The 72089-nt window shown below is 43.1% G+C and overlaps 2 protein-coding genes across 2 annotated transcripts; one reads left to right on the forward strand and one right to left on the reverse strand.

Annotated features, from left to right (window-relative positions):
* The first annotated feature begins 11418 nt into the window (after nucleotides 1-11418).
* Nucleotides 11419-44162, forward strand: EPOR (erythropoietin receptor). The gene is made up of 8 exons (XM_061582200.1): nucleotides 11419-11860; nucleotides 19392-19533; nucleotides 20946-21130; nucleotides 26344-26495; nucleotides 26581-26731; nucleotides 40291-40378; nucleotides 40783-40870; nucleotides 42398-44162. The coding sequence occupies exons 1-8, from the start codon at nucleotides 11707-11709 to the stop codon at nucleotides 42950-42952; spliced, it is 1515 nt and encodes a 504-aa protein (XP_061438184.1). The 5' UTR covers nucleotides 11419-11706; the 3' UTR covers nucleotides 42953-44162.
* Nucleotides 44163-47364: 3202 nt separating this feature from the next.
* SWSAP1 (SWIM-type zinc finger 7 associated protein 1) lies at nucleotides 47365-52769 on the reverse strand. The gene is made up of 2 exons (XM_061582214.1): nucleotides 52437-52769; nucleotides 47365-50378 (listed from the first exon to the last, which is right to left on the reverse strand). Exons 1-2 carry the CDS (start codon nucleotides 52677-52679, stop codon nucleotides 49818-49820), a joined length of 804 nt encoding a protein of 267 aa, XP_061438198.1. The 5' UTR covers nucleotides 52680-52769; the 3' UTR covers nucleotides 47365-49817.
* Nucleotides 52770-72089: the final 19320 nt, after the last annotated feature.

Below are 72089 nucleotides of genomic sequence, written 5' to 3' on the forward strand. Positions count from 1 at the left end.
ATGTGGCTGCTGTTACCTCAGCAATCTAAGACATTTCAGGCACTGAATAATCCAAACAGACAAGGGGACAAATTCCCACTATTTATGTTTTAAAGACAAGCGATGCCTCAAATAGGTTACTGACTTCTCAACTCGTGGACTCTTGGGCCAATGCTGGCTAGGTTCTGAAGGTTAGAACAGATAGACAGTGAAATGAATTATCTGGCAGTTAGTCTTATCCTCTGTAAACCAAGGTTATCAATGGCTACTAGCCATCTCATGATGGCTCTGTACTGCCTCCAGTGTTGGATGAATGGCAGCTGCTAGCGATCACAAATGGGAAGAGTGCTGCTGCTGCACCCAAATCCTACTTGCTGGCTTTGCATAGGCATTTGATTGACCATTGTGGGAACAGGATGGTGGCCTAGATGGGCCTTAGCAGGGCTCTTATGTTCTCAATGTAAGCTTGTTTCCCACAGTTCATTTCTGTGGTCTACATGGATAGTAGAGGGGTTGAGAAGGCGGGAAAGGGCCAAATGTGTTAACCGCAGTAGATCGGTGGGCCAGAGTCTTGGATGTACAGCTGTTTCCTTAGGCTAAAGATCCTGATAAGCCCTTTCCTCTCAGCTCAGTGGCCTCTTTTCTTCCAAGCCCCTTTGAATTAACGTTCTCTGAAATTACCCTCTGTTCCAGTTAACAAACAATGATGGCTTTGGCCTGATTCTGCAGAGGCACAGCATACAAATACAGAAATTCATAACTAAATAATCTTAATGATACTGAATCCCCACAGGATCCTTGCAGGGTTTGGTAATTTGTGAGCGCAGAACTGATAGGAGGATAATTGGTGGGTGAGGATAATAAAGAATAGATGGCACTGAAATGTTTCTCACAGATCAGAGAGTCTGAATGCAGAAGTAAGCGCAGGAACACAGCAGCCTCTGCAAAGCAGGGTTTACACTGAGTAGTGGAGATAAGTCATGGGGACGGGAGATAAGAGTGTCTCTCCTATGCCTATGCGAGCCATTCCCAGCATGTCCTGGAACATGCAGATGTTCTGTCCCATCAAAGGTAAGTTTAGCTTGGTGCCTGCTCAGCTGCTGTCCTCTTGTCATGATGTCGCAATTTGTGCGAGACACATGTGTGGCACTCGCAATGGTATCGGGAGCAGAGGAGGCTGATCAATTAGGGCAAATGGGTCACTGCCCCACCAACCTTAGCCTGCTTGCCTACTTACCACCACCCCAGAAAGTGGCCCTAGCTGTCACATTCCTCCTCTGTCGTCTCAGTGTTCCCCTTGTAGAACGCAGCAGGGAGGAGGACCGTGGCGGAACTAGAATTGGTTGGCTGTGTCTGTTGTTGGCTGTGGCCTCACCTGCAGTTGGCCTCCCTGCCTTCTGCTCCATCAGTCCCACTGGGGACCGCCTACCACCGACTGAGAGCACACAGGCATGGAACTACATGCATTAAGTGTGATAGTCACCTTCTTGCTCCATTTTGCCAATGTTTCGTGTGGTTTCAGTTCATCCTCAGCACTGAGGATATGGACAAGAGAGCTCTGTTTAAATGAATGACATCCAGCAATTATCTTTCGTCCTGCCCCACCCCAGGAAAGATAAGAACCTCGACAGATTGTGGAACCCTGATAAACCTTTAAAAGTTTGATTCTCATTACATATTCTATAGAAAAAAGACTGAAAATATGTGGGCTGAAGCTACTCAAGGGTCAGAAGCCAAATGCGTCATCTGTGCTGTGGTTTCCTTGGAGAGCCCTTTTGTCCTGTTCTCACCTGCTTCTGAAGGAGGCAAGAGACTCTGCAGCAAGTGAGGGCATCACAAAGGCAGTATCCAGTGTCAGTCTGAAAGGGTCTCAAAACGAAGGAGGTCAGGCAAGAATCAGGGTCAGAGCAGTCTGGGGTCAGAAGCCAAGCAGGCTGTAAGCAATGCAGGTAAGGGGCAAGGCAAGAGACAGGTGCAGGGTCCACAGGCAATCTTTGGCCAGGTCAGGTACAGAGCTGGACTATAGATGTTGTTCTGGCAGCCCTCCCAGGCTAGCACTGGGGTTTTATGCTAGAGCTGCTGAACTACACCCCAGTCTTCAGCGGACTCCCACTGATCACCTGCAGCCAGAGCTTTACTCCCAAGGAGTTCAGGCCTGTAGTCGGGCACTCCTCCAGATGAACCGGATCTCTATATGGCATCGGAGGAGATATCTCTCCCTTGGGTTTGGGGGCTGTTCAGCCTTGATGAAGCTGAACTTTCACCGGGTGCGCTTTGTCATAGGACTCTGGCCCCAAACCCTCAGATGGAGCCTGAGCCAGGTCCAAGACCAGAGCCTTCTGGTCTTCCTCCAGTGAGGACTCCTCTGGCTGGACCTGACACATTTACAGTCCTACTCTCCAGGTGACCTCTCACTACTTTTAAAAGATTCTTAACTCTTGAGGGATAGTCCTACGCACCCAAAAATATTGAAGAAAGTTCAAAGTGTAGAATAAGAAGCCTGTCAATTTGCAAAGCAGATCTATCCTAGCTGCATACTACTGTCTAATCACAGATTTGGTGGACTGTGATTGTGGAGTTTGGAAAAAATAGGGCAGAGTTGCAGACATGAACCCACCCACCCCCATACACACAAACAAGCACTCCCACACCCCAGACTGAGAATGAGAAAACACATAAATGTTTAGAATGCTACAATTGGAATTAGAGCTTCAGGTTATTTCATCCATCACTCATCACAAATCCCCAACCTCAAGAAGTTGTAAAAATCTGTTCCCATCATACAGCTGTGTCGTCATTTAGCAATCCACAACATGGGAGCAGTGAGCAAACGTGTACCTCACAACAGATGTGGCACAAGGAATCAGCTAATTCATACAGTACACTTTTTTTGGTGCGATGGTTAGGTAGCATAAGTATCTTGAATAGTAGCCAATTCTTGCAACCCCATTTGGGGTGCCACAGCATCTGATTATCCTGATGTGCAACCTATACTCTGGACAAGAGGCTACTGTAAGGACAGAATATGGAGAAACCGATTGGTTCCCAATCGGAAAGGGTGTGAGATGGGTGTATTTTATCGCCCTATTTGTTTAATCTATATGCAGAACATATCATACGGAAAGCAGGATTGGACCAAGATGATGGAGGTGTGAACATTGGAGGGAGAAATGTTAATAATTTAAGATATGCAGAAACCAGTAATGATTTGAAATTAATGTTGCTGAAAGTTAAAGAGGAAAGCACTATAGCAGGACTACAGCTGAACATCAAGAAGACTAAAGCAATGACAACAGAAGATTTATGGAACTTTAAAGTTGACAATGAGGAAATTGAACTTGTCAAGGATTATCAATACCTTGGCACAGTCATTAACCAAAATGGAGACAATAGTCCAGAAATAAGAAGAAGGCAAGGATTGGGGAGGGCAGCTATGAGAGAACTAGAAAGGTCCTCAAATGCAAAGATGTGTCACTGAACACTAAAGTCAGGATCATTCAGACCATGGTATTCCCCATCTCTATGTATGGATGTGAAAGTTGGACAGTGAAAAAAGCGGATAAGAGAATAATCAACTCATTTGAAATGTGTTGGAGGAGAGCTTTGCTTATACCATGGACTGTGAAAAAGGCAAATAATTGGGTGTTAGAACAAATTAAACCAGAACTATCACTAGAAGCTAAAATGATGAAACTGAGGTTATCATACTTTGGACACATCATAAGAAGACATGATTCACTAGAAAAGACAATAATGCTGGGGAAAAACAAGGGAGTAGAAAAAGAGGAAGGCCAAACAAGAGATGGACTGATTCCATGAAGAAAGCCACAGACCTGAACTTACAAGATCTGAACGGGATGGTTTATAACATGCTATTAGAGGTCGATGATTCATAGGGTCACCATAAGTCATAATCGACTTGAAGACACATAACAACAAGCCAATTCTTGGGAGCGGTGAACATTGCTCAGAAACATAGCTCATTGAAAGTTTTCTGAGATATAGTGAGGCTCAGGATCTGTTCTCACAATTCTCTCAGAATATGGCAGCTGTGGCTTTGTAGCTATAGGCACTGAATTCCAACTGGGGGGGTTATGCATTGAGGTGATTGTATAAATGGCAACAGAATACAAAGAACTCTACAGACTGACCTGTTGCAGGCTGCTGCAAAAGTAGGCTTTCAAACGCTTTCATCAGGATGTGAAAAGCCATGCCATGCCACATTCTGCACAGACACATTCACACAGCCATCCCAGCTAGAGCTACTCCAAAAGCCATAGCTGCTGCTGGCACACAGTCATGAGAATAGGTCTTGGTCTGACACAGTTGCCAGGACATTCACAAGAGTAAAAGCAATGCCTGTTAACTCAAAAAGAGAAATTTCCATAAAGATGCAGATCAGGACAACCTAATACCATATATGTAATTATAGCAGCCCTTTATACATTAGAAGGATAGACTGAGCAGCCTGATTCTGCCCTTTTCAGTTTTGCTGCATTCAGTTACACATCTGTTCCATTCTGTTTTGCATGGGTGTTTTTTAAACAATGGACAAAATGTTTGCATTTAAGTTGTACACTTTGTATGCACTTTTAATGTAAAATATGCATTTTTCTGTTAAATACACACTGTACACATTTCTAACATAAAGTGTGTATCTTTACACACACTAAAATGCATAGCAAAATTCAGAGAAGTGTGTGATCCAACTGGGAGCAGCATTTCGAGCCACAAGCAAGTTCAACAGTGTCGGATTGGGCCAGCCTGCTGCAAAAAGCAGACCAAATGAATTATTTCTCCATCCCTAGGGCAAATGCAGTCTGACCAGAAAAATTCCAAAGACAGTAGCTGTCCTCACAGAACTGCAGGATTCAGACTGAGGCAAGGTGATGTCTTTTTGTCTTTTTATTAAGGTTATGGTTACATCCAAAGTGGTGCGCTTCATACACCTGACTACTCTGACTCACTACTTTTCTTAACTATCCTAACTAAGCAGTCTCTGCAGCATTTGGGAAAGTTGACTCAGCAGTTGTGCTTCAGAAGACACTGGCTTAAGTAGGGAAGGAATTCGTGCATAAACAAGCGGTTCCGCCTGAGTTCCACCTTTTGAAAGTCTCTCTTCTTGCGCCTCCTCGCATGGGGTGAGAGGGGGCGAGTCACAAACGGCACATCAGTAAGGGGGGCTTCTCTAGGAGACATTGTGGGTTCTGGAAGCTGGACGCTGATTGGCTGGGAAGCACTCGAGGTGTCCAGCGGGGATTCCTGTGCAGACATGGAGGGTGCAACCAGGGAGTCTCACCCCAACCCCTCAGACGTAAGACTTGCAGAAGGGCAGGAACTGCATCCATGGACATGCTGGGCATGGGAGTCTGGGGTCTGTCAGAACCCTCCCCCATACTCTCTCTTCCTCCAGCTTCCCAAGGGATCTCATCCTCATCTGACTCCTCTCCCCGATCTAGCTCTCCCTCAGTCTGGGGAACAACAGTAGCAGCAACTGGTTTCACTGGGAGGGCAACTGTGAATAGGAGTTAGCAGGTGAGAACAGCTTTGTCCTTGCCAAAGGGCTTTACTGGGAAATCTGTTTTTTGGAGGCAAGATGGTGTCCCTAAAAGATTTGGCCCAAGAGCTCATACTCGGATAGGGAAAGAGAGGAAAACCTCTTCCTGACCATGATGGCTTACTGTTTAAGCCCCAGAACAGAACTATACATTCAGCTGCTATTCTTTGCTATTCCCTGTTTGTAAACAGACCCCTTCCAGGCTTAGCCTGTGAGCACACTAGTCACCTACAGCAAAGCGTTTAAATTGGCCACACCTGGAAGGGGAACAGGTTGATCGGCCGATCAGTTGCAAAATCTCTTTGAAGTGAATTTTTTTTTAAAGTGCTCAAGCTGCTCTCACCAGGGTTTACAGTAAAAAGGGGCAGGGTTTGACAAGTATTGTGTGCCCCTGTTTTTGGAAGATAGGAGTGGAGATGCACTGGAACCAGCACAACAGTAAGTGTGTCTTCTCTACCCTCTATTTTGTAGATAGGATTCAATCAGATACCAGGAAACTGAGGTTGCACAATCAAAGTAGATTTGGTGCTCTTGCACAACGAACCCACTTTTAAAAAGACCCAGACTTTTTGCCCTGGAAAGTGGGATAACAATTGCTTTATGCAACATTGTATAACCTCCCCACAAACAAATCAGAATTAATGCTCAAATAAACAGCCTATAAACAATATCATCATCCCACAAACTTTGTGCAACCAATTCAGGATGAATGTGCAATACACAGATCATCTGAAGCATCCTTATTTAATCTTAATATTTTGCTGAACTGCTGGAAAGCCAAAAACAACCCTTCAATTCACTTTTAAAAATTAATTTTAAAAACCAAATTTAACAAAGAAGAAAAAACAAAAGATTAAAAAAGGAAAGAAGAAAAACACAATGAAAAAACCCTGTCAGCTCATATTAAGAAAAGAATAATCACCAGTACTTTCACCTGAAATTAAACATGTAAGTCAGTTTAAACCTTCCAGATGATATATATCCATGCAGGATTGGCATTTATAGAAAATACATGCACATGTAGCAAGGACAGTAAGGTCCTCAAACAATTGCATAATAGACAGTGGGTGTTTATCCTTCCAGGCTCGAAGTCTCTTAACAACCGTAAGGGCTCACAAAACCCATTTTTGTTGTCCTGCCATAAATCCCTATATTACTGGAAGAGAATTTAAAAGTACATCTGCAAATAGCAAAGATTGTGCCAGTACAGAATTGATATAGGCAAAAACTTCAGACCAAAAAGAATATATCACTGGAAATGCCCACTTTATATGCCTCCATGAGGCATTTTCAGCATTACAGCTCCAGCATCTATCTGTATTAGACAGTGCCGTCCTGTATTGGCATTGTGGGGTCCAATATACCTGATGCATTCATTGTTGCTGGCTCATTCTGAATTTCAAATCAAGACAAACATTCCAGGAAGATTCTAAAGCAATTTTTCATTGTTTAAGTTGTATAGCACATTCTAATTCCCTACGCCACACACCTCTCAGTTACAACGATCCAATAAGCATTTGTAAACAGCAGTTGTGGGTTTTGCTTTCTGAAAAGATCCAGTAATTACCTCCAACAGTTTAGGAGATGTAGAAGTGCTCATAGCAAACAGTCCATAAATAGACATCAACAGGTATTGTAATTGAAGATATTGCCATTCAGCACTCACTAGTAAATTATATTTAAACCTCCATATAGGTAACAACAAAAATTCTCCATCTGAGCCTATCAGCTCCTCTGATTTATAAATCAATTCACACACAAAAATCAATTCACACACACAAAATGCTTTTCTATCTTCAAATCTGGATTGCCCCATAAAGGTAATGTGGCATGAGCACATGTGCAAAATGGTAACTGAGGAGACAATATATATCATGTCCCTCTAGTTGCTAAAATTGAAGGTGGTACAGGTTGATTCCTTTTTTATATATAGTACATACACCACAACACTACCCATCCAAGGGGGGTGCTGGGTAAATCATCTCTAAAATTACCCATGCTAGCGTATTAATAGAAGAAACACCAATCATTTGTGTGCACTAAAAGATAAAAGATATTAAAGAAAATAGAAGAAACTTTTGTTTTGCTTATTAAGTACAAAAGGTACAAATTTACAACAAAAGTCTAAAATATTACAAAAGCGTTTAAAAATATAAGCAGTAGATAGAAAAGCAGACGCACCTCAATGCACATAAAAACATTCCCCCAAAAGGAAAACAGATTATTTATATTATTTATAACCAGCTCCCTAGAGCAAGAAATAGCATTAAAATATAATAAAACACTTTCATTTAAAATCACTTGCTAATTTCATTCTAATCACATGACTACATCAGCACAACTGTAGCCAACTGCTTGGGTGAATAGTCACGTTTTTACCGGATGGTACTTGTAGCACACCTTCTTTGTTGGGTATGGCAGCCACATTTCTAGTTGGGGCATCTTGGAGGGAGGGGCACATAGTGCCAGCCAATCCTCCCCACTCCCCACTAGAGATGGGTGAGAATTTCAACTCAGTTTGCATTTCCAGCAGAATTTATCAAATTCGCACTTTCCAAAACAATATGAGAACACAGCCATCCTTTGAAATTTGCATGTATTAGAATTTTGGGGTGCAGTTCTCCAATTAAACAATATTTATAAAAATGCATATATTAGGAGAAAGTGTGCATAAAAATGAATGTATTAATGAAAATAATATGCAAAAAGGCATGATACGATGAAAAATGGCTTGCAAAAATGTTCTTTGTCAAAACTGCCTACAAAACTGTGTTTGGAGAAATTTGCACTAAAATGGTGGAGAATTTTTATGAGGATTTTAAAAAACAATTGTAGATTGCTGCAGGAATGTAGAGGACTGAATTTAACATTAACTGAGAAACTGAGAGAACTGAAATTGACAAATCTTTCCATCCCTGCTCCACACTGGTGGAGAGGAAGCGAGGACCAGGCCAGGGGAGGAAAATGCAGTGACCTTTCTGGCACACCTCCTCCATCCATGGAGTCTCCAGTCCAAGGGATGGAGTCTAATTCCAGCCCATAATACAAAGTTCTAATATTTAACTCTTCAAGGGACACACAGACTGTTTTGGTCAGGATCACTTAAGTAACTATAGGGTGATTGTGATCATGAAAAATCCACCTGCAGACAGGCAAAGTCTTGCGTGAGCAGACTTTGGGGGGCTCTTCCAGAAAAGGCTTTTATTGTGCATTTGCCCTGCCTTATTTACTAAATTGTTCAGAGGATCCTATTCTTAAATTGCTTCTTAAAACAAGCTGTCATTCTTTAAATGCCATTGTCTGTAATGTCACAAATTAAAAAGAAGACAATCTGGGATGGGGGAAGCAGAACGCTGGGGGGCAGTGCTCCCCCCAGCTACAGGGATGTCAGATGGCAAAAACTTAAGGAGATAGCAAAAAAGCTCCCCAGACCACATTCACACTACACATTTATTCCGCTTTTGTTCCACTTCAAACAGTCATGGCTTCCCCCAGAGAATCCTGGGAAGTGTAGTTTGTTAACAGTTGGTAGGAGACCCCTATTCCAACCTCATAGACTTACAATTTTAGAGTTCTCTGGGACTGACTGCTAAACTACTTGGGGGATTGTAGTTCTGTGAGGAGAATAGGTGTTCTGATGACTCAGCACCTTTCACAAACCACACTCCCCAGGATTCTTTGGGGGAAGCCAGGCCTGTTTAAAGTGGAACAATAGTGGAATAAATTTATGGTGTGAATAGGTAACAAAATAGCAAATAGATTAGAAATAAGCATGGTGATGCATAATAAGCCAATTTATTTATTTGCTAACTTAGCATATGTGTGTGTGTTCCACGCTGACAGACTATCTGAGAAAACAATACCATTACTAATCAGATGAACACAGCAACTCGGTGGTGGTGGTGGATAAGGCTAATAATTATTACAAAAGAATTGGGGGGAGAAATAATCAGCTGGTATTGTGATGCCTTTGCCAGGTGTTGCTACATTTAGAATACTGTGAGTGAAGTTTTTGCCACTCCTCAAAAAGGTGTCAGTTGGAAAAAGTGCAGGAAAGGGCAAGCAGAAGCAATCAAGCAGTCAGAGCACCTTCTCTAAAAGGTAAGGCTAAATTGGTCAGTGGCTTTTGATTTGGGGATAAAAGTTGACAGAAGGGCATGCTAAAAGTTTATAAAATTATGCATGATGTGGAAAAAGTGGATAGAAGCATTGGGTGGACCAGAGAGTGCACTAGATGGAGATTTGACAAAATCTTAGCAAGGCGTTTACGGTATTAGGCCTAATACACCAAATATACTGTAGAGAAAATTTATTTTATTAATTATATTTCTATACCGCCCAATTGCCGTAGCTCTCTGGGCGGTGCACAACATAAAAACATCCAATATACAAGTAAAAACATATATCAACAACTTAAAAACAATATACCAAAAGTAGTAGAACATAATTAAACATATAAACAACTACAATACAAGCCTAACAATTTAATATTTTTTGTTTTGTTTTTTAATTGGGTTAGGTTAAGAAGCAGAAGCTCTGTAACAGCCAAATGCGGGGGGAAATCAGATAAGAAACTGTGACTTCAATAACTTTGTGCTGATGTTTTTGAGTGGCTGGAATAAACAACCCCTGTGCCGGGAGAGCACGCTCCTAGAGCCTTATCATATCCAAACACTTTCTGTTTGTTTCTGCCTGCTTTCCTCCCTCAACCCCACACCTCCCAAATCTAGAACTGGCTTGTTCAAGACCTCCTTCTGGCTTACTTTAAAGTTCATGGGGTGCATAGAGAGGGGCAAGCCTGTGGAAATTGAGACAAGTCATATTTTTATTGTTTCCTATTTTTTTACTCCCTCCAAGAGATACTGTACATTTGTACAATACATTCACACAAACATAGGGCTGGGGGTAGACATTATAATTGACCTTTTCCCAAATAACAAGATGAGTAGACATGGGAGTGGAGAAGAGAGCCCCCGCACCAGATCACTGAGCCCTTCCACCTCTGGTTGCTGGTATTTCTCCTTATATTGGCTCCACTTCCCGGGGTTTTTCTTTGCAAGCCATGGAGAATTGCTTTAAAAATTACAAGACAGAGGCAGTGAACTGGAAGTGGGTGGAAAGAAGGACAGCTGTTTGTGGAGTGTACTTTCATCTCACTTTCTCTAGTAATAAACAGGTTGGGGGATTTTCTCGCCCAAGCCTCAAACTTGCTTGAACAGAGAGTACAGTCATCCAATTACCTATGCAGTAATTGTCCAAGGGAAGTTGGGATCAGGTTCAGGTTGGAGGCAGGTAACAGTTTTTAAACACCTGAGGTGGTATGAGAGCATTTTCCAACGTAAACATACGCACATATCCTTCACCTTACAGTTTTCTCTGGTCAGATTTTATTTTATTAACATTACTGAAAAAATCAAATCATTGTAAAGGATCTGGTGCTTACATGCTGACTTTCCAGTGTACCCTTAGGTCAAGGATGAGAGGTTGCTGGATTACATCATCCCTGACCACTGGCCATGCTGGTTGCGATTGATGGGAGTTGAGACCCAACAACACCTGGAGGGTCTTAGGTTTCCCATTCATTCTCAGGGCATGCACTACACAGTTTCCAGATACAAGCCTGCATTAATGTGAATTAAGTACCTTTCCTAAAAAGGAAAGTTGGCTCACAGTGAGATTATCCCATATGAAGTACAACAGGTCTTGGTCCTAATGCATTTGCTTTGAGTTTGAAAGCTCAGAGTTGGGAGGCCCCACAGGTCACCTTGCCCTGATAACCCTATAGCAGTTCCAGCAGCCATTTCTCCATCCTTTTCTTATCAGCCCTTAAGGAAGGAGAGTCCATAACTACCACGGGAAGCCTCCTGCAGTTTGGAAGTTCTTCATAATGCTTAGCCTACAGCTGCATCCCTCTGGCAGGGTCCTTGCCTGCCCTCAATAGACCAGCAATGCAGTGACCTGTCTTCACACTTGGGAGAAATTTGCAGGGAGGGCTGAGTGAGGACGGAAGGTTCCCTGCTGTTCAGTCTCTGCTCAGTGTTGCTGCTCTTGCTGTTGGTCCTGTTGCTGGTGCTGCCACTACCACCAGCACTCAGAAGAGCCCGCCCCTTATCTGTAGCCTCCAGCTGGGGAGCAAAGCAAGAGTAAGCAGATGCAGACTTGCAGAGCAGATGGAAAGACGTTTCTGGCGGGAGACCCACATTCACCCTGCAAGCATGGAGCAAGGCTGGAGATGTACTGCTGCTGTTTGGGTTCTGGTGCTTTGGGCCTCTGGCTCCTCTCAGGAGGGGCCTGGAAATCTTGGGACTATCTTCAACAGCAAAGGTACCACGCTTGAGGACTTGGCTGGCCAGCTGGGCCCAGTCAGTGTGAGGGTTGAGGGGATCAGAGAGCAATAGTCAGTTGGGGAGATGGTGTCTGTCAAGGAGTGAAGAGAAGCTGCTATGCTGAGTGAGGAACTTAATGTACTATGTATGTCCATCCTGCAGGTGGTTAGAGGCAGAGGCTCCGGTACCTTGGATTGCACTATACTGTAGTGGTGTGATAATAGAATATGAGGCGCCCTGGGCAAAATTGATCTAATCAAATCTAGAGTATTTTATGTACTTCATTACCTTCTCACAGTTCTCTCTAATCTCTCACTGTCTGTCTCTTTCTTCCTTTACTCTATAAAAGTAGAATGAAAACTTAGAAGAGTTGTAATTGGAAACTGCTGTTTGGCAGTCATTGCTCCTTTAAAAACAATCTGATGGGAGAACTACTGGAGCAAGTTCTTGTAAGGCCAAGTGTGTTGTTCTTGTACATTTTAAGTCTATCAACTTTTTAAAAAGTAATTTTAAAAGGTTGCTACCTCTCACATGAATGTGTGCATGACCTGGAAGGGGAACAGATTGCGGAGGAGGGAGGGATTTCTTGGGCCTGTTTCTGTTTAAGGGATGAGATGGCCAATTGAAAAGTCAATGGGATTTACATAACCCAAATAAGGCATTCCAAAGTTTGAGATTCTAAAGCTGACAACCTTTTTGCAGACCTTCAGATCTTTATTTCTAGCTTAGCACCTGTACTCTGTGGTAAAGCAGCATTTAACTGAAGATCAGTAGCAAGCAGTTAGCAGCCAAAGCAAAAAACAAAACAAAAAAACAGCAATTGCCACAGGGAAACCTTCCAACAGTGATGCTGCCTGTGGAGGACCATGTGTAGAACTAACAACAATATACCCCTTTCATATAGACCCACAAACCAAGCGTGTATTTAACAAAGAAATGTAAAATTTCTAAGTACTCAATTCCCCATGTGGCAGTTTAATAACCTTGTTTCCCTCAAATATGTGGCAACAAGGGAGAGGGCCTTCTCAGTGGTGGCCCCCAAGTTATGGAATGATGTTGCTGACAAGGTGCGCCTGGCGCTAACACTGTTATCTTTTCGGCGCCAGGTCAAGACTTTCCTCTTCTCCCAGACATTTTAGCATGTGTTTTAAATTGTTTTTATATTGTTTTAAATTTTAAAATTGTGTTTTAAAATGTTTTTAAAATATGTGTTTAAATTGTATATTTGTTTTAATGTTTTTGATTGCTGTCAACCGCCCAGAGAGCTTCGGCTATGGGGCGGTATACAAGTGCAATAAATAAATAAATAAATAAATATTCTGCAGTTAAATTCTGTAGATCAGAAAAATATTTTATAATTTCCTGACATCACTCATTAGATGCTATTTTTTATTTGTAAACCCAGTAGTTAAATATGTGGGATTAATAACATGGGGGCCAATGCCCTCTTTAAGAATTACCTTCCCATCTACCCAATTTTTTTAAAAAAATAGAAATTAGAAAAATAAAATGTGAAATATATACTTGTTTCCATTGGAAAGATTGTAAGAAGTCAGCCCAATCCCAGAATCTACTTTGACACTATTTTTTTTTCTGGAGCCTCCTCCTGGTGGGATTCTGCATCTATCATGTACATGTGCCTACTTAACTACCTGTTAAATATTGGTTGCTTAAATATCGTGATAACTGGTTATGATTAGCTGCACCATAGACTATAAAACACCTGTGATTTTACACATTTCTCTGTGTGTTCAAGCACGTGTGTATGCATATATGCATGTCCAGGGAATCTGATACAGTTTGAGGCAGTTTGCTTAGGGTCAATTTAATAATCCTTGTCCATCATTTTATGACTGCAGCATCTAGTGAGGAGGATTCACCATATATGAATGAGCCCTTTACAGGTCATCTCAGCAAATAAAGCAAGCGTTCATTTCCTTTTATATCCCTTGTTCAGTTTCAGCTGAAGCAGTTGAGTATAATCAGCTCCATGTTGACAACTGATGAATCACGTCGTATACTTTTGTGTGGAGACAAGCCCTTCCATTTAAAATAGTTTAGGATCACATGCTCCAATCCAATGGAAGGAAATACACATGTATGTGTAGCTCCCAGCTTTTGGATGGAACTTTTCATCTTGTGGATCAGGAACTGGTTAAGGAGCAGAGAATAGGAATAAATGGACAGTTCTCTCAGTGGCGGAATGTAGAAAGGGGAGAACCCAAGGATCAATACTGGGACCTATGCTTTTTAACTTCTGCATAAATGATCTAGAGTAAGTGGTGAGCAGTGAGGTGGCCAGGTTTGCTGATGATACTAAATTGTTCAGGGTCGTTAAAACAACAATGGATTGCCAAGAGCTCCAAAAGGACCTCTCCAAACTGAGTGAATGGGCAGTAAAGTGGCAAATGCAGTTCAGTGTAAACAAGTGTAAAGTGATGCATGTTGGGGCAAAAAGAATCTTAATTTCACATATACACGAATTGAGGTCTGAACTGGTGGAGACTGACCAGGAAGAACACCTTGGGGGCATAGGTTAAGATGCTGACCCAGTGTGCGGCAGCTGGGAAGAAGGCAAATTCCATGCTAGGGATCATTAGGAAAGGAACTGAAAATAAAACTAGTCATGTCATAATGCCATTAAACAAATCTATGGTGCGGCTGCATTTTGAAAATTGTGTACAGTTCGGTTGCCTCACCTCAAAAAGGATATTGTAGAGCTAGAACAGGTTCAGAAAAGGGCAACCAAAATGATTGGGGATGGAGCAACTCCCCTATGAGGAAAGGTTGCAGCCTTTGGGGCTCTTTAGTTTAGAGAAAAGGTGGGTAAGAGATGACATGATAGAAGTGTATAAATTATACCTAGCATAGAGAAAGTGCATAGAGAAAAGTTTTTCTCCCTTTCTCGTGACACTAGAAGTCGTGGACATCCAATGAAACTGAATGTTGGAAGATTCAGGACAGACAAGAGAAAGCACTTCTTCACACAGCACATAGTTGTCCCACAAGAGGCAATGATGGCCACAAAAGACACATTCATGGCAGATAAAGCTCTCAGTGGCTATTAGCCATGATGGCTATGCTCTGCCCCCACAGTTGAAGGCACTTTGCTTCTGAATACCCGTTGCTGGTAACCACAGCGAGGGGTAGGGATGGAAAGGTCTGTCAATTTCAGTTCTCTCAGTTTCTCATTTTTCCAATCTTAAATTCAGTCTTCCCCATTTCTGCAGCAATTTGCATTTAAAAAAAAATCCTCATGGAAATTCTCCAACATTTTAGTGTGAATTTCTCCTAATAAACTCATTTTTGTAAGCAGTTTTAGCAAAGGTGCACATTTTTTTGCTTTTTTTTCAATCAATCAATTTTGCATGTTATTTTCACTCATATATTCATTTTTGTAAATATTGTTTAGTTGGTGAACTGCATCCCAAAATTCTAATATATGCGAATTTTGAAGGATTGCTGTGTTTTGGTTCTCATACTGATTCAGAAAGTCAAATTTGATAAATTCTGCTTAAAATGCAAACTGTATCAAAATTGTCACCAATCCCTAGCAGGGGAGCAGAGAGTGGTCACTGTGAGAACAGGATGCTGGACTAGACAGGCCATTTCCTCGATCCAGCAGGCTCTTCTTATGTTCTCATTTGCAGAAACACATGGGATGCACAGCATCTGCTTGCCCGTGCTTTTGGATCAAAGCTATATTGCTTGCTGTAACGCAAAGGAACATCCCTGTCCCCATGCAGATTCCAGAGCCCCCATGGGCAAGAGCTTGCTCCTTTGCTGAGTGACTCTTGGAGTTAGGAAGTTTTTCCTGATAACTTGTCCTGTCCCTCTCTTCAGTGGATGCCTTTCTAAGTATCTGAAACCCATTAATATATTTTCTCCTGATTTGGGCTAAACATGTTTGGCTTTTGCAACTTCTTCTTTCTCGATTTTTCCCCCTTCCAGATCATTCTTGTAGTCCTCCACAGAATTCTTTTCCATTTTCACTGGCTTTCTTGATTTATGATTCCCAAAATGGGAAAACAGGATTCTAAGGTTACATACAACCCAGCTGATGGAAGCGTTTTTGCACAACCTCCATTCATTTAAATGTAGGGCTGGTGCAAAGTACATTCTTGGTGGATTGTTATGGAAGTGCTGTGTAGACAGAGACAAAAGCTTTTACTATTCCTGAATCTGTGGGGCACAGTTGCTTCCCCTGACCTGCTTTGACATCCAGTACCAAATGGAAGTAAGGGGTTCAGGGATCAGATGTACCAGAATGAGGTAAAGAGTTCAAAGTCCTTGAAAGAAGGGACAAATTAGATCTAAAAAAGCTGCCTTTTATTTCATTTCCACCAGTTGCACTGAATACAGTTCGGTATCTTAGCACCTGGGGACTGTAGCTAAAATCAAATCTGGGCTATTCTGAGTGTTCCACAGAATTGTAAAGATGAAAGTGTGCCCTTTGTAAAAAGACAAAATAAATCCATATTGTGGATTCAGACACTTTTTATAGTTACATATGTGCATTTTCATTTGCATATTTTACAGTGCTGCAGATAACTTGGTTTTTAAAGAGTCTCTGACATTTTCTGGCAAGCATCCATCTTTGGACAAAAAGAGTGGAGCTGTAGGAATTCACAGGCAAGCAACTGAGTAGAGAGACACAGAAAAGAGGGAATGAGAACCGTAAACAGTAACGAAAGTCAAAGAACTGTGCAGGGGATTGAATTCTCCACAGTGACCAACAGAAGCTATGCATAGCCAAGTTTTACCTTTTCAAAACACATTTCTCAGATTTCCAAACTGTTCCCTAAATCTATGAGGTCTAGATATGTTTAGCCAACAACTTAACCACTGTTATTCTCTGATATTAATAGTTTCCCATGGATTGTCACTTTTGTAGTATCAAAATCCAGGAATAAAAGGAGAAAGTAAGAGATTGTCCCTCCTGCACTTCTGACTCACCCTCCATAAACAACCCTCCACCCTGAGCCCAATCTACCTAAAAACTCCTCACCTGACACCAGTGGCTAAGGATTCCTGCCTGTCCTATTTTGGTAGCCATATAAAAGGGAAAAGGGGAAAAAAGAACAAGTTGTTGCTTCCCCCATATCCCCCCCACTGGTACCCCTCCTTTTTCTGTACTTCTTTCCCCAATCCAGACTCTACTGGGTCAGGCTCTGGTGGGAACGGAAAGCATGGACCAAGGGTGTGTACCCAGCTCTTATCTTGGGAAACACATGTCAGATGGAGATGGCTGTAAGGCTTGTGTGTGTGTGTAATGTAAGAAAGAGAAACGGGCTATCAAATACATAGCTGCTGATCATGTGATTTTGAATGTATTATTCCGAGCGTGTATTTCACCATTTGAAGAACTGTACATTTTGACAGCAGTTATCTGAGGAATTGTAGAAGAGGCAGGCTCAAGGCAGGGCCTTTAGTAGCAAAGTTTAGTTTCAGGCCTCCACAGCTTAGGCCCAGAACTCAATGCAAAAACATTTAAAGTAAGAATAAATACAAGAATGTTTGAGCATGCACAGAATGCTGTTCCTCTGCTGCTGCTGATTTATTTATTTATTATTTCATGCATTTGTAACCCAACTTTTTCTGCCAAAATGGCACAGAATGTGGCAAACAATAAAACTACATAAAAACAGCTGTACAAGATTAGTAAATCAATAAAAATTGCAATGCTGTGCACATGCAAAAAATGCAGAATATTATTGTGCACAGAATTCAGTTTCCTAAAGTCCAAATGTCACATTATAAGCAACACATGACTACCACTAAACTGAACCTCCTTTTGTTCTCCCAGTCCCAGGTAATGTTTAGTTAAAGAAAGTGATATGATAACATTGCACTCAAAGTTCTCCTGCACATGCTCTCCTTCCTTGGCTGCTGCTTGTGAGAGGTTGGGAAACAACATAATGACAACATGCCTTGCATCTCCTTGAACTAGATGCTGTGGAATTGCAGGAAGGAAATGGGGAGGTAGCAGTCACACGTACTTCATGTGTCATTTGAGTCTGAGAATCTCATATTTCAATTTTTAAAAGCGAACAAGTTTCTAATCCCTCCAGATGTTGCTGGAATCCAATTCCTATCACTTCTAGCCAGCATAGCCAAAGGTCAAGGATGATGGGAGTTGTTATCCAACAACATCTGGAGGGCCACAGGTCCTCCATCCCTGCTTTAGACCCTTCCCAGCTTCCATCCCCTGAAAATTCTTCCTTGCATTGCAATTAGGATTGGGGGGGCGAGTCCCCTTTGCTCAAATGTCTAATTGCTGCACTGGGGAGGGGAGGGGAGGGACTGAGAAGGAGAGACCATGGACTGCATCCAAAGGCACAACCATGGGTCAGAGGTTCTTAAAAATTTCAGCTCATTTAACGTTGGAACAGGCTTCAGATAATTGTGACATTGAGATGCAAAACATTGCAGGAAAGAGGATGGGTGTCTTTTTAAGACAAGGTCTTCAATTCTGAGTTTCTTTCCTGGACATTTTTTTCTTAATAATGTTATTTGTTATTTAGTTTAATTTTTGTAATTTTTACTGCTTTCTTTGATGTATTTTTATACTTGTGTTTATCTTTCTTTGTAAGCTGCCTTGAGGGCCTTTGGCCAAAAGGCGGGGTATAAATAAATTTATAATAATAATAATAATAATAATAATAATAATAATAATGTTGAGCGAGACTCTAGTGTTAGTTCATATTGGTTGATATGGGAAGCAGTGGGCTAAGAGAGGAGGACTGGCAGGAGTAGAAACTAAGCTCATTGCTTCAGTCAACAATATTTACATAATATTAAATATGATGACTGGATCCGCAGTGTGCTGCTTAAGACAGAGCCTGCAAATGGCAGCTACTACAGTGCTGCAGAGAAACTGTCCCAAGCCTCACGAGATGTTGCCAAGCACATGGCAAAGTCTCGTGAGACTTAAAGGCCTGTACAAGGCCTCTCTTCACATGGCTCGACTTCAGTCTGTGAGCAGCTGCTGCGGCCCACCAGTTGTGTTCCACCACAGCCTGGCATGGTGCTGGTCTGGCTGTAGAAACACCAGGCTAAAGGGCAGCTGCTGGCAATGAAGGCTCAAGTGACACAGCAGTGGCTGGTGGGAGGGGTGCGCACTCAGTCTGGTGGTTTAGCAGGGGACCAGATGGCAGGGGCTTAGGCAGGCAGTGGCACACGAGGTGTGCTCATTCCGACACCCCTCTCAGTTCATTGACTGACACAAGAGGCTCAGGTAGGCCTGGCCCTATGCCTGAAATTCTCTACCCTATTCACAGGTGGTGAAATTGGGGAGACCATTTCACTGAGTATCCTGCAAGGGAGGGCTGAAATTCTCCAGTTCAGAAGGATATATATATTTATATGATCAGAACATTCATCTCTGAGAAATTTCAGCAGAACCCTAGTTTTCCATTTAGAATGCACATATTTACTGGACAAAGATGAGGTGTGTGGTACAGGTGGAGAAGGCCTGCTTTTCCATTTCTGTGTGTAACATTATGCCTGCCACTCTGCTTTGCACCTAGCTGCATACCTGTTGAATGAGGAACCTGTGGACCCCAAGTGTTTCACACAGCATCTGGAAGACCTGGCCTGCTTCTGGGAGACATTGGAACCCACGGTGGAGCAAAACAATCAGAGCAAGTACAGCTTTCAATACAAATATGGGTAAGTGCTTATAAACTGTACCAGAACCAACCAGTCTCAAGGCTCAGCCTGATCTTAGAATTATTATCCTTCAGGGTGCTCAGTCCTGCTGGCTTATGCTGCCCTTGGTTTTCACAAGACCTCCAGGTCCAGCCAAGCCCCATCCCCATAATCTGACATTCGTTGACATTCCCCTTCCTATCCTCCTGTATCTGTCCACAGCAGTAGGCCTATCCCTTGATTCCACCCAAGTTTACAGAATAGAGGGTTCCATTGCCCAATCTCATTCCCATTTCAGCACACTGTAGATGCAATTCCCACCACCACTATTCACAGACACAGTCCATTAAGGCTGTCATTCCAATCTGGCATGATAATTATAAAGGAAAGAAATAGATATTTCCAACAAGTGATAGTTAACAGAACTATGTCCTTGACTTTACTAAATCAATGATACATTACAGGAAAATTTCCCCCTTCCACCCCTTTTTTTTGCTACCAGCTCTGTTCTGTTTTGAAAGAAGCCACAAAGATTCCTGAGAGATGCATCAATGAGATGTTAACAAACTCTGTCAATGGTTACAAATACAGATGTGAAGGAGCCAGGTCAGAATGAGGGCCATATGACATAGTAGTAGATTCAAATACGTTTTTGTGACCCAAACCCCATGAGCCTTTGTGCCTTGAAAGCCCAACGATCTTGTAGGGGGGGGGGGGCTCACATGTGTCCTTCCTGAGACTATTCCCCCCAAATTCTCAGAGGTTAGAAAAAAAGAGTACTGTGTCAAAGGAGCAATGCCAGGGGCCTAGCAGGTGGACAGAAAAGAGGAGGCAGGGATCCGAGAAGCAGAAGAAGAGGGAATGAGCAGAGGAGCACATAACTAGGAGCAACAGTGGTGAGGAAGACTGAAGTCACATAGATTTGAAATAACCAGCCATGTCTTCTCTCTGATCCATGAAGCAACACTCTGTGTGCCTCAAAGGTATTCCACCTTTGTTGCCAGTAAAAAGCATAATGAAGAGGATGCTCATACAAAGTATACATAAACAAAACAAACTTTGATACAAATGGTTTATGGAGGGGGAAACTGCACCAGGCCAATGCTCGTAATGCAGAACTGAAACTACCGTGCCTGAGAAGCGCTTACTGGCCCAGGCAGTTGCTGGTATGGCAAGCCAGGAGTGCCAGTACACTACATAAACATATGCAAATTTTAGTTGTATACTGACTTGCATTGATGAGGAGCTCTTATAAAAAAAAAAAGTCCAGGAATCACAACTGCCATCAGGGCAACGTATACATTGTCCTTGTCCTCTAGAATCCCCTAAAGTCCATCTTCTTGCTTTGGCCCTCCAGTTTCCACTAGGAACAATGCTTACAATAGGAGCTGCCTCTCAGACTTTAATAACATTTACTGCTTGCTTTTATTCAGGGACGATGATTCTCTGAGATCGTGTAATTTGACTGTGGAGTTCACACCCGCAAATACGACACGCTACACTTGCTTCTTTCAAACGCAGGACATTTTGGCTTTTATTCCACTTGAGATCAAGGTCTTTGATGGGCGCTCCCACAACAGACCCCTGTACAACAGAACTATCTTTGTGGAAAAACTACGTAAGTCCTCAGCACGAGGTTGATGGGCCTTGCAGGAAATGACCTGCAACACCTTGGAGTCTTCATAAAGTGGGAAAGAAACCATGTTCTGTGCCAGGGTTGAGCAGAATATAGATCAGGATCTACTGGTAGATCTCAGGTTTATTTGTTGTAGATCAGCAAGGATTTCTGACTGACAGTGGTTTAACAATGGCAACAACAAAATGACTTTACCAAGTAAATTAGGCTGTTGAAATGAAGACAGTTGACTGGGAGTGGACATTTGTGCAACAGGACTGTGAGCTCAGTTCAGTTCTGATATGGAAAGGAAAAGAAATGCCTATGGCTCAGAATGTGCTCAAGGTAGGAATGGGAAAGAAATTTGCATTTAAAGCAGAATATATCAAATTTGCACTTCCAAAACAATATGAGAACTGAAACACAGTCATCCTTTGAAATTTGCACTTGTTCAAATTTTGCGATGTAGTTCTCTAACCAATGTTCTCTAACCAATGCATATATTAAGGGAAAGTATGCATAAAGTGAATATATTAGTGAAAATAACATACAAAAATACATTATATTAGGAGAAAATGCTTGCAAAAATCTGTACATTAGTCAAAACTGCATACAAATATGCGTTTATTAGGAGAAATTTGCATGAAAATGCTGAAGAATTTTCATGAGCATTTTTTTAAAAATCACCAATTGCTGCAGAAATGTGGAGAACTGAATTTAAGAATGGAAAAATTAGAAACTAAGAAAACAAAAAATGACAGATTCTTCCATCCCTAGCTGAGAGACATCCTTTCATTTAACTCTAAATGCATGTCTTTTGCAATTGCACCTGCCTGTCATTGGTAAACCTTGGGATCCTAGTGAAAAAACAAGTAAGCCTGAAATCTGCCCATCCCTATTCTATGCCTTATCCTCAGGTCCCCAAAAGCTGTTGAGTTAGATTAAAATAATTTCTTCTGCAACAGATACTCAGGTATAAATGTGATTGTCCTCGTTAAGATAAATGGGTTGCTTCCAGATGACCTGTTTATTGAGCATACATCTTGATTTTTTTGCAGGGAGATTTGACAACATCTGCTATTTATTGAGCATTTATTCTGATTTATTTGTGGGGAGGTTGCATCAAACAATAATTATCCTACACTGTCCAGTTCATTTTCCAATTACTTTCCTTATCGGTAAAAGCTCAAATTTTGGGGAAATTGGGTTTGTTGTGCAAGAGCATCAAGTCAACTTTAATTGTGCAACATGAATTTGCCGGTTGTGATTATTATTATTATTATTATTTATTGCATTTATATACTGCCCCATAGCCGAAGCTGTCTCGGCAGTTTACAACAATTAAAAACATTAAAAACAAATATACAAATTTATAAAACACATTTTTAAAAAGCAATTTAAAACACATGCTAAAATGCCTGGGAGAAGAGGAAAGTCTTGACCTGGCGCCAAAAAGATAACCGTGTTGGTGCCAGGCGCACCTCATCAGGGAGATCATTCCATAATTTGGGGGCCACCACTGAGAAGGCCCTCTCCCTTGTTGCCACTCTCCCAACTTCCCTTGCAGTAGGCACCCGGAGGAGGGCCTTTGATGTTGAGTGTAGTATATGGGTGGGTTCATGTCGGGAGAGGTGTTCCATCAGGTATTGTGATCCCAAGCTGTGTAAGGCTTTATAGGTTAAAACCAGCACCTTGAATCGAGCTCGGAAACATACAGGCAGCCAATGCAAGTGGGCCAGAATGGGTTTTATATGTTTGAACCATCTAGTTCCTGTTACCAATCTGTGTTTAGTACAAGCTGCAGTTTCTGAACCGTCTTCAAAGGCAGCCCCACGTAGAGTACATTGCAGTAATCTAACTTGGAGATTACCAGAGCATGGACCACTGTCTGACCAGATAAGGGCGTAGCTGGGCCACCAATCGAAGTTGGTAGAAGGCACTCCATGCCACCAAGACTACCTGAGCCTCAAGTGACAGAGGTGATTCTAGGAGAACCCCCAAGCTACGAACCTGCTCCTTCAGGGGGAGTGCAACCCCATCCTGGACAGGTTGGACATCCACCATCTGGTCAGAAGAGCCACCCACTCATCTCAGTCTTGTCTGGATTGAGCCTCAGTTTATTAGCCCTCATCCAGACCATTGTCGCAGCCAGGCACCGGTTCAGCACATTGACAGCCTCACCTGAAGAAGATGAAAAGGAGAAATAGAGCTGCATGTCATCAGCATATTGATGGCAACGCACTCCAAAACTCCGGATGACCACACCCAGCGGTTTCATGTAGATGTTGAACAACATGGGGGACAGAACTGACCCTTGTGGAACCCCATACTGGAGAGTCCAGGGTGCCGAGCAGTGTTCCCGAAGCACCACCTTTAGCCAAGTAGGAGCGGAACCACCACCATGCAGTCCCTCCCACTTCCGACTCAGCCAGTCTTTCCAGAAACGCTACCATGGTCGATGGTATCAAAAGCCGCTGAGATATCAAGGAGAATCAACAGAGTCACACTCCCCCTGTCTCTCTCCCAACAGAGATCATCATACAGGGTGACCAAGGCTGTTTCCGTGCCAAAACCAGGCCTGAAACCTGACTGAAATGGATCCAGATAATCGGTCTCATCCAAGAGTGTCTGGAGCTGGCCTGCAACCACTCGTTCCAGGACCTTGCCCAGGAATGGAACATTTGCCACTGGCCTATAGTTATTAAAAATTTCTGGGTCCAGGGAGGGTCTCTTCAGGAGTGGTCTCACTACTGCCTCTTTCAGGCGGCCAGGGACCACCCCCTCTCGCAGAGAGGCATTAATCACTTCCCTGGCCCAGCCAGCTGTTCCATCCCTGCTAGCTATTATTAGCCAAGAAGGGCAAGGATCCAGCACAGAAGTGGTTGCACGAACCTGTCCAAGCACCTTGTCAACGTCCTCAAGCTGTACCAGCTGAAACTCATCCAAAAAATCAGGATAAGGCTGTGTTTCGGATACCTTGCTTCATTCACCTGCTATAACACTGGAGTCTTAGTCCTGGCGAATGCTAAATATTTTATCCTGGAAGTGCCTAGGAAATTCATTACAGCGGGCCTCAGATGGTTCTACCATGTCCTTGGGGCCAGTGCGTAATAGCCCCCGGACTATTCTGAAGAGCTCTGCTGGGTGGCAGATTGATGATTTGATAGTGGCAGCAAAATATTGGTTTTTTCCTGCCCTCACTGCCCCTAAATATAGCTTACCATAGGCACTTACCAGTGTGTAATTGCATCCACCAGGAGTTCGTCTCCATCTGCACTCAAGCCGTCTCCTACATTGTTTCATTGCTCTCAGCTCTGGGGTATACCATAGAGCTGTATGAGCTCTACACAGGAGGGGGTGCTCAGGAGGAATCATGTCAACCACCTGGGGCATTTCTGTATTCCACAGATCAAGGAGGATTTCGACAGGAGCGCCAGCCCTAGCAGCCGGAAAACTCCCCAGAGCCCTTTGGAAACCATCCGGATCCATTAGTCTCTGGGGGCAGACCAACTTAATAGGTCCCCCACCCTTGCAGAGGGGAAAAGCTGCTGTGAGTCTAAACTTCAGCAAGCAGTGATCTGTCCATGACAGAGGGACTGATGTAAGGCCCCCCACATTCAGATCACCAACTCCATGTCTAGATGCAAAAACCAGATCTAGAGTATGCCCTGCTACATGTGTTGGGACAGTGGCGTGTTGGGACAGTCCCATGGTTGTCATGGAGATCATTAAATCCTGAGCTGCCCTGGATAAGGTGGCCTCAGCATGGATGTTGACATCCCCCAGAACCAACAGTCTGGGGGATCTCAACAGTACACCCGAGACCACCTCCGTCAGCTCAGCTAGGGAGTCCCACTTGAAGGTAATGGCAGTCTGGAAGTGCCCATGGAAGCATTGACTGGGAAAGCATTGACTGGGAAGGGAACGGGCAGCACAGGGAATGATGTGCATGCATGCACACTCCCTTCACAACATATATGGCACATATGCCTGCCTTTGTATGTCTATGAACTTCTGAAAATTCAAAAAGGTAAAGATATAGGCTCATCTCCCCTGACCCCAGATCTATAGCCTGACAGCTTTCCAACCTCTCTTGTTGATCCATGATGAAAGAGGGATCAAAAAATGTAGGTGTCCTTTGCCTGCATTGATTTGGCCATTCTCTTTCTTTAGGCTGCTTCATATCCTGCCCAAGGCAGCCAGTCTTTGAGGCCAATGGTGCCTTTAGGGTGATCCCCAGCAGAAAGAAAAAAGACCTTGCTTCCCACACTAGCATAATCCATACTACCTGAGTGTGTGTGTGTGTGTGGCAGTGCATTTGCCAAGCTGGTGCCCTCTGATGTTTTGAACTACAAGCCCCCAGTGAGCATGGTCAATGGCTATTGATGATGGGAGTTTTAGTTTAACAACATCTGGATGGCAGTAGGTTGGCAAGGGCTGCTTACTTTTAACAGGAAGAAACTGGGCAGGTGAAGCTTCCCCAACTTTAAGCCTCCATGCCAGAAAAAGCTTCCCATGTTCAATTTCTAGATGTCTATCAAGTGTCAAAAGCTACAGAGGTGTTGTCCAGAGGGGGTGGGGTGGGTAGATATCCTACCTGTTGGGTTGCTTGGAGCCCTGTCATCAGCTGAAAAACTAGCTTACCAGAATATAACCCTATGCTTACCCTAGCCCAGTGATTCTCAAACAGTGCGCCGCGGCACACTGGTGCGCCTCAAGAGGTGACTAGGTGTGCCATGAATATTATGAAAGTATATTTTAAAAATGAGAAGAAACCCATTTGTATAGTTCTTTTTATTCATAGTTTAAAATATATTATTATATTTTTAATTTTGTACACGAAGTGCACCAGAAAATTTGTGTATGTTTTACAGTGCGCCTTGAACTAAACAAATTTGAGAACCACTGCCCTAGCCTATGCTTACGTTAGTCCCATTGAGGTCAGTGGAGTTTGCTCCCAAGTAAATGTAGGCTGTAGTGCCCAACCACTATGTCTGCTGGGGTCTCTGTGATCATCAGCTGCTTGTTGGACAGAGGCTAATGGTGTGGTCAGTTGGAAGAGGCAAGATAACGTGAGGCTGCCCTAGATAGGAAATAGGAGCTATACGTGCACTGTCGGTTCCGTCTTCCTAAATGTAAAAAAGACAGAAGACCTCTGTCACTCAACTACTGGGCTCTTCTTACATCCTGCTCTTTTCCTCTTCTCCATTTGCCAGTTTTCCTGGATCCCCCCTCTAACCTGACAGTGCAGCTGTTGGAGTCACCAGGGCAGCTGAATGTGAGCTGGCATCCCCCTCCCGTTAAGCACATGGACAACATCATCCGCTATGAGGTGGCCATCTTCCATAAGGGTAGCATAATCCAGCGGGTAAGTCATTGTCTGTTTGCTATCTGATTCTAGAAAGTGCCTCCCTCCCTCCCTCTTACCTCTGCTTTTATCCTTCTGCTTCCAGATGGAGATTGCTAGCGGGCAGACATATTACTTCAGGAAAATGAAGGGAGGGACTCACTACACATTGGCTGTGCGGGCCAAGCCTAATGGAATCAGCTATGATGGCTACTGGAGTGGCTGGTCGCAGGAAGTGCCAGTGGTGATACCCAGTGGTAAGTGTTCTTTGGGCAAGCTGGTTGAAAAAGCCCATCTAATTGACTAGGCTTAATTAGGAGATGAACCCCTTGCTAATACTAGGCTGTTGATCAGGGATCAAGGAATCTGTATTGGCCATCCATTTGCCCAGAAGCATGGAGTGATGCCCATAAAACCATGAGAACCCAAGCTTGTGTTTTTAAGAACAAAAAAAATTAAAGCAAGTTTCTAGCCCTTGTGGGTGCAGGACATTTCTTAAATTGTGTTGGCACCTTCTGGAAAAACAAAACGCAAAGGCAACAACAATGAAATCCTCAAGAACATTGAAACTAACCAAACCCCCAACATTAGGGAACTGTAAAGAGAGCACAACCCACTGTACATTTATCTAGCACAAGCTTATTTGAAGTGAATAGGAGCTGTGCAAGGAAAAAGACCTATGCAAGAACATGATTATATTCTCTCCCCACCTTTGAATTTGCAACAGTGGCTTTCTCCAGAGAGCTGTTTTGCACAGACAGGTACATACATTGGTGATGCTGATGGGAGTCGTGTGTGTGTATGTGTGTGTGTACGTACGTATACACACAGAGTGCATAGGGTCATTAGTGTATTTAAAAATAAATAAAGATGCATTATTTTTTTTCTGTAGTAGCCAGTGGACTGTCTTAATGTGGAAAGATGTATATATGTATGTACATATTCATTCAGTTTATATCCTGCATTTCCTCATGAAGGAGCCCAGGGCGGCCTGAAGCTACAACACTGCACCTCAGATGGTGGGGAGTTACTCTGATCAGAGACTGCAAACGAATACTAGTCAGGCAGATTCATAGTCCTGTAGTGCTGTCAGTGCAAGGAGCAGGAGGGCCTTCAAGATGCTGCAGGGCTGGATTACCAAATTTTGAAGTAAAATTGAAGCAAATACACATTACCATCTAAAAATGGGGGGTGGGGGATGGCTACAAGCCATTAAGTCCAGAGTCTAACATGACCTAACTGCAGCCCTGGGAGCAATAGTAATAATAAAAATATTTGGGCTTGTTTAAGCCAGGGATTCCCAAACTGTGGGTTGTGATTTTCATTCAGGTAGTCTGTGGCATGTCTGTAAAAATACAATTATAATTATACAGCACCTTGGATAGCACATTACAATTGCTACATCAGACAGAAAAATCATTAAGTGGACCACCAAGACCATGAGTAATTATCAAGTGGGCTGTGGGGGGGAAAGTTTGGGAACCTCTGGCGTAGGCTACTAATAGGAAGCAACTATTTCCAACTGTGGCCAGGAGCCAGCAGGAAACGGTGAACTAACGTGCCCATATCAGGGAGAAGTTTCTTTAGCACATTGACTGGTAGCACTGGACAAGCTGCTATTATATATATATTTAATTTAATAATTCAACACAAACCAGGCCTTTGAAAAATAAAAGAGGACACTGGATTGCAATGGCCTGGCATCAGTATAATTTCAATGTCATCTGGATTCTCCATTTTAACTGAATGAACGAATGTTATTGTCGTGTGCCACACCAATTTTTGAACCAGGATTGCCAGGTCTCCGGTTTTTCCCTGGAGACTCTGGATTTTTTGGGTCCTCTCCAGGTCTCTGGGTGACTCACCTTAACTCACAGAGTTGAATTTCTCTCTTATCCCAACATTATTATCACTACATAAAATTATATCGATAAGGGATTTACCCTCGGGTAAGGCAGATGCTGCTTTACTAAAATTCATGCCACTGTTTGGAAAATGTTCATGGATTTGTTCCAGAAGGAAAACAGAACCATTTTCAGTTTGCCTGCCACAGGCAGCTGTACCACAGTCTAAATCTAAAAGGTTTCTCCAGCTTAAGATCTCTTGAGGACTAGTGCTGGGTGCAGAGGTAAAGCTTAAAGGGAAGAAGGCACTGCTCTGATGACCAGGCAATGGTAGAAGGCCAGCATTTATGCCAGGGCTGTCCAAGCCAGGTGACTTATACTGTGGGCCAATCACAGGGACCGATATTGAAACCTCTTTTTCCATTGCGTTAAAGGAGGGCTCCAAAGCCTGTGCTCACACACTCCTAGGTATCTCACTAGGTTCTGTCCCAATGTCAGCTCAGGAGGCTCCTAGCAGAAATCCCCCACAGCTAGGGTTGCCAGGTCTCTTTTTGCCAGGAGAATCCAGATTTTTTGGGTTCTTTCTGGGTCTCTGAGTGAGTCACCTTAATAACTGGAATCTCAGCTTTCACTTAAAACAAAATTCAGTTTCTAGGTGGTCTGGTTCATAAGAGATACACCAAAACATCAGCCGCTGCCCCTGCAACTCCTGTTAAATGAACTCGTAGCTGGCTGCTGTAACCCCGCCCTTTCAGGTTTGTAGCCAATAAGTGAAGTCAGGGTTGTCATTGACAAGGGATTTGTTGACCTTCAGGAAGTAGCTAGACCCCACTGCAAGGCCAGAAAACTGTTGTTTTTTCTTGCTTATCTGAAAATCTCATAAATTAAGTATATAGTTTTCAGCAATAGCAAAAGTCTTTTTCTTTCATGTGTGCAGAAGTCAAATAAGTTTAAATTTTCCTGGGCTTTTAAAGAGGGCAGTGTTTTGAAAACCTTCCCAATATGAAGCTTTAATCCAATACTCTTTTTTCTGGGAGTAAAGTTACAGTGCTAATTCCTCATAGTCGGAGTAAACCCTACTGAATTCAATAGGACTTACTTTTGAGTAGACATGGTTAGGATTGTGCTATAAATTAATGGGGCTTTGAGTGAACATAGCAAAGAATTGTGTTTGTGTTGTAAACCTTTCTCTCCCCCTCCAATCCTATTTTTAAAGCAATTAGGCAGGGCTTACTTAGGTATCACTGCTTTTATTATGTAGGAAACTAATACTGACTTTTTAAAAATTGTTCTGTAATGACCAACTGGTTTTGACAATAAATTATTATATGGGGTGTATGTATTTTTACATCTCCAGTATATGTGTGTATATGGAGTCTTTTCAACAACCCTGTGAGGTAGGGTTGCTGAATGGAAAACAAGGCAGCTCACAACAAGAAATAAATTCAGTTAAAATCCAATAACCATAAAACAAGCATAAACAGTTGCAGAACAGCTTAAAGTGGCATGATTCTGAATTTTGGATTGAGTGAGAGAAGTTCCTTATCACTTGAGGTTGCAGTTCTCTGCACGCTTCCCTGTTTGAGTAAGCCCCATTGAATACACTAGGACTTGCTTCTGAGTAAACAAACATAGGATTGTGCTATAAATATCTTTACAGGTTGTGTAAATAATAAATATCTTTGACAATCATGCTTACATAAATATTTCTTCATACTATGTCCTGATAAGTATCTGATTTCACACTAAGGTTGTACATAATTATTTCCTCTACATTTTAAGTGTGCCCTTCTTACTTGGGGTGGTCATAGTTCCCTTCTGTTGTTTTCATCCTGAGGGACAGATTAGGCTGAGAGATGGTGAGTAGCCCATGGTCACTCAGTAAACTTTATAGCTCATTTCCATTTTAAAAAATTAATTAAAACTATTTACATGCAGACAAAGTTTATTAAGTAGATCCACACAATATGTTTAAAGCACATGCAACTCACATTTAAAGCAAATGACTTTCCCTAAAGAATCTTGGAAGGTGTAGTTTCCCTCTCACAGTTATAGTTCCCACCACCCTTAACAAACTACGGTTCCCATGATTCTGTGGTGGGATTCATGTGCTTCAAACTGTGAATTGTTTGCAAGGCACTTTGAGGGTAAAGTTGCTCGCCTCCATAGCAGTATTGATGCCCCATCCACATCTACTGTAGTCCCCAATGAGGTGTCCAGTGCAACGTCTGCTACAACTTCTTGGGAACGGTTTCAGTTGATGCAACCTGATGACATAGACAAGGTGCTTGCGATGATGCGGCCAGCAGCATGTCTTCTCGACCCTTGCCCTTCTTGGCTTATTAAAGCTTGCAGAGGGGGTTTGACCAAGTGGATCCAGGGTGTGGTCAATGCATTTTTGCAGGAGGGAGTGGTTCTAGCTGCCTTGAAAGAGGCAGTGATCCAATCACTCCTGAAAAAGCCCACCCTGGACCCACTGGTTTGTGACAACTACCAACCAATTGCAAATACCGCCTTTCTAGAGAAGGTGATTGAGGGTTGTGGTGCAACAATTGCAAGTACTCTTGGATGAAACAGATTATCTTGACCCATTCCAGTCTGGGTTCAGGCCTCGTTATGGCACTGAATCGGCCTTGGTCGCCCTGATGGATGACCTTTATCGGGAGAAGGACGGAGGGAGTGCGATCCTGTTGTTCTTACTTGATTTCTCAGCAGCTTTTGATACTTCTGGGCCGACTTGGTGAGATGGGTATTGGAGGAACTGTTTTACAGTGGTTCTGATCCTATGTCCGAGGTCGTTCTCAGAGAATAGCATTGGGCGACTGTCTTTCAGTCCCCAGGCAGTGGGGTGCCGCAGGGTACCATCTTGTCCCATGCTGTTTAACATCTATATGAAGCCCTTGGGAGTGGTCATCAGGAGATTTGGGGTGAGGTGTCAGCAATATGCTGACGATACCCAGCTCTATTTCTCCATATCATCTGAATCAGGAGAGGTCATGGAAGCCCTTGGCCGCTGCCTGGACTCGGTGGTGGGCTGGATGTGGGCCTGTTAACTGAGTCTGAATCCTAGCAAGACAGAGGCACTGCGGGTTGGTGGTTCCTGAGTTCAGATAATTGGTCAATTGCCTGCTTTGGATGAGGTCATACTCCCTCTGAAAGAGCAGGTTTATAGTTTGGGTGTGCTCCTGGATCCATCTTTGTTGCTAGAGGCCCAGATGACCTCCGTGGCTAGGAGCGCCTTTTACCAGCTTTGGCTGGTAAGACAGCTATGGCCGTTTCTGGAACGCGATAGCCTGACCACTGTTGTCCATGCACTGGTAACCTCCAGGCCAGATTACTGTAATGTGCACTATGTGGGACTGCACTTGAGGTTGGTCCGGACGTTGCAGCTGGTGCAAAATACGGTGGCGAGACTGCTCACTGGGGCAGGGTATCTCCAACATGTCACCCCGATGCTGAAAGAATTGCACTGGCGCGCCAAGTTCAAGGTTCTAGTTTTGGTGTACAAAGCCCTATACAGCTTGGGACCAGGATACCTGAAAGACTTTCTTATCCCTTATATACCAAATTGATCACTGCACTCTGCAGGTCAGGGCCTCCTGCAGATACCATCTTATCAGGAGATCTGTTTCGCACAACATAGGAAATGGACCTTTCATGTGGTGGCACCAACCCTGTGGAATTCCCTCCTCTTAACTATTAGGCAGCCACCATCTCTGTTATCTTTTCGGCACCTTTTGAAGACTTTCCTCTTTAAACAAGCCTTTTAAGTTGAGACCTATCCCAGTCTGTGTCTGTGTTGGAATTGCTTTTAAAAAGCAATATGTTTTTTAACCCTTTTTTAAAAGATGTCTTTAAAGCTTTTAAAAAAATGTTTTTAAAGTTGTTTTGTTGTAATGTATTTTAAGGTCTGTTTTTGTGATGTTTTAAAGTGATTTTAGTGCTTTTGTTTGCCACCCGGGGCTCCTGCTGGGAAGAATGGCGGGATACAAATCAAATAACAACCAAACAAACACATAAATGTGTGTTGAATGTGCTTTAAATGAATGGTGTGGATCTGCCCTAGGTATGATGTGGATTCATTAGTGAATTGGAAAGAACAATTTTAAAAGATTCTTTTTTAAACGGGGAGGGTTGTAGCTCATTGGTAGGGCATATGCTTTGCATACAAGGTCCAAAGTTCAATTTCTGGAACAGACTATTGCCTGGAATCCTGGAGAGCCAATGCTAGTCCATGTCATGAGTACTGAGTTAGATGGCACCAAACGGCCTGAGTCAGTATAAGGCAGATTCCTTTGTTCCTAAAAATGGAAAGAGACCCTAGGGCTGCAGTGACTCTAAAATTTATTTATGTATTTTATTTATAACATTTATATATCACTTTACTGTAAAAAATCTCAAAGTGGTTTACAGAAGTAATTAACACAATAAAATTATTGGCAAAAACAGTTAAAGACAGGTATTTTAAAACATTCAAAATATTAAAACTAACAATGAGTTAAAAACAGATTAAAAAAGCACAATAGCTTCTACATGCCTGGGTAGGCTAAACAAACATGTTTTTAGCAGGTTTTGAAAGGAGTACAATGAAGGCATCTGCCTAATGTCAGTAGGCAAGGAGTTCCAAAGCGTAGGTCCTGCCACTTTACAGGACTGATTTCTTACAAGAGCAGAACAAGTACTATGTGGCACCCATAACATGGAAAGCACACCTTGAATTTGACCTGGTAGGAAATCAGCAGTCAGTGCAGATTTCAGAGTAGAAGTATTATGTGGTGATAGGGTCTTACTCATGTCAGCAATCATGCCACAGCATTCTGCACTAACTGCAGGGTCATGTTGTACCACATGGGGATTTCTGTGACCTTGGCTTGACTGGCTGCCAGGATTTTTTTAGTTTTCATTTTTGGTTAGGAATCCTGACTGGCTGTGGGATGCTGAGTTTTCTGCCTTACTCATAGGAATCTTGTTGTGGTTGGTATGGCATTGCATTTAGGAAACGTATGTTTTTCTTTTTCTATTTGCATTTCATTTACCTTTAACCTCACTCACTTTCATCCATAGAAGCAACAACAGTGTTTCCATGCTCTCTGCTCAATCCCCTTAAACCCACTAATGCACCATGTAGTTTGCATGACAGTTTGTTTCTTGCCCAATAGTGGTAAAAGAGAATTCACATACTGGGCAGCATGACTGCAATTGTTGTTCCTAAGCTGCTGCCTATGAAGGTAGACCAAACCATGTGTGTTTTCTCTCTGTCGATTATTAATCACTGCAATTGGGTTGGGTGTCAAAGTGAGTTTATAGCCACCCACAGGATAGACAGAAAAGAGTAGAGAATCGTCTTACTCCTACTCATTTCTCAGACCTTTTTCTGAAGTGAAGGGTCAGATCTGTTCAGAAATTTGGAGCAGCCGTGTTAAAAGGTAGGGGCAGGGCATTCCATGCAGGGGGTTGCCAACCCTGTTTGGATATGGATATCTTTGCAGAGGATCCCTAGTCAAGCTTTACCAACATCACAATCCAAATCATATCTACTGAGAAGTAAGTCCTATTGGGTTCTATGGGGCTCAGTCCTTTAATAAGTGTGTTTAGAATTGCAGCCTTTGGGGGCATCCATCTTTACTCCTGAATGCTCCCATCTAATATCTCCACTAGGCTCATTTCTTCCTACAGTGGCCTTCTAGTGACTGACCTAGCTTGAGGGCACTTAAACCCTTTTTGCCAGAAGCATGTTGGTTAGATTATATGTTCCCTACCTAGCCTCCATCTTTTAGCTGATTTTCTCTGATTGGAAATTAAGATAAAAGTTTTTGTTTGAATTGTATGCACCAAGCAACTGTGGCTGATGCTTATGTATCATTCTTAATGACATCACTCAGGCCCACCCCCGTGATATCACTCAGGCCTGCCTCATGACATCACTAGGGCCTGCCTCTGAAATCTCATGGTTTGGGATGTTTCTGACCTTGCAATCCTATTCCGAACGGTATGAGACTTCCAGGGGTCCTGTGCTAACCCAGGGTTTGGTTTCCTTGGAAAGAAGGTCAACAGAGATGATGGTGTCTTATAGGATATTGTTGTTGTTATGTGCTTTCAAGTCGATTAGAACTTATGGCGACCCTATGAATCAGTGACCTCCAATAGCATCTGTCATGAACCACCCTGTTCAGATCTTGTAAGTTCAGGTCTGTGGCTTCCAGAATCGAACCATCTCTTGTTTGGCCTTCTTCTTTTTCCACTCCCTTCTGTTTTTCCCAGCATTATTGTCTTTTCTAGTGAATCATGTTTTTATTTACATACATTCAACAGTCCATCAGAACTTGCTCTTCATTGCCGATAGCTTTGCGGGTACTGAGAGCAAGCAAGCCTCTCTGCCTGTCTCCAGTTCCCAACTTCTCCTCAGACTAGAATAAAAAACACACAAGCCTCTCCTTGGCTCCAGGGAGTGGGGGCCTCCAGCCAGGGAATGGGGGGAGGAGGGCCTCTCACCTGAAAGGAGTTCCAGTAGCTTCCTTTGGATATGCAGATTGACCATTCAATAAATCCATTAACTCACAGGCTATCTTAACAAAGGAAACTAGCCTGACCAGTAAAGCAAGTTTCTTGCTTGCAAATCCCAACTTCAGATACAAGATTACAGGTTTGAAGGGACACAAAGAAATCATCTATCTCATCCCTCAATCCCATAACAATATCAATGTGAGAAGGATCGTGGAATTGTTGTTGACCACAAGCTAAATATGAGCCAACAGTGCGCTGTGGCTGCAAAAAAGGCAAATGGTATTTTAGGCTGCATTAACAGAAGTATAGCTTCCAAATTGCGTGAAGTATTAGTTTCCCTCTATTCAGCATTGGTTAGGCCTCATCTTGAGTACTGTATGCAGTTCTGGTCTCCGCACTTCAAGAAGGATGCAGACAAACTGGAACAAGTTCAGAGGAGGGCAACAAGGTGATCAGGGGACTGGAAACAAAGCCTGTGAGGAGAGACTGAAAGAACTGGACATGCTTAGCCTGGAGAAAAGACTGAAGGGAGATATGATAGCACTCTTCAAGTACATGAAAGGTTGTCACATAGAGGAGGGCCGGGATCTCTTCTCTATCATCCCGGAGTGCAGGACACGGAATAATGGGCTCAAGTTGCAGGAAGCCAGATTTCGACTGGACATCAGGAAAAACTTCCTAACTGTTAGAGCCATACGACAATGGAATCAATTACCTACAGAGGTAGTGGGCTCTCTGACACTGGAGACATTCAAAAGGCAGCTGTACAGCCATCTGTTGGGAATGCTTTGATTTGCATTGAGCAGGGGGTTGGACTTGATGGCCTTATAGGCCCCTTCCAACTCTACTATGATTCTATGAATTCTGATGAAATTGGCTGATGTGGAAAGAACATCAGCAATCATTTTTATTATTTTGTTAACATTAAACCAAAAAATCTTAGTGTGTAGACAAATCAACTATAGATGGAAGAAATCCCTATTTCTCTTACATTTCTAGAACAGAAGACTATAGCAATCTGTAATTCTATGTAATCTTTGAGACGTAGGGTAACAATTTTCACCTGTCAATTGGTGCTGTCTTTCTAGATATTTCCCAAACAACAAAGTGTATAGCGCCACCCTAAAACATGCCCATAGATTATCTGGGACTTTTTGTAGCATTTTTAAATCTAAAAACCAAAATGCTTTTTTAATGTGCCATAGCACTTTACCATTCTAACAAATATTCGGCTGTTACATAGCATATCTATATATTTTACAAATATTGTGTTTGCTCTATAGATTAGACTTCAGTCCTATGGTCCCAATGGCATTCCAGTGGCCACAGGATATATCAGTTGCTGGATCCCCACCACCATGGAAGCCTCTGGTGCCCTGGCCCAATCAACATCAGAACACTGACATCAATAGGGACAAAGGGGGACATGTCAGGACAGGAATGGTTTGGGGATATGCCGGGGGAGGACCTGGAAAGGACTACACGCTGAAGGACCCAAAGCTATGTTGGTCTCACATCACCACCCCAAACCTGAGAGAAATTTATCTCCTGGTAATTTATGTTGTAACTTTTTAAAAAATGAAACAGACAAGAGGAGCACAAAAGTGCCCCTTCAGCCTCATTTCCACCCTGCTGATGAAAGCCCTACAGGGCTTTGAATGGGCAGTAAGACTGCCTTTGGATGCCCGCCACCACTGTGCTGACAATCAGTTAGGATTAAATTTAAGATCATAAACTATTGATGCTACTTGTCATTTTGCTGGACTCGGCTTGTTCTTATATTTATCCCATATTCTTAGTACCTTTTCTATTAGGTTTTCTTTGTTGTTTTCTAATATGTCTATAATAAAGTTTGTACATTAAATAGAAATAGATTGTTCAGTTTAAACTCCAGTCTTTTCTGGATTGTGTAGCCATTCAGTTAGCCATTTAAAGGCATTTGCAAAGTAGTAGAGCTTAATATTTGAAAATGCTAAACCACCCTTTTTTCTCATCCTGCTATACGACCTCTAATTAATTCTTGGCTGTTTCCTATTCCATATAAATTGCATATATATTTGCCAAATTTGTATTAAGATTCTTCTATTCATATTGGCAAAGCTTGAAAAACAATATTTACTTGGTGCAAGAACATAATTTTAACAATGTGGTCAAAATAGTATGTTTAATTTATTCCAGTGTTCTGCTTTGGAACTTTTGTTCATATATAAACTTCCTATAATTGTATTTATAAAAATTGCTTTCACTTTTTCTTAAGATTATGCCTAAAAATATCATATTAACTTTTTATTTGCCCCTTGGTAACCTAGATCTTCTTCTATTTTTTTACTGCAAGTGTAAATATATATTGATTATCTCTGTTTTGTCTGTTAATTTTAAGGCCTGCAAGAAGACAGTATTGAAAAAGGAATCTTCTCCACCAAATACAGATAGAATTTACAGGCTGTTGTTATTTAGACATTACTGTTAAAACAGTCATCTACATACTAGCCGCCTTTCTGTGTGCAGTTCTTTTGCTTTCTCCAGTATTTTTTTTCTTTTAGTTGTTAAAGGTTCTAAACCGAGAACAAATCATGAGGATGATAGGATGTCCATGTCTAGTTCCTGTACTCAAATAGAATGAATTTGAAATCTGGCTATTAACCGCTGTCCTTGCAGTTAGGCTGTTATTAATAGTTTTAATTATTGATTTTTATCTAAAGTGAAAAGCTTTAATCTTTCCTTTTTGAAACATCATTTTGTTATGAAAAGCTTTTTCTGCATCAAAACCCATTAATAAAGACTCTGTTTTTACTTTCCTTACATAAATAATTGTGTTTATAAGTTTCCATATATTCCCCTTCAAATATCTGGTGAATATCATTGCTGTTTGTCTCATTTTCTAATTCTCCAGTGATATTTGTTCTCCTTTTTGCAATCTTTCATATATCTCATTTTTCATTCAAAATAAATTTTTCTTCCAGTCTTTTCCATTTATTTCTGCATTTTCTCTTCCTTTTTTTATTAAAAAAGAGCCTCTGTTTTCCATTTTGGATATACAGAATGGGCTCAATCTTTTTTCCTATCTGCCATTCTCAAAATACTTTTTTCATATTTAACAACAAAACATCCAAAAGTGTGGCAGTTTAACCCAGATGCCAATATTAATTTTTAGCTGCACAACTGATTCTACACTTTATTTTGGGCATCAAACATTGCACCATAATCTAGCATCAAGAATGATATACTTAGTCACCACCAGGTACAGTATTGCATTTAGTATGATAGCAGCTATTAAACTTTGACTCAGCAGTTGTTATTGCACAATAGTCCAGTGACAAAAAGTACATTTTATATACAACAGCAGATATTGCCCAGGAAACCCAGTACTATTTCACTCTAAGTTCAGCAACAGATATTACCCTACAGTTCAGCAGCTTGGTAGTTCAGTACTTGCCGGTTAGAGAAATGTAACTACCAAACACAGTTACCTAAGTTACCACATTTTTATAAGCTCATTTATTGTTCATTCCAAAAGATAATGGGGTATATTAGTTTACAGCTCACAGAATCATAGAATAGTAGAGTTGGAAGGGGCCTATAAGGCCATCAAGTCCAACCCCCTGCTCAATGCAGGAATCCAAATCAAAGCATTTCAGACAGATGGCTGTCCAGCTGCCTCTTGAATGTCTCCAGTGTCAGAAAGCCCACTACCTCTCTAGGTAATTGGTTCCATTGATGTATGGCCCTAACAGTTAGGATGTTTTTCCTGATGTCCAGTCGAAATCTGGCTTCCTGCAACTTGAGCCCATTATTCCGTGTCCTGCACTCTGGGATGATCGAGAAGAGATCCTGGATCTTCTCTGTGTGGCAACCTTTCAATTACTTGAAGAGTGCTATCATATCTCCCCTCGGTCTTCTCTTCTCCAGGCTAAACATGCCCAGTTCTTTCAGTCTCTCCTCATAGCGCTTTGTTTCCAGTCCCTTGATCATCTTTGTTGCCCTCCTCTGAACCCGTTCCAGTTTGTCTGCATCCTTCTTGAAGTGTGGAGACCAGAACTGGACGCCGTATTCAAGATGAAGCCTAACCACTGCTGAATAGAGGGGAACTAATACTTCACGCAATTTGGAAACTATACTTTTGTTAATGCAGCCTAAAATACCATTTGCCTTTTTTGCAGCCACATCACAGCTCCACGAGATTTAGTTCATGAAAAGGTCTTATATTATTTTATTGGAAAAGTTGGACTTCAGTGATTTGACAATATTAAGTTCCATTGTTGTTAATGCTCATATTTCTAGTACAGAGCTGGGAAACCTGTAGCCCTCCAGATGATCATCCTGACCCTGACCATTGGCCAAGCTTGCAGGGGCTGATGGAGCTGGAATCCAACAACATCTGGAGGACCACAGGTTGCAAAGCCATTCTGGCTTGCTCTTCCCTCACCAGTCTTTGCTTTGACTATAAACAAGCTAATTACTATGTTTTGCCAGTTATTTGGTTTAATCAGTAGCTGCCTGTGTGGTGGGCTAGGGTGGAGCCACCCTCTCAAAACTGGTACCACTCCAACTTACCTAAACAAGAGGGACAGGGTGGGGTGAGGTCAGGGCTGCACCAGGCACACCAGCTGAACCAATCCCGCTGGTGTGCCCATGCAGCCTCAATCTCATTGCCACCCTGCCCCAGCCCATTCAGGTAAGGTGCAGCAACACCAATGTCAGGAGGGTGACTCAGCAGCTCCACACCACCACATGGGCCCCTACTGGTCTAATGCTGAAAGAGCTAAATCTACATATTCAGTTGAAGGTCTTTCACAAGTTCCTTCTACAGTTTCTCCTTTGCTATCTCCAGACACAAACACAAGTGCACACTTGACACAATTGCCACATTGATATGGGGATGAGGTGGAAGTCTTCTCCCCTCAGTTGCTGTGGTTTCCGCCCTTCCAACTCCCTGTTGGAGCAACAGCTCACGTAACTCACAGGTGGTTGCTGAAGGCAAGTGCAAGCAATGGAGCATTTGACAGCTCTTGTTCTGCTGTCTCTCCAGATAATTATTTTCTAGCCTTCATTATCTGGTCCAGGAATGAAAGCAGGGTGGGATATATACAGTATATATATAAAAAATAATAAGAATGAAGGAATGGTGGGAGACTCAGTGGTCAGGAAGAATACATCTTAGAGTACTCAACTGACTGGCAAAAAACAGTTTTGACTACTCACATTTTGACATGGTGACCAGATCTTATTAGTCCTCTGAAGAATTTAACATGAAATCCAGACAAGGGTTGGGGCAGGCATACCATTGGTTCACTGTACCAAATCCACTGCCTAAAGTGATTTTTGATGGTTTCTTCATGTAGCGACTATGTAACAAAATGTTGAGTGCATGTCCCCATGGTTCTTCCATTGAAGGTGACTAGGGTCCCAATTCACAGGGTTTTTATGGGATGACTCTTCCTGGACTAACCTGTTCTTCTGCCTTGCAGAGCTGGATCCCCTCATCCTGACACTGTCTGTCATTCTGGTGCTGATTGTTCTGCTCTTGGCTTTCATCACCCTGATGTTTAACCGCAGGTAATGCTCAGTTCACTCTGGGAAATCATTGACCTTCCATCCCTTTTGTCTCTGATAGGTGTCCCCCTTCAGCATCTGGACTCAGATTTGGAGGGACTGTAAGAGCATTTCCAATCACAGCAGTTAGAGCCTCTAGGAACCCCCTAGAAGAGGAGTGAGGAACCTGCAGCCCTCCCAGTGTAGTTAGACTACAATGAACACCATCCCTGTTTGTTAGCCATACTGGCTGGGGCTGATGGGAGTTGAAACAACATCTGGAGGGTCACAGGTCTCCCATCCCTGCCCTAGATAGTCTTCATATTAGATCAAATTCCTGGATGTAGGTAGGGAAGGGCTTTTAATATTTGTGCTTGTTATGCACATGCATTCTCACTAAATTGTTCTATCCTATTACCTTCTACTAGATTTTTGAAGAAGAAGGTCTGGCCTGCAATTCCCACCCCAGAGCGTGAATTCAAGGACCTTTTCACCATCTACAAGGGCAACTTCCAGGTCTTGCACTGGTTGTTTTATTTAATTTATTTAATTTATTTAATTTAATTTATATACCGCCCTAAGCCAAAAAGGCTCTCTGGGCGGTATACATAAGGTTCTTCCTCACCTGCATGTTACTCCTCCCCTGGGTTTCCCCTCCTCTGCTACAGTGTAACAGAGCCTGGAGTGGTGGTGGTCCCGAGCAACAAAGGGGATGGATCACACCTCTCAAACCTCAAGCTTACAAATTAGAGACAATTGGTGGCCAAATACCTGGAATTTTGGGGTATCAAGTATTTTAAGAAGTGAAATGAGAAAAGCTTTATGGAAATCTTTGTGCAAGGGAGTTAACTTTGGAATTCATAGGCATTAGATTTTATCCATTGGGCTTTTCGAAGATAAGAACATACACTCCAGCATTTAATGGGTGAGAACAGAGACACTCATATGCACTTAAACTTCTGTTTCACTCTGCCTGATTCCAATGGCGGGCTGTGCACAGTGTAGTATCTTTCAGTGCTCATGTGTATACATTTTACATGCATGCTCATTAGAGTCAAGATGTATTCCCCACATACACACACACAACCCATCATTTGACTTGTAGGGACTTATTGAGACTGGGCTAAGACTGGAAAGATGGCAATGTAAGTGGTAATAAAACTTCTAGAAGGCTCACCAAAAGGAAAACACACAAAATCGGGACAGTGATCCACTGGACAATCAGGACTGTGCATGAACAAAATAAGTAACACTGCAGCATATAGAAGGCTTTGTATAATATGGATTTAGAATGTTCTATAACAAAGGGAAGAAAATCTAGGATTTATGAAATGTTTACACTTTCAACTTGGCAGGCACAACAGCTAACAGCTATTAAACACTATAATAGAATATGATTGATCTTATAATTATTGATCTAATATGTAATCAAGCTGCTTTTTTTGAACAAAGATTTATTTTGGATTATCTGTACATATAGAAACACTGATTTATTGATATCAGTTTATGTCTATCCATTTTATATATTTATTCATTTATATTTATTAACTTTCCAAATGAAAAAGTAAATAAACTCAATTCCAGACAAGTTCAGGACAGCTAAAAGGCAAGGACACAGTAAGGATAATAAGGGCATTTAAAGAGACATAGTGTTAGCAATACCCACAGTAATGAACTTTGGCTCATTTTTATGTTAAACAAGTGTTTGACAGGAATAGTCGGGGTTGAGCAATAAAAATTAAAGGGACTTCCTGGCACCCATTAAGAAATGCTAGCCTGGGCCTTCAAGAAGCTCTGTGGAAATGCCAATCTTCAAACTTCTGTGATCAGTAATACTGTAATGGGGCCTGCCAAACTAGCAGTGTTTGGAAATGTAACAGTTCACATGAGGCAAAGCGAAGAGCCAACATTGTTCAATGGGAGAGTAAAGAAAGAAAAAAATGTACAGACAGTGGCTAAAAATTAGGTTAAAGGGTGGGGCCTTCCCATAGCATGGCACCTTGCCTCCCATTTCTTGATGCTGACATTCCCCTTTCTTTGCAGCTATGGCTGGGGCATCAGAGCACCTACCTGTGGTGGAGTCAGAACTCTCCCTATCTGGACGAGCAGCCATTCTTGGTGGAAATCCTGTCTGAATGTGATGTTCGCAAGATGGATGGCCCTCCTCCCCTTCCCCCCAAGGCCCGTGGTGTGGTGGAGCCCCCTCATAATCCAGAACTGTCCCAAGATGATTACCTGGTACTGGATGAAGACTTGGTACCCGGCTGCTTAGGGAGGGATGGCTCCCTGCTCTTGCTGGACAGTGACAGCAGTGAGGATACAGACCTGGCCCTTGCTGCAGGAGTGGGGACACCAGAGCCTAGCCAGGCTTCTTCTAGCTTTGAGTACACTATGTTTGACCCCAGCTCAAAGAGTCTCTCTCCATGGGGTCACCAGGCAGAGCCCCAGCTCAAGAGCAGCTATCAGATGGTGTCTGACTCTGGGATCTCTGCTGACTACAGCCTTGTGGACTCCAATGCTGGCCAGATGAGCTTGTACACCAACCTCTGTGATGAGGGAGCACAGCCCTTTCTGCCCACTTACATTGTGTGCTCATAGCACTTGTGAGCACAGAGCCAATCCTCAGCCCAGAAGAACTTAGGCAGCAGCAAGATGCTAGCCCAAGAGCCTGGCACCTCTCTTGTTTCCTGGTTCTAGGAAAACTCCAGAGAAAGCCAATGGAAACAGCTACACACTACGTCAAAAGTTCCAGTTGGCCCCCAAGTAACCTCTAGGGGAGGAAGAGTGGTTTGCAAAGTAGATGGAGAGGTGAATGGACAAAGGGCAGGCGGCCCACAGAATAGACTTTTGGCACGTTTGCTCCTGTGAATATTACCCTTTGAACAGTACTTTTTAACATTGAAAGTGCTGCAAAAGTTACCTTATTTGTATTCACACAGCAAGGTCCATTCTATAACACTGTAAATCAGTGACTAAGCCAACACAGGTTTCCAGCTAGCAGCAACAGGCTTGGGGCTTGAGGTGCACAGCCTGCCTGAGCTCTCCTGGTGAAGCCACACCAGGACACAGCACTCCATTTCTCCCTTTGCCCTGACCTTTTACTACCAGGCTTTTCGGACAGCCATATTTGCCCATTCTATTTTACTACAAAATGTATGTGCATAATTTATTTTTTAAAAAATTCAAGAGTTTTAAGAGTTGGGACCGAAGGTTTTTGGGAATGCCAGCTGTGAAAAGGGAGTGGAGTTCAAGGGTTAGAAGAGTGGGTGAGACCAAGGAGTCTCATTTCTGCTACAATCGTGGTTTTTTGCCTCCTCACCTGAAACAGGATTAAAAAAAAAATGTGGCTGGAACGTTAACGCCGTCTTTTTATTTTGGCTTGAATAAGAACAGTAACCCTTGAAGAGAAGCCCCAGCAATCAGATGTTCAAAGAATTGCTTACATATTCTCCCAACCATTTGCTGCCATAGTGATGGTACATGAAGGTATGGGGATTGTACATGGCTAGTTTAGAATATTAGTTGTTTTTCTACTCAAAGGTGTCTAGAGATGCTCATGTACTCTTCTGGTCACACTGGGCAACATCGTGGACTTTCCTTGTGTCTCTGAACTATCTTTCAAAGGCATGGATCAGTAGGAGATGTTGGGGTGGAATCATAGAAGTTGCCATAGAGCGTCAGGACTATTTAACAACTCACAAACATGCCCATAGTTTTTGCAATTATCCTTTTGTAATTATGTATCAGAATTCAAACTGTATATATAGATATATTTTATATACTTTGATGGATTTGTTAAAAAAATAAATAAACCTGATGGTTTTATGCTCATTCTTTGACTGTCTTGTCTTCATGGATAGCAGGTAGATGATCTCTCAACGTTCATCCGGATACTTTCACATTGTCATCCCTTTCTCACTACTCATTGCCAAACCTAAATGTCTTTTCCCATTCCACTAGCACTGAATCAGACCTCCAGAGCAACTGTTCAGGCCTCCAAATTAGGTGAACACAAACGGAGTCCCACAACGAAATGTTACAGTGCATCCCCTACCCTCCAACAGGAGTGCTTAGCTGGGCTCCTGCCTGCCTAGAACAACAGCCATGTAGTGCTATTCAGGGCCCATTGTGATAGGGCTTCGGGAGAGGGAAAAGGGACATTTTTTTCTTCCTCATCTTCTTGAAAACAGGAAGTACTATAACCAATGACAGTGCAATCCCACGGATGTTAGTCATAGTCAGAGTAGACCCAGGCTACTTAGTACATCCACTGATTTCAGTGAGGTCTGCTAAGAATATGACTTAGACTTCAATCCAATACATTTCTACTCAGAAATAAGCGCCATTGGGTTCAATGGGACTTATTCCCAGCTAAGTTTGTATTGGATCGCAGCCTTAGCTGGATATCACCTATTGGGTTTACTCTCTAGTAAGTGTATGACTGCAACCAAAAAGACAGCTTTGGCGCTGCCAGCCCCAAAGCAAGGCACTTTATTTCCACATAACAGGAAAATGTTTCCAAAGAATCAGAAGGGGGGGGGAAGCTTGTCACTTGTCCCATGCACCCGCTGCTGAAACCTCCCTGTAACATGGCTAGGTGTTTACTGTCACAACACTCCTTGAAGAAATCATGCTGGAGACCAGAGGGCAAATGGGCGTAGACCAGGTTGCCTCAGCAAGGAAGCCAGCTGCTTCAGCATTCAAAAAACGTTATGCCCAGCCTCACGCCCTCACTGCTGATAGTGCTTATCAGAGTGACAGCAAATACCTCTGCAACTTATCAAGGATGCAGCTTGCAAAGAGTGGCAGGAGACCAACCAGGCGCCTGCTCTTGGATGAACTCCAGAACAGAACCTTTGCAGGCCCCTGTTCCAGGGAGAGGGGAACACAGGTACTCTCCCTGTTGTGTGGACCACTTTGGGCCCACGGTGGCTGCGCCTGGGATTGGTTCATATTGGCATGTCCAAATACACGGCTTAAATCCAACTGTGATCTCAGGCCCCACCTTAGCACAAAGCTTCCACGGCCATCCCACTATTTCACCAGAACTGCCTTTAGAACAAGCGGCCGTTTGATAAAGACAATGGTTTGGATCCAAAGGTCACAGAATCGTAGAGTCGGAAGGGGCCTATAAGGCCATCGAGTCAACCCAGGAATCCAACTTAATGCATACCGAACAAGTGCCTGTCCAGCTGCCTCTTGAATGTCTCCAGTGTCAGAGAACCCACCGTCTCTCTAGGTAATTGGTTCCACTGTCATACTGCTCTAACGTTTAGGATTTTTTTCCTGATGTTCCGCCGAAATCTGGCTTCCTGTAACTTGAGCCCATTATTCCGTGTCCTGCACTCTGGGACACTGTGCAAACAGCAGATGCTCCTGACCAAATGTGGGGGGAATAGATGTGCCCCTCCCATCCTTAGCATATTGCACTCACTTCAGAGGGCCTCACCCCTCTGAAACAGCTTTCTGGGAGAGTACAGGGGTGCATCTGGTGGAGAGGGGTGCAAAATCTACAATTCATACAAGTGCATGAATCCAAGACAAGGGATTGAGTATGATGGAAAGAACAGCTCAGACCACCATTTAAAACTCAGCAGAAATTACAGGGCCTTGAATATCCTTCCAGTTCATTATGAACCATGAGAGTTAGTATTTGGGACAAAAAGCTACATATTTTTTCACAGATATATTATGGTTTTATGCTGTATGAAATTCCTATATGATAATATGATACATTCTCATGATTTTGTTTACAGCCCCTGACGAAGGCAAAACCACAGAGTGGGCAAAACAAGTTGGGCTTTTGTCATAATAAATATAATTTTTCAAGCATTTTGGGTTTCCCCCCCTTTTTTCCTTTCTTTTTGCTTTTGGATGCTTGCCACCTTTTGCTGTTGGTTGAATACTCATGCAAGCAACATGTTTCAGTTTTTTATCTTTCTTAAAAACATTTCCCAACATAAAACCAATGTCACCTTACAATAACTGATTTTGAGTTTCAGTATTTCAAAATAAAATATCATACAGAACGAAATTACAATGTACCATTTGTAACTGAGTAATATGAGAGCATCGGTCAGGGGTCTGAGTACTTTTGCAAGGCACTTTGAATTAATGACCTGTCCTGGTAGATGGACTGGAACTTGAATCTAGATCTTGGAGCAGGTCAAAACTCAACACTCTGAGCTGGACCACATGGTGAGGTTGTCAATGCTGCATAGATCACTGTTGTACTGGCAAGGTCACTTCTCACCTAACATCAGAGAAGTGAACAGGCAAGGTCCCAAGTTTTCTGTAGAGTAACGTGACATTTGAAAGATCAGGCACTTCATTTTATTTTTTTACAATAATTTTTATTCAAATTTTCATAAAACATACAAAACAAAATCATAAAACATTCAAAGACAAAAAACAAAACAAAACAAAAATGATTAAACAAAAAAATAAAATGTTGACTTCCCATTTGTCGCAGATCAAATCAGTTGTAGGTCTACAATATATAACAATCCTGTCTCTTAAATTATATTATAAAATCACTTTCCTCCAGTAGTTATCTTAATTAATCATCAAATCTCATAAACATTACTTTATTCTTTCCACAAAAAGTCAAAGAGAGGTTTCAATTCTTTAAGAAATATATCTATCAATTTTTCTCCAAATAAACATGTCGATTAATCCATCTCGTTAATAATAATAATAATCTTATTGTCATAACCATAGTCCAAATAAACATATCGATTAATCCATCTCATCAAAATCTGTTAGGTCCAATAATTTCAATAGCCATTATTCCATTATCCCTATTAATTCCATCTTCCATCTTCAATAGTCCTGTTAAGTCCAGTAATTTCAGTGTCCAATCTTCCATTATCAGTATTCCATAATAATCTTGCTGTCATAGCCATAGTCATATAATAAGAGTCTGATGGGAATTTCCTCTATCCCAAATATTTTCTTGCCATCAATTCTGAATAAGTTGCTGAAATATTGTTGTAAAGTCATATCTCTGTTCTTCTTTTTTACAAAATGCACTGGCTCATCTCTTGAGAGTTTTTCCATTGTCACATGGCTGCAGTTAATTCCATAGATTTTCTCTATATCAAGCTCCATCACGTCATTCCAGTCCAGAAGATTATCCAAGCCATTGATAACTTTATCTCTAATATCTTCATTAATTTCTTCAGAGATAACGTTAAATTCCAAACAGTAGATTTTATTTCTAATATCCATAAACTCCAGATCTTTTTCCAATTCCACATTTGTTCCAATCTCCAGGGCTTGTATCTTCCCTTTATTTTTTCTTTTCTCATCTCTGATCTCATTCTCCTCTCTCACAGGATCCCCTATTTCTTTAAGCTCCTGCGTCATTTTGCTCAGTTCAATTTTCAGCTCCTTACTGCTCTGTCGCAGGGTTTGTTTCGTTATCTCAATCTCATCCATTATTTTCTGAAACATAATTACTTCCAGATTCTCAGCCACTTTCTTGATTGCCATTTTTAAAACCACGAAAACAAAACAAAACAAAAATAAAGAAGAACCACTTCTTATTTCAGCAACAATTGGGTTAATATTCCAGGCTTGATGACATCACAGTATAAACAGAGCAGCCTGCCTTATCTCTCTATGTTCAAGAATACAAAACAAATTTAGTTCCCAGCATCAAAACAGTTAGTGGCGTCGTGAAGAAGCAGATTCGTCAAAATAAAATAGACCAAAAAGAGAATAGTCCCAGACAATATAATGTTCCTCGGAATAGAAATCCCTCTTCTGTTTATATCTTTAGAATGCACTTCCAGGACAGCTTTTTGCAATAGAAACAGAGATAAGCTGTTAATTTCGTGAATAACAGAGAAGAGTTATAGCTCACCCAGAAGTTCTTTAAAGCTGATTCATTTGACAAATCTCTTTTTGCTGCAACAATTTAAACCAAGTAAAAAAAATAATAGAAAGAAGGGTGCTTGCCTGTTAGTCCGTTTTCTCTTTGAAGAAAAGATAAACGTATCGCATTAATCAGATAGAGCTTGTTCGGAAGTCCGTCCGGCATTGCTAGCTGGACCTTTTCTCATAAATTAATGAAATCCAGTCCTCCCAACAAAAACAGGCTTTTGAGGTTGATCTCTACGTTTCTCCCTGCCTGGGAGAAATTTCATCAGTCAAAAAAAAAATGTTCTGACTGATTTATATCTGAATAAGCTTCTTTTGAGGCAGGAGCCCGTCTCAAAAGCAGGCACAAGCGAAGTCACCCTTCCCGGAAGTGAGATCAGGCACTTTAGAGTGATAAGTCTTAAGCAAATATTCCTTAAAACACACTGGTATCTAACTGTTTGAATCAGCAGCTGCATCTTGCTGTGAACAGTTGCAGCCACAGCATGAGACATCATAATTATTAATTTTTTACACAGAATTACACACACACACACACACACACACACTGAAATTGTCTGTAGTGAAGACAAGCACAAGGACCAGTGCAGGGCAACAATGGGAGCAGTGTGCCAAAATTAAATCCCTACTGTTTACTTTCACTACATGGGTGAACTGAATGTGTACAAACAATGGGCCACAACTCAGTGGAAAGCACACCTGCTTTGCGTGCACAAAGTACAAGAGTTCAATCTCTGCAGTAAGCCTCTTGTTCCACTTCAACAGGGTTTGTGTGGGAGAACTTCCCAGTGGACTGTGCTCTATGTTAATATGTGTGTGGGTGCACGCATGTGCGTATTTGTGGTGGTGAGAATGGAACCAGTGCTTTCCCCTGCATCCAGGTACTGCTGTTTGAGTTTTGGAGTCAAGGCACCAGATATTTTGGCCTAATCTTGGAAGGAAAACAATAAATGTCAAAAATTTGTGGAAAAGAACAACACTATTGCTCCTTTTCACTGTTTGTGCTCTCAGCAACAGTAATCAATATAAAGGTGATTACAAGGAGGCAGTGGCATATGGAGCGCTCTCACTCTTTAGTCAAGAGAGCACAGTGGGATGAGTTAGAAGGCATTTATGCCCACCCACCCCACAGGCAACTGTCTGCATCTTTCTTGAGAGGCCCAGCTCATGCTCTGAAAACTATTTCCCTCAAACCATACAATTGCCTTTAAAAGTTGAAATGAAAAGCACAAGTGTGAGATTTAATCTTTCCATGTTCTATTTTCTGAGCTTTTAGCAATGTTTCCTTCCAGAGCTCTCGTTGTAATTAGCAAAGCTGGAAAGGTGCATTCCACAGTTTCAGACAGGGTTACAGCCAGTCTCCAGTGCAAGCAACCAAAAATATTCTACATTCCGGCATCAGAGTTTCCTATTTATGAAGAGAAGCAACATCCTAGCCCAATCAAAGTTTGGAAAAAAAAAAACAGAATAGGAAGATGTTATCACTTAAGAAGGGGACGTTTGCTATAGGTCATGGAACTGTCCAGAAGTAGTTGATAATCTGAACACCAAAATAACCCAGCTAAGCACTATCAGAGGTCTAAGATTGGGAGCTGGGTACAATGGGGTGGGCTTCAGCCTCCGGAGGTCTATTGTTCCCTGAAACTGTACATGCATCATCTTCACATTTGCATGGAAGCAGAGAAATCTTCATGCCACCTTGTGGATCAAATCTCAACAGCCATTCTTGATCCTTAGTCCACGGCTGGGAGAGACATGCTCTAATCAGCTTGGTGATGTCTTGGCTATCTGAACCAGCATTCTCCCCTGCAACTGGATGCAGCCAACACTGGGCTGGGAAGTAGCGTTCAATCACTGAGAGATACTCTGCCTGTTCCCCAGCTTCTCCAGAGAACCTCATGGAAATAATAAGATGGCAGCCTACAGCAGATTCCATGGTGAGCTTCTGGCTGAAATGATTTGCAGTGTCCAGCAGCAACGCAACAAGCTGAGCTGCCATAGATGGGCTAGAACAGCTGCCCAAGTATTCCTCCAAGCCATCCAAAACCACTAGGGAGAGGGTGCCAGACAAGGTTTCATGTAGGGACGCCGCCAGCTGAAGCAGCTCCTGGAATGATGGAGGGTACAGGAAGTGGATTCTCTAGGGAGGAAAAAGAAAGAGCATTAATGACCTCAGGTGGCAGGAATGAATAAGGCCTTGATTTCTTCAGTCCAAAATGACACTGGGGTCAGGACAGCCCATGGTAAACCCAGGCTTTCCATAAATCATGGGAGATACTGGAGGATTGGTAAGTCCTTGGCTCCGAGTGATAAAAGGTGGTTTGGTGAGTTCATATCTTACATTTATCCTAGCCAGCACTTGACTATGTAGATTATTATTATTATTTATTGCATTTATATACCACCCCACAGCCGAAGCTCTCTGGGCTCTCTAGATGTGTGGAACAGTCATCAAGGATAGTTATTATCTAAGGAAATGCAACAAACTGTTGGCAGTCACAAACTTATTTCAAAATCAGTTTCCAGAGCAGCAGTATCATGAGGTTAAGAGTGTGTATTTATATCTATAGGTGTGATATATGTTCAACAGAGTCTAGTAAATATCCTATAAGCTGAGCAGAGGGGACACCTGTGGCTATGCAAATGTTGGACTCAAATAACATCTGCCCCAGCCAGAATGGCTAATAGTCAGGGATTGTTATTATTATTTATTCAGTTTATTTGTCACCTGATAAAAAACATTTTGAGGCAACTTTACACACAAGTAAAAACCATCACCACATTTAACAAGAAAACACCAATACCCCTCCCCCCCAAACAACACAGCAACAAGCACGGTAATAGCTTTCCCCCCTTTATAATGTTATTTATTATTTAGTTTAATTTTTGTAAATTGTATTGCTTTCATTGATGTATTTTTATACTTTTGTTTATTTTTCTTTGTAAGCCGCCTTGAGGACCTTTGGCCGAAAGGCAGGGTATAAATAAACTTAATAATAATAATAGTAGTAGTAGCATTCCCTCCAAGGCCTGGGAGCAGAGATATGCATTAAGACATTAAGAATTTGCCAGTGCATAGGGGAATTGAAAAAGGTGGCTCTGAAAACCATTTTTGAGTAACAAATTGAACATTTTGGGGTCCAAAAGCCAGTATGTTTAAGCTTTTCAACACACTCAAAACCACCAAAATCGGGGGCAGAGAATAGTGTAGCTCACCTCCATCAATTACAGAGTAGAAATACCAGAGTGGAAATTTCATTCATGATGGTGTTACCAGTAGCCCCAGAGCTTAAATGAGCTCAGTCCTGAAATATATGAGAAAACACCAGAGGAATCTACAAACATTTGTGTGGAATTTCCTCCTCAACACCAAGAAATCACACCAAGTGTCACTATAGCTGGGATTTGGGGGCTTCCAGGCAATTTTGACCACAGGCCCTTGCCTGTCTTAAGAAATGAACAACCGCACAGTCCGCCCTACACATTATCCAGTCTTCTCCAATACAGAATACCTGCTTATGACTAGCTCCACCTATCCTCTTTGCATGAACTAATGCCAGGAGCAGCCCAGTCACAGAGGCCAACACTGCAGGGTGGCTGCTGCAAATGTCTTGGAGAGACAACCGATGCCCATGCTTGTGGAGGAAATGCACTCAGAAAGGTAGCTTGGTATATTGCAGACAGGATGGTGTCCCCCTGCATCCCACAGCATATCGTCAAGAACCTTCTGCTTTCTGCTTTCCATCGGAGGTGCCCTGAAGCTCATACACAGCCTAGTGAGAAATGGAAGATTCTAGGGATGGCATCTGAGGGATCCGAGTCTGGCAATGCCTGGTGCTTTAGTCCTGGAGCCTGATGAACATGGGGGAGGAACCTACTACAAAAGCCCTCATCAATAAAAGGGAAAGTGGTCTGGGTTCTTCTGGGTTCCCTGGAAACCCAGCAAGCCTGAGGCCAGCGGCATTGGCACAGTTATTTAACGGAGGAAGAAGTTGTTAAGTGATAAACATTAAAAAAATTAAAATGAGAAAATAATCTTCTAGCCAATTCATATCATCTGCTATTGTTAATTATGCTGCTCTGCATTATCACAAGGCACGCCGGCAAGATTTTAATGTGCACACGGTAGCAAAAATCAACCCCCTCCCACCCAGAAGCATCTGGGTATTGCAGTGACCGTGCCCCCCTCCGCTCGCACCTGGATCGCTCCGGCTTCAGCTCTGGATGAGTCCCCGGCCGGCAGGCGCTCCAGAGGCCGTGGCGCCAGGAACAGCACCCGACCCGGAGAGGAGGAAGCGGCCACTAGCGCAGCGCGGAACAATAGTGCCGAACGGCCTGAACCAGCAGGCCCAATAAGCAGCCGCGGCCGTGGGCGAAGACCTGCCGGGACGGCGCCCAGAAGCAGCAGCAGCAACTGCCGCTCAGGCGTTACCGCGGACATAGCAGCAACAGGCAAGCGCGCTGCACGGCTGCCAATCAGAAGCCGCGGTCTCGGCGCCGAGGCCAATCGGTGACGCAGCAGATACGTCGCTTATTCATCTGGTTCATAAATACGGCAGCGAGGAATGTTTGAGTGAGCGAGGAGGAGCTGCGGTAGCCGCTTATTGGCCAATTGTAGCAATGTATTTACTGGCTGTTCATAAATGCGGAAGGAAGTCGGACTGAGGAAATCCAGGCCTTGAGATCGGATGGTGCTAGTGTTTATATACCTAATTCTCTGTCTAGAGAGGAGGCAGGAGGCCTGATCTTAACGACTGAAGCTCGCTGCCTTTTGTCACACAGGAAGGGGGCTTCAGAGGATCACGAGTGGTGGTGACTACGCAGATTAACGAATGCAGAGTGGGGTTGTTGCTGTTTTTAGTACGATAGCATTACTGCCTGCCCTTATTATTTATATTTATTATTAGAGTCATAGTTAGTCACATAAAGATTTCGGAGCAGGTTACAGTATATTATAATCAGGTCACGAAAAATCAGTTTGGAGTAGAATATGTTGCGCCACTCTTGGAACACGCACAGAATCAAGTTTTGGTGAGTCTCCAAGCCAAGAGAATTCCAAGTTTGAGAGGCAGCAACCGAGAGTACCCTGGCAGACCTGATTATGTGGCTGATGTGCTTTAAAGGGTGTTCCTGATTGGTCAGGTCCTAAAGGTTGGGCGCATCTCTCAGGTAGACCTGCTGAGGGTTTTGTTTTCATTGTCACCACGAATACCTTGGACTGAGTTCATAAGGCAATAGGAAGCCAATACAGGCACTCAATTGGCATCTTCTTCAGTTTTTGGATGAGTTTATAAGAGATTAACTGCTCTGATAGCCTGCAGGAAAAACAACAATATATTGTGGTGTGAGATTTCATGGGCAAATGCAGGGACTCCGTGTTTTTAAGGTGAGGGAGACTAAAGGCGATCAGGATGTGAGGAATGTTACCTACCTTCCGTTTGCATTTTTACATCTGCTTAAGTTATCGCATTCAATATTGTTGAAATAAGTTTGTCACAATCATATCTAGAAAAGAGAGAAATCAAAGAATGAATAATTGATCAAAATTATAATTGTAGAACACTTACATGACTTAAATGAACTTGTTCATTACAACAGCAGTCTTTTTTGCTCTGATCATCTCTGGAGGAAGGAGCCCACTGGCTACTGTTAGGAAAGGCTCTACAACCCCTTATTGGGTTCATTGGAAAGAGAGTTTGAGAAGTCCATGTTGAATGCTACTAAACTGCATGTTTTTCTGTACTTGAGAATGTGCTAGTTTCTTTTAGATGTATTCAAATGATCTTAAAAACATTGTTCTCAACTGTCTTCCCATAGGTACATAAATAAGAAGAGTCCTATGGGCTCAGACCAAAGGTCTGTCTAGCCTGCATCCTGGTTTCCAAAGCGGCCAACCAGATGCCCATGGGAAACCCCCAAGCAGAACCTGAGGGCAGTAGCCTTTCCCAGTTGCTCCCCTGTAAATGGGATTCAGTGGCATTGTTCTTCTGATTCTGGAGAGAGGTCATAGCTGTCATGGTTAGTAGCCATTGATGTCCTTCCCGTCCTGAATTTGTCTAATCTTCCTTTTAGTCTTAAGTTGGTGGCCAGCGTCTTGTTGGTAACACATTTAATTGTTTAATTATGCATTTTGTTAAAAGTACTTTCTTTTGTCTGCCCTGAATCTTCTGTCATTCACATTCAGTGAATGGCCCCTGGTTCTAGTGTTATGACAGAGGGAGTAAAACTTTTCTCTATCCACTTTCTACATGCCATGAATAATCTTGTATACCTCAATCATGTTGCAGTACTGTGCAGGCCGCACATAGTTCACCAGGCCGCACCCGAGACTTTGGGTTTCAAAGGTAATTTTGAGACATGAGGGGCAGGCACCAAGGAAGTTAATTAAAACATTTAGCAGCTACTAAAAGCTGGTGCTTTCTGCAGACCACTGCCACCATCTGTGCCATGTTTGGCAGTACTGAGGCATAGAGACTTACACAGACCCTCACCATCTGCCATGTGCTGAAGGAGTATATGAGACTGCAGGGCTATCAGTGAGGGAGGATTAAGATGCTTCCAGGACAAGGCAGGATAGGAGCTGTATTTTCTTGGTGCTTGGATTGCAGGCAGGTGGAGAAGAATCAGGGTCTTCTGACCTTTGCATAAGATGATGTCCTGCTGTATCCTAGGAATAGAGGCTCAATTTGATCTGCCAGGAGCTCACATCATGTGATGGTAGCTCTCCTGTGAGGAAAGCTTTGGGGTTTTTTGGTATAGAAAGAAAGGGAGGGAGATGGCTGAGGTATATAAGCCAATGCATGGTGTGGAGAAAGTGGATAGAAAAATGTCTTTCTCCCTCTCTCACATTACTAATGTAAAGTTATCCATACCTACTAATCATGATGGCTGTATGCTACCTCTGGGATCAGAGGCAGCATGTCTCTGAATACCAGCTGCTTAGACACGTCAGAGGGAGATTGCTGTTGCACTTAGGGCCTGCCTGCAGGCTTCTCATAGGCATCTGCTTGGCCACTGTGGGAACAGGATGCTGGACTAGATGGGCCACTGAGCTGATCCTGCAGGACTGCTGTTACGTTCTTAGGATGCTCAGAGGATTAGTGATATTCTCTATCACTGCTTTGGATTTGCTGCTGTGCTCTGTTCTATGGACATAGGCTGGGTAACAAATAGTACACAGATATAAGTGACACACTTGTGTATGTCACTTACATTTATGTAGAATGTGTTACCCAGGAAGAGGGCACAAAAAGAATGCAGAGAAGACTAATGGAATTCCCTCTCTATCACCCTGGTGAGTGTCCCTCAACTGAAACATCTTTTTCAGTTCCTAATACCTAACACTAGAGGGCTGAAGTTGTCACCTCCACTACCCTTTTTAAAACTGAGACCTCAACATCCCCTTCACTTCTTCTGGCATCCACTGAAACCTCTTCCTCCTCTGTGGCCTACACAGCAGCATTCACTCCCATCTTCACCAACAGTCTCCGTATTCCCCCACCAGCCCAGAAAAATATGTTTACACCATGCACCTCTTGCACTGGATTCCTTCCTTTGTACCTGGAACTAGAAGTTTAGAGTTAGAAGGAACTGAAGATCACATTCTAATCCAGGAGTGGGGAACCTGTAACCCTTTAGCTATTGCTGGACTACGGGCACTTCCACACAGCAGTTTATTATTGTGGATGTGGGGTTGTATCTAACCAAGTCATCCTGTTAGTGCAAAGACTTCCACCTGGGCAATGGGACTCCCTCTCCTCTCTCTGCATGCCCTCCAAAATCTGCTCTGGAGGGTTAGAACCCTCAGAACAGATTTGGGGGTACGCAGGGGGCATGCAGGTTGAGGAGAGAGAGTCCCATTGCCCATACGGAAGTCCTGGCACTAACGGGACAACTTTGTTAGAAACAACCCTTGGTGTTGCTCATGCATTCAAGTTTTGTTCAGCATCCAGTCCACATGACATCATCCTCATCAAAGTGTTGTCCCATGTTATTTCCCCATTTAATCCAGATTTGGGCAACCAAAATAATTAAGGGAAAGGAGTGACTCCCCTATGAGGAAAGGTTGCAGCATTTGGGGCTCTTTAGTGAAGATAAATGGCAAGTAAGAGGTGACATGATAAAAATGTATAAAATCATGCAGGGCATGGAGAAAGTGGATAGAGAAAAGTTTTTCTCCCTCTCTCATAACACTAGAACTTGTGGACATTCAGGGAAGCTGAAAGTTGGAAGATTCAGGACAGACAAAAGAACGTACTTCATGCAGCAGCACATAGTTAAACTATGGAATTTGCTCCCACAAGAGGCAGGGATATCCACCAACTTGGATGGCTTTAAAGAAAGATTGGATAAATTGGATAAAATACTTCAGTAGTGCTATAAGTCTCAACAATACAACGGGGAAAACACGTCTGTAATTTCTGGCAGTTTAGTGCTGTGTGAGAGGAAAATTACTACTAGCCATGACGGCTGCACTCTGCCTCCAGGGTCGGAGGCAGTGTGCTTCTGAAACCCAGTTGCTGGAAGCTGCAAGTGGGGAGAATGCTCTTGCACTCAGGTTCTGCTTGTGGGCTTTCCACAGGCATCTGGCTGGCCACTGTGAGAACAGGATGCTGGACTAGATCAGCCACAGAAAATCTAATGTTAAAAACACCAACACAGAAATAGTAAATCTGAATTAAATTAGTGGGGATGGGGGGAATATGGGGTGGCATTTTGATGAGTATAACGTGGTATCTATGCTGCAAAAGAGTTATATGCATGAGCATAATCGAGTCCACAATAAATTCCCATGTGGAAGTGCTGTACAACTTCCATGGTTCCTGACTGTTGGTTGTGCTGGCTGGAAATGATGGAACTTGGAGCCCAACAACGTCAGGAGGACTACAGGTTTCCTCTCCCTGTTCTAATCTAACCCTTTGCTCAGTGCAGAGCCATTTACCCTTCAGCTCTTATGCTAGTCAAATAATCTATGGGTGGAGGGCTACTTCCCTGCTGTAAAAATCCTTACAGAGCAAGTAGCTCCAGACAGCTTAAGTAAGGGAGTCAAACCATACGCTACAGAGGAAGCAAAAATATCCCAAGATCAATAATCCATTTGAGCCAAGGAAGGGTGATTTCTTATAGCCCATTTTTCGGTGGTTCCCATTCACATAGTGCATGCACAACCAAAGCATGCATAAATGCACATGGACACATACTTCAGTGGTGCTATAAGTCTCAACAATGGGGAAAACACATCTGTAATTTCTGGCTGTTTAGTGCTGTGTGAGAGGAAAATCTACCAATAAAACTTTAACAGTGAAAAAGCATGTATGGTTATTGCTTAAAATGAACAGAAACTGCTGCTGTTCTCTCAAAAAGCTCCGGAGTCACCAAGTGTGATTTGAAATATTTGTTATTTGAAATAACACCAGGTGTGATTTGAAAGTCGATGGCCAACTTTGCCTTGGCAGCGAAGCATATTAGAGCCCAACTTATCAAAGTTAATAGTACAAATTTCCTAACTTCTATAGCCAAGCTATGATGATAAAAATGTTGTTATACTGAAATGTTTTATTGTGTTTTTAAATTCGAAATGTAATGGTCAATGGCTAGAAACATTAAAGATTTACTGAGCTACTATCAAGCATGTTTATTTGGAAGTAATTTCTGTTGAGCTTGCTGGGATTTGAAAGTCCACACATTATATGCAAGACTTCTGCAGTTTGATTTTATGTAAGGTTACCCATGGACTTTGGAATTCAGAATCAAAGGTTTTTCAGTTGCCCATACAGTTGGAGCCATTACAATATGAGACTTGCGTTTGGTCAGCAAATAGCCCTTGGAACAAAAGGTCTGGCCAAGGGATCGACATCTTACAGCAATGGGGCTGGCAGGTGTGTTGTCACATCCAGAAACTGTGGTTGCCCAGATAACTTTCTCAGGTCTTAAAGGGATGGCAGAACAAAAATAAAGAAGGGGACAGATAGGCTTCCCTGGGAGCGTTCATGTGCTATACACGTAAAGGGGTCCTCACATGATTACCAGTGAGCAGGGCAATGACCAGGATGTTGAGGCTGTCTCAGCGGTGTCGTCTGTGCTGATTGTGCAACAGATTCAAACGGCAACCACTTGGAGCATGGTTTTTGCTGCTTCCAAACTGTGGAACCTCCTTCCAGAAAAGGCGAGGAAAGCTATCTCTTTGTTGTCTTTTTGAAAACATTGTATGAACTACTGTTTTTTTTTTAAAAAAGCTTTGAATGAAGAGGTATTTCTATGGCTGCTCAAAAGATTTGTATTCTGTACTCTAACTTTTGGTTCTGTTTTTTAATATATATTTAATAGTTTTGATGTAAACTGCTTGAAAGTTTGGGAAAACAGTATACAAATCCATTTGAATAAAGTGGAGGGATCGGAGGCAAGTGAGAAGCAATGAGGCATGAAATGGCAAAGGTTTTGTATAAGGCATCTGTAGGGTCACCAGATGTACTTCCAGACATAACAAAATCAGCACATGGAGCAATTTGAAATACAGCACAAAAGCATTTTAAATTGCTCTTCTCTTGAGAACCATGAACCGTCTTACCCAACTGCTGGCACCTTGTTGCAAGAGCCATATGCCTGGCAGACTGTATTCTGTAACTTTCCATTTTACTTTTGTAGCATGAAGTTAGTTCTGAGAATATTGGTTGTTTAGTACAGTACTCGGTTCCAATGCAATGCTGTCATCATCGCTGACTACCTTTTTGAATTCTGGATCAAGATTTGCCGCAGTATGAATTGGCTCCAAGCCTCCAACAATATTTTATGTTGTTGTTTTTGGTGTTAATCATTGGTACAGAGAGCTGGATTTTTAAATCAATATTTTAAAACACAACTTTGAAAGTATTTCAGTCATTCTGGAAGAGATAATATTTCATAAGAGTGGGTGATTGTTTTTCACTTTTTCTGAAAATGAGTAACTTCATAATACTAGAACTCGTGGAAGCTGAATGTTGGAAGATTCAGGACAGACAAAAGGAAGTACTTCTTTACTCAGCGCATAGTTAAACTATGGAATTTGCTTCCACAAGATGCAGTAACGGCCACCAGCTTGGATGGCTTTAAAAGAAGATTAGACAAATTCATGGAGGACAGGGCTATCAATGGCTACTAGCTGTGATGGCTGTGCTCTGCCACCCTAGTCAGAGGCAGCATGCTTCTGAAAACCAGTTGCCGGAAGCCTCAGGAGGGGAGAGTGTTCTTGCACTCGGGTCCTGCTTGCGGGCTTCCCCCAGGCACCTGGTTGGCCACTGTGAGAACAGGATGCTGGACTAGATGTGCCACTGGCCTGATCCAGCAGGCTGTTCTTATGTTCTTATTTTAGGTTTTAGGGGGGGATAGAAAAATTAAGTCTATTTTCTCCGCTCTGAATTTTTCCAGTTCTCTTCCCCCACCTCCACCAGGCCTTCACATCTTTTGTCACTCCTTGTGACAAAACCACACATCATATTGTCTTGATGGACATGTCATTAACAACAAAATTCTTGCTCTGTCACCTACCCACACAGCAGCTGCCTTTGCTCTGCCCCCTCCAATCACAGGCAGCTGTCAGTGGGAGAGACAGGAACCTGCTTTCTGTTCTCAGGGAAGGGGTGATGTAGCAAAGTGCTGTGACTTCCTTGATGGGGGTGGGGCAGGTCAAGTGCAGTTTTTAAGCCTAGCCTGTCAGAGCTGCCAATCACCTTTAGTGCTGCCCAGCAACCATGTTGCCTAGTGACTGCTGATTTGGTTGCCAGGTTACACGGAGAACTCCTTTCAGGGATCCAATGTTTAGACTTTTATAGTTAGGAAACCAGACTCCCCCACACATCCTCAGCCCTCCTCCCCACCAACTTCCCATCATCAACCCACTTAAAGGGATATATTAGACCTTACTTATATTTTCTGGATTCCTCAGCAAATGTAGATGCCATTTGGAATGTAGGTGCGACTGGAAAGGAATATTTTGTGTCTCTCCTGTGCCTCTTAGGATTCTGGATGGGGAATATATCTACATAATTCCACTTCCCTGGGAAACCTATTCCTTCCTCAAACCCACACATACCAATCGCTGTGTGTGTACACACATCTCACTCCAGAATGACCTCATTATGTGCATAGACACACAGACGGTCCTATTTGCACCCCGATGTACACAGAGTTAATGCCTCTTTTCAGTATAAGCTCCCACTAGAGTTTTTTCCTTAATAGAGGATAGCCCTTATTTTGCCACCAGATTTGTATGGCATCTTCTCTAGACAAAGACATGGCTTTGCCCCCAAAATGCTCTGACAGCAAAGGCGGTGGTGGAAATGTTATCTTCCTCATAGAGTCTATAATCTGCCTCCAATTTTAAACTTCTGTATTTTAAACAGTATTGTTGCGCACCTCCCCAATCTCCGAGCGGTGAGATTTCCAGGGTCCCTGCGCTCCTCCAGGGTTTGGTTTCCTTTGGGAAGGTCAGCGGAGACTGCGGTGTCTTTATGAAATATGGTTTATTTATTTACACACATTCCAACCTGAGCTTAAGATGGAGGGGTTCAAGGCATCAGCAGTCCAATATCCAGCTTTGGAGGCACCCCAAAGGCCATGGTGCAGAGAGCCAGTCTCTCCGCCTGCCTTCCAGTACCCAGCAATTCTCTAGACACCACTCAAACTACAAGCCTCTGCTGGGCTCCAGGACGGGGGGGGGATCCTCTCCTGAAGAGTTTCAATGAGAAAAGGGTCTCCCTGGCCCATTTGCCATTGCTAGGCAACTGATCGGGCCATTATCTTACCTGGCCAATCTATTTGGTTAACAAAAGACTCATTTGACCAGCATTCCAAGGCACAGGATTCCAAATCAGAGGCTAGAAAGGGGACCCACAGGAATCATCCATCCCAACCCCCATGCTCATAACACTATATTTCTAGCCCTTGCCATTTCAGAGAGAACAAAGTACAGTACCAGCTTCCTGGTACTCGGTAAGAAGCAGAGTGTTCTTCCCACGCTTCCTCTATTGTGGCATGTGCAGAAAACAAAAGACATGCAAGTGTGCAGATCATTGTGCTTGCAATTCTTATTCTGAAGATCTATCTGTGTGAGAAATCTTTCATGCTTGAAGCAGCTATTTATTTATTTATTGAATTTATTATTCGCCCACCTGGCTGGCTGTCCAGCCACTCTGGGCGACGTACAAAATAGGCATACAATACCTAGACATTAAAAATCTAAAAACAATGAAGATAAAATCTAGCTACCACATCATAAGCAGTCTGTTTTCTAATTTCCCTTTTCTGTTGCTAACTTGGGTTATATCCAGTGTCCCTGTGCCTCTGTGTGCATATACATGTACATACAATACAACAGAATCTATCTAACATGAATTCGCTCCTTGCATTTATCGAAATTGGCTTTTCACCTATGAAAGCTCCAGCTGTAACAATTATCCCAGTTAGGATTGCAGCCAGGGAGGGGAGCATCAGCCTGGCCTGCTCCTGTGTTTTTGACAACATCTTGATTTGCAGGAATTAGCAAGTGAGGCTTTTCAAGGCCTCGAGATAAGCAGGAGTACTGATTAATGTCTGCAGCCCCAGCTGCTATTAAAAGCAGATAAATAAGAGTCAGTACAAAACGTGGCAACTTCAGTGTCACAGTCACACACACCCTCCTTTCCCCCCTTTCTTGCTGTAATTTTCTGATAACTATGTAGCAACTCAATCCTACTAGTGATTGCAGGCTGGTCTTAATCTGAGCCATATTCCAGCCCATCACTTTATTTGCAGTTGGCAGTGACACAAGAAGAGCTCATTGAGCATGTGCAGACTAGAGTGTCTATCCACCAAGTAACAACAGTCCAGTCCAGCAGTTTCCAAGTGGGTTTAAACCTCCCTCTGCACCTTATTTTTAGAAGTTGACTGCTAATAATCCTGGGGAGCCTTGGAGGTGGATGGCTAGACTGCTTGCACTGGGCGTTCAGGTCACGGGGCTTCAGTCACAAAATACTTCTTAATGGAATAGTTATTGGCTGAAAAGAGTTCTGAGCTGTTGAGCTACCAAAAATAAACTAAAAGGTAATTTGGAGTATCAGTCTTGTATATCCTCCTCAGAGTGTTAGAGATCTAGGAAATGGATGTTGTGAGAGCAGGGAGTGGTTGAAGTTAACTGTTGATTCAGTTACAATTCATTTGGCCCCAGGAGACTGCTGCTCATTCTCATATCTTATTTTAATTTTTAAAAAAGGACTGTCAACAAAAACAGTATGGGAGCAAATCATGGGTTTCCTGTGTTGATAAAAGTGTGTGCCGCATCACCACCATTCCCATTGTAACAGACCAGATCACTCTGCCTTCCCAGTATGGAATCCAGTCTCCGAACTGTTTTCCTATCATATGCTGGGTGGAACCAGGTGGAATCCTGGGATCACTCTGCCTGTCCCAGTGGTGTGATCTAGCCCAACAGAATGAGCAGGAGAGCTCCCAAAAAGAGCAGGGCTGCTTCACCATGTTTTGAAGGTAGGGAAGTGCCTGCATATTGGCATTTAAAGAGCCAGCCCTTCCAGAGTCTAAAATTACCCAAGGGGAGAGTGGAGACCCATCAAAGTAATAATAACATAAAAGCATAAATGAAGCCCTGCTGGAGTAGATCAAAACTTCATCTTGTCCATCATTCTGTTTCCCATCCAGGCCAAACAGATACCTCTGAAAAAATCTATAAGCAGGGCATGAAGGTAATAACTCTCCTCTGCTGTCCTCCTCAGCAAGTGGGATTTAGAGGCACACTGCCTCTCAACATAGACGCTCCATATATGTAGCCACCAAAAGACCAACCCTCTGTAGATCGGGGGAGGGAATCATCCCCCAGTGGTACAGCCAGTGGTGGCTGGCAGCTCCATGTTGGTGGGGCAGTGGAATCCGCTCCAGGTTTTAGTCCAGACTTTCAAGGAGATGTCCAAGATGATGAAGCATCTTGGACAGCTCCTTGAAAGTTCAGGTGAATCCCAGCACAGATTCCCCTGCCCTATTGGCATGGAGCCACCACTGGGTACAGCCCATGCTTGCAGCCCATGCTTGCAGACCATGGAGCTCACTGGGTGGCCTTGGGCCCTCACTATCTCAGCCTAACCTACCTCACAGGATTGTTAGGATAAAATGGAGCCAGTGGGGATTGGGGAAGTACTATGTACACTGCCCTCGAGCTCCTAGGAGGAAAGGTAGGATATAAATATAATAAATAAAAATAATGCCAAAAGGTCCTAGGTAAAATCCCACGCATCTTTCAGGATCACGGCAGATCTCATGTAGTGAGTGATGTTAAAGACCACCCCTGCCTGAGTGACCCTGGGAAGCTGCTGCTAGCCAAAACAGATAACATCTGATATAAGGCTTAAAACCATCTAAATTAGTGGTTGCCTGCCACTACATCTTGTGGCAGTAAATTCAGTAAGTTAAAGAGGTTTGTCTGTCCTGAACCCACTGCTGATCCACTTCACTGGATGACCCGGAGTTCTAGTGTTTTTAGAGAGGGAGAAACAAGTCTCTCTATTCACTTTCTCCGCACCAAACATACTTTGACCCACCTCTCAGTCCAGCAGAGGCTTTTCTAATCTGTGGGATCTGCTGCCAAATTGCTGAGAGGAGCAGATTTGCTTTTCGCAGTGTTAGCAAGGGGAGAGTGGAGAGAGAGACAGTGTCTGCTAGCTGCTTTCGCACAGTGGTCCCCCAGCCCTTTTCCCCGACAGACTACTTGAAAATTGCTCAGTCTTGGGAGACCACTTAAATGGTCTGCCTGTCATAGCAATTGTAACATGCTGTGTTAGATGGTGTATGATTTTTTAAATTGTATTTTTACAGACATGTTGAATGAAGCTTCTGGACCACTGGTGGCTCATGCCACAGTTTGGGAACCCGTTTTAGTGCCGAGAGTGAAAGTTGCTCCTGAACAACTTGTAACCCTAGCAAGCAGAACTCACCCCACAGTCATGTGTGGTGGCCCACCTGAATCAAGAAACCTCCTTTGCAATGCAGGCCCACTGCAGCATGTCAGAAAGTGGTTGTGTGTGCCTTGTTGTGCCTTGTTTCTGTATATCTCCAGTTTTTCAAGCTCTGGTGTGAGAGAAAGGGAATGTTGTTTTGGTGGCTTCTAGGATTCTTCTAAGGAATGCTTCATCCCACCCTGGAGGTATGTTGCCCCTCCCCATATGCCCTTTCTGCACCCCCTTGACTCTGCTGTTACGTGTTGTCGAGACGTGTAGGTTCTTCCTAGACACAGGTGGATCTGGACGGGAGGTCATTATTTCCATGCAGAATATGTGCAAATTACTTTATGCACTATCGTTGTATGAGCAAGTGCCAGCCATTGGGATTATAAGGAAACAAGGGGTGACTCACAGCAAAATGCTGCCATGTATTCCCAGCTCCATATAGGAGTGCTCCTGTTCAAGGCTCCAACTAGCTTAGAATCATAGAATCATAAAATCATAGAATAGTAGAGTTGGAAGGGGCCTAAAAGGCCATCAAGTCTAATCCCCTGCTCAATGCAGGAATCCAAATCAAAGCATTCCCGACAGATGGCTGTCCAGCTGCCTTTTGAATGCCTCCAGTGTGGGTGAGCCCACTACCTCTCTAGGTCATTGGTTCCATTGTCTTATGGCTCTAACAGTTAGGAAGTTTTTCCTGATGTCCAGATATTGCACTGCTTGGGACTAGAGCAGCACCTGTCCTCAAATCTTCCCATATAGTGTGGGGGAAGAGAGGTTTTTTTTAACCTCATGGCCAGGGATCTTGGAGAATTCCATCAGAAACGGAAGCAGAAATTGCCACTGTTCACATTTTCCTCCAAGGGAACAGAAATCAATCCAGTGAATATGATCAGTATGCACTGACAATGTTCTTGTTTTTTTAAAAGAAGAGATAGCTAATACTCTGAAGGATAGAAACAAAATTGAAAGTGATCTTGATAGGCTGGAGCATTGGGCTGAAAACAACAGAATGAAATTTAACAGCGAGAAATGTAAAGCCCAACACCTAGGAAAAATAAACCAAGTGCACTGTTATAAGATGCAGAAAAGATCTTGGAATTGTTGATCACAGCTGAATATGAGCCAACAGTGTGATGTGGCTGCAGAAAAGGCAAATGTTATTTTAGGCTGCATTAACAGAAGCAGAGTTTCCAAATCGTGTGATGTACTACTTCCCCTCTATTCAGCACTGGTGAGGCCTCATTTTGAGTACTGTGTCCATTTCTGGACACTGTACTTTAAGAAGGACGCAGATAAACTGGAACAGGTTCGGAGGAGGGCAACAAGGACAATCGGGACTGGAAACAAAGCCTATAAGGAGAGATTGAAAAAAACTGGGCATATTTAACCTTGAGAAGAGTCCACTGAGGGAGGTATGATAGCACTCTTCAAGTACTTGAGATATTGTCACACAGAGGAGGGCCAGGATCTCTTCTCAGTCATCCCAGAGTGCAGGATATGGGATATGGGATAGTGGTGGGCTCTCCAACACTGGAGGCATTCAAGTGTTAGCTGGACAGCCACCTGCCGAGTATGCTTTAAGTTGGATTCTTGCATTGGCAAGAAGTTGGACATAGTGGCCTTATTGACCTCTTCCAAATCTCCTATTCTTTTTTTTCTTTTTTTTGCATTGCTTTGGCATTCCCCCCCCCGTGCTTTGGCATTCATATGTTCCTCAAAGGATGAAAGTTACCACTGGCCTTTTAACCCAGTGGGATCCATGGGGGCATTGCCTCTCAAGAATCACCCTTGAGTCCAAATTGGGAATGGGTGTCTCTTGATTATGACATGCAGGAAAGAGGCCCCTGTCTCCAGCAAATGCTACTGAGAGTTCTCCTAGGGAGGGCTCAGTCCTCTAGCTCCCCAGAAGATCATTGCAGTGTCTGCTCAGAGACGGAGAAGAATCCTTTCACTGGTTCAGAGGATCTGCCTCTGTAAGAAAATAGACACACCTCAAAGTCTGGTGTCCTGCCAGAACTGTCATCAGACCAGGCTGGAAAATGGTGGAGCCTGGTAGAATTTAAATTCTCTGTTGGCAGCCAACAGTTGCAGCCAACAGTTGATGATACAGTTGCTCCAGTCCAGATGCTACAACCCCTGAGAGGATCCAGTTCTCCAGAGACCTTTTTGCCCTTTGCTTTTCTTACTGCCTGCCCAGCATTCAGGCCATGATATTAAGCTTGAATTTCCATGAGCAAAAACAACCATCTAGTTAGAGGCTGCCACACATCTAACTCATGCTGCCTGCCTTCCACACTCTCTCATTCCCCTTTCTTACTCTGGATGTGGTGGCAGGCACAGCAGTGTAGTGGCAAATTCAGAACTGCAGGGTCCCCTCATGATAGTCATGCTACACGCCCTCACAGCCATGCCCCCTTCCCCACTTTCCCTTATTTCCCTTGCTCTCCCTGTCATCTTGCTAGCCCACACTCCACTACAACAGACATCCCTAGGAGCCAATCAGCATGAAAGGGAAGGCTGTGTGTTAGCTACTGAGAAGTGTCTTCTCAGTTGCTGACTCCTTTCACTCTGATTGGCTCCAATCAACAGGAAAGGACAAGGACTCTTCTCAGTGGCTAACATGCTTCCCTTTCATGCCGATTGGCTCAGACATAGGGATCTGCCTGGGACCCTGCTCCAAAAAAGTAACAGGTCTGTGACCCTGGACGACTACACCCCTGGGCAGGCAGCTGGGTCACTGTGGTGGGGCAGAGGAGGAAGTGGGTGGAGAAGGGGGAAGCAACTGATGGGTGAGGCTTGCAGGAGTGGCAGAACACTGGATTGCACAATTGCAGTGGGGGCAAGGAGAGGCCAGTTGCCTGATCAGAAGGCTCTGAGAGCCAGGGCCAGCCCCAAGACGGGAGTTACCCATACCTGAAATAGCTGCATCATTAACACAAGAGGCCCAGGTGACAATGGCTAGGATTGCCTTTTACCAGCTTCAGCTGTTAAGACAACTGTGGCTATTTTTGGATCAGGATAGCCTGCCCACTGTCATCCATGCACCTGGGTGTAGTCATCTGGGGTCGAACTCCACAGTTGAATCGGTCCTCTCTAGCCTATTACGCTGTCTCTTGGGTTTACCTAGATGCATTCCATCAACGGCAGTTAGACTCGAATGCGGAATTCCATCATTGGACTGTCAGGCCTGGCTAATGACCGTTAATTACTGGGTAAAAATCTTGACTAATATTTTGCCAGGCCTTCTCCTTTTATTTTGGGGAGACTCTAACCCTTCCTCTTGGAATAATAAAATAGAACTGAAACTATTGAAGATAGGTCTATCCAAGGAATATCTGCTCCTTCACTCGCCCAGAGAAGCGGTAACCTTAATTCGTTCCCACTTAAAGGATATTGACTATCAGCTCTCAATAAACCAGGCCTCGAAAACATGCTCTCCCTTACATTTAAATTTAACTTTTGAATTTGAAAAAATTGCTCCCTATTTTTATTTTCTTATCGTTCCCAAACTATGTATAGCATTCTCTAAAGCGAGATTCAATTCTCTGAACTCGGCAATCCTTGAGGGGCGATTTAGGGGAATACCTTATAATCTCCGTACTTGCCCGTGTTGCCCAGATAGTATTGAGACCCTTCGTCACTGTATTCTTGATTGCCCTTTATATTCTCAGATCCGTTGCAAATTTTTAAACTTTATCTTATTGAACCCGATACATAAATATAAAACTCCTGATGATATAGTTGCTTCTATTTTATCTGGTATAGATAAACGAACCACTATCCAGGTGGCCAAGTTCATATATGCGGCCCAATTAATACGTGCTTCTGTGTAATGTTCTTGTTTTTCCTTATCTATGTATGTATATTGTACACTACTTGTATATCTTAATTGACTGGATTGTATTCTCATTTGGGTCTTTGACCGTAATTAAACTTATCTATCTATCTATCTAGTCATCTGGGGTCTTGGGGGGGGGTTAGACCCTTTACTTTTTTGGGAGCAGTCACAGCAGGGTACTATGTCCAATCAGTATGAAAGGAGAGTGTGTTAGCCATAAGAAGACTCTTCTAACATGCTTCCTTGTCCTTTCCTGCTGATTGGAGCCAATCAGAGTGAAAGGAGGTGAGACAGCCACTGAGAAGACTCTTTTTAGAAGCCAACACACTCCGCTTTCATACTAACTGGCTCCTAGGGACATCTGGTGTTGTGGGAGAAGGCATTAACAAGGATCTCATTCAGCAAAAAAAGAGAGAGGGGCATGGCTGTAATTGATGAAGGGACCCTATACTTCCAAATTTGCCACTACACTGCTGCCATGCACCGTAGCTGGATTACTGCAATGCGCTCTATGTGGGGCTCCCCTTGAGGTTGGTCCAGAAGCTGCAGCTGGTGCAAAATGTGGCAGCTCAACTGCTCACTGGGGCAGGATATCGCCAAAATGTTACTCCACTGCTGGAAGAATTGCACTAGCTGCTGATTAGCTATCAAAGTAAGTTCAAGGTTTTGGTATTTAAAACTCTATACAGTTTAAAACCAGGTTACCTGAAAGACCGTCTTACCCCTTATATACTCAGTTGATCACTGCGCCCTGCAAGTGAGGGCCTCCTGCAGACACCATCTTATCAAGAGGTCTGTTCCGCACACCATAGGAAGCAGACCTTTAGATTAGTGGCACCTGCCCTTTGGAATTTCCTCCCCTTTAATATTAGACAGCCTCTGTTATGTTTTCAGCACCTACTGAAGACCTTCCTCTTCCAACAAGACTTTTAAGTAGAGATCTTATCCCAGGCTGCATCTGTATTGTAATTAAGATGTTTTAAAGACATTTTAAAATATGTTTTTAAGATTTTTAAAAAAAGGTATTTTATCACTTTTTGTTTGCCACCCTGGGCTCCCTCTAAGAGAACACAAATGACAAATGGGACTGCCTTCAAGTCAATCCGGACTTATGGTGACCCTATGAATAAGGTTTTCGTGGTAAGCGGTATTCAGAGGGGGTTTACCATTGCCTTCCTCTGAGGCTGAGAGGCAGTGACTGGCCCAAGGTCACCCAGTGAGCTTCATGGCTGTGTGGGGATTCGAACCCTTCATGGCTGTGTGGGGATTCAAACCCTGGTCTCCCAGGTCTAACACTCCAACCACAACGCCACACTGGTTTTCCCTCTGAGAGAAAGGGTGGGAAATAAATAAATAAATAAATAAATACTATGAATGACAAAGGACAAGATGATTAGTTTCTCTTCCTGGCACTGAAGCTCTCCTGTAAATGACTATATGCACATATTCCTTCCCCAAATGTTATTTTTAAACTTAGCTTTTAAAAAATGATTCTGCAAAAGGTTCACGTTTATTTTCAAACTTACAATAAGGCTCTTCAGAAGATTTGCTCATTAGTTCAAGCCCTACATCAAAGGTTCCCCACATAAACTGTTTCCTCTTTTTTGATATATTCAGTTTTTGAAGACAGTCTCCCACAGAGCAAGTGTCTGTTACCTAACAGTCAGTATACCTGCCTGATGTTTAGACCAGATATATTTTACATATGTGAGGCAGGTCTTAAGCAATCTGCCTTTCCTTCAGTTTTTTACACTTCCATTAGTGAAAATGGGGTTGATTGGATAAACCAGATCTGGTCATCTGCGGTGAGTGAAAATCACTTCAGGTGATTTGATTGGGAAAGCTTTACAAGAGATTCCCCCCACCCCCGTTTCCTCTACACTACAAATTACTAACATGGATATATTTGGGCTAGTAATTATTTTTGTGCGCTGGTGAATTTTGTGGACTTATTTACAAGACTGGGATCATCACTGAGGTCTTCAATCCTAAATAACCATTTTGCTGTAACTGCATATTGGGTTTGAAGCTGTGAGACTCATTTTGTGAGAGAATAGCTTAAGGTGCACAAACTAGGTCTGGACTGAACTTCCATGCTCTGTTGCTTAATTAATGTGCATTCTTATTAAGTATAAGAATCTTCTAGTTATCATCTAGAACAGCCTTTCCCAAACTTTGGGTCCCCAGATGTTGCTGTACTTCAGTTCCCATAATTCCTGACCATTGGCCATGCTGGCTGGAGCTGGTGGGAGTTGTAGTCCAGCAACATCTGGGGACCCAAAGGTTAGGATAGCCTGATCTAGAACACATTGACAACAATCAATGTACTTAAGATAGAAATAAGGTCATATCATAATTCCCTTCCCTGGCTGTCCAAAACTGGGGAAAGGAAATACCTTCAGAGCATCAATTTTCAAAACAATGATCTGCTGTAGAAATATTGTCACTGAAAGAATTGTCCTGCACACCCTACTACAAATAATAGTTGGATTTTTAAATAAACAGGATCATTACCCAAACTCTTGTAGCAACCAGTAAGTCAAGTATCACAACTGGAGAAGTTCAAGTGTCGCTTCATGGGCTTTATGCGCTTATGGAGAAATGATGCAGTAAAGTGCAAGGTGGGCCCCAAGATTTCAGCCAGGAGAACCCTGAAAAGTATGACCCTCCCTCCCTGTGGTTGCTCTACACCAGAGATGGGGAACCACAGCCTGGGGGCTCGATATGGCCCTCAGAGATCCCCATCCCAATCCAGCACATAGGACCTGTCCTCCTAGGTCTGGCTTCTCCCTCCTCCATCTCCATGAAAAGACCTTTTCCTCCCCAGCCAGCACAGAAATGCAGCAGATTGCAGGCATGGAGGCCTGATCCTGATTGGGATCATGGTGTGTGTATGTGTGTGTGGAGAGGGAGGGGGTTAGGGGTTTTTAACCCTTTATCCTCCACTGCAGCGCCAATCTGGATCAGAGGCCTGTGCCTACAATTTCCAGTTTGTGGGGAAATCTCCCATTTGCTCCAAATAATGAAGGCTCATTACACACTTTTCCTGGGATGCCTTGGCAGGAATCCTCTTCTCGGTGTATGGGATTCTGAGGAAGGGAGGGGTCTCCATTCCCCTACCTTTCAGTACATTGTCCTGGAGGAGGAGAGGCTCCAGGGGCTGACTGTCCATCTCCTTACCTGCTCCCCCAGAAAGAGAAAGGGAGTAGGAGGTGCCACTGCTACCCAGCACTAACCCATCATGGACTGACTAGATAAAGAATCAACTAGAGCTGAGGTTGGGCACCATCTGCCTTGCACAGAATAAGCAGAAGTGATCCACAAAAAAAGCTCCATAGAAGCCTCCTACAAAGAGCAAAAAATGATCAAAGAACAAGCATCCCATTACCCAAAGAAAAAATAGTTAGTTCTCAAAAACCTCAGGGTCCAGAGAGGCCCTCTCTAGGAGGGACCAAAGACTGCTTCCTTCAAGGCCAGTGTCATTTCCCCTTTCCCACAATGATGCATTTGCCACTCCCTGGACAGACGGACGGACACACACACACACACGCTGGATTTTATAAGCCAAGGGTAAAGAGAACAGGTGTTAGGCTAGGTCTGCTCAAGTGTCCTATCCACATCCTTGGATCACAGTAAGAGAAGCTGTCCAGGTTCTAAACCGATGCCTGGTATCAGTGATGGACTGGATGGGGATGAACAAGGTGAAATTAAATCCTGACAAGACAGAAGTGCTCCTTGTCAGTCGTAAGGCGGATCAGGGAATAGGGATCCGACTTGTGCTGGACGGGGTAACACTCCCCCTGAAATCGCAGGTGCGCAGTTTGGGGGTACTCCTGGACTCAGCTTTGAGCCTGGAGGCCCAGGTCTCTGCTGTTGCCGGGAATGCCTTTGCTCAATTAAGATTAGTTCGCAAACTGCGCCCGTTCCTTGACCTGTCAGACTTGACTACGGTGACACATGCCTTAGTTACATCCCGATTAGACTACTGTAACGCTCTCTACGTAGGGCTGCCTTTGAAGACTGTTCGGAAACTTAAATTGGTACAAAGAGC

Source organism: Rhineura floridana, chromosome 1 (genome assembly GCF_030035675.1).
Source record: "Rhineura floridana isolate rRhiFlo1 chromosome 1, rRhiFlo1.hap2, whole genome shotgun sequence".
NCBI lineage: Eukaryota > Metazoa > Chordata > Lepidosauria > Squamata > Rhineuridae > Rhineura > Rhineura floridana.

Excerpts from the sequence above, each read along its gene's own strand:
- EPOR (XM_061582200.1), top strand. The coding sequence starts at position 11,707 with ATGGAAAGACGTTTCTGGCGGGAGACCCACATTCACCCTGCAAGCATG. Across the intron at positions 19,534-20,945 it reads AGCTTTCAATACAAATATGG|GGACGATGATTCTCTGAGAT; the intron begins GTAAGTGCTTAT and ends GCTTTTATTCAG. Across the intron at positions 26,732-40,290 it reads GCCAGTGGTGATACCCAGTG|AGCTGGATCCCCTCATCCTG; the intron begins GTAAGTGTTCTT and ends TCTGCCTTGCAG.
- SWSAP1 (XM_061582214.1), bottom strand. The coding sequence starts at position 52,679 with ATGTCCGCGGTAACGCCTGAGCGGCAGTTGCTGCTGCTGCTTCTGGGC. Across the intron at positions 50,379-52,436 it reads CTGAAGCCGGAGCGATCCAG|AGAATCCACTTCCTGTACCC; the intron begins GTGCGAGCGGAG and ends TTTCCTCCCTAG.